Source organism: Citrus sinensis, chromosome 1, assembly GCF_022201045.2.
Source record: "Citrus sinensis cultivar Valencia sweet orange chromosome 1, DVS_A1.0, whole genome shotgun sequence".
Taxonomy (NCBI): Eukaryota; Viridiplantae; Streptophyta; class Magnoliopsida; order Sapindales; family Rutaceae; genus Citrus; species Citrus sinensis.
In genome coordinates, this window is record NC_068556.1 from 22,449,894 (window position 1) to 22,502,753 (window position 52,860).

A 52,860-nucleotide genomic window follows, 5' to 3' on the forward strand; every position below is an offset into this window, starting at 1 on the left:
TGTAGAGAGATTAGAGAGCATCATTTCCTTGTTTTGACATACAAGCTTTATCATGTACTTTTACTTTTTGTAGGCTGCTTTTGCAAGAAGAATACCAGCCATAGTAAAACAAAAGGACTTTTGTTGGGGGTGGGGGAGATCATGACGACACGGACTGCACCATCACAAATCACAAACCAAACCAAACCAAAACCAACTTTGGAATTAATTGAATCAAGGTTTAGTTGAAAAAAGAAAAACCGAAGTTTTGGTGGAGCATCCGCATCCGCATCCACGTCCGAATAAAATCAGACAAATTTTCACAGCCTGTCATGATACCAAATTGCGCATGTATCACACTACAAACTGAATAGATATCTTCAAGGAAAACGAAGGCATCCTTCTTACCACACAAAATCATCCAACAGATAATCCCCCAATAAAAAATAATAATAATCAAATGGTCCAGAATTTTTTCGAAAGTTAATATTACAACCGGAAATCTAGACTCGTGTAATTATCCAGAAATCTGCTCAATTTATTTACTTTTCTGCCAGCTAACAACAATTGTTAGAGAGAGAGAGAGTGAAAAGGACATTAAACGAGAAAAAAAAAATCATGAAAGAAAAGGGAAAGCCGAATAAATTTAGAAATCTGCTTAATTTTCCCTAATTTTTTATCTGGACTTTACATTACCAAGGAGATTTTGGGAAATCTCTCTTACAAATTCACGACAGAGCAGAAAAACATTCAGACCGCACATACAGTACATACAAAACCAACCCATCACATTATCTTCACACCGACCTTTTTTTAAACCCATATTATAAAATATAAATCCAACCCCCTCATTTTTAACTCTTCTTCCATTTTACCCCATTCCCATAAATACAACAACCGCCGCCCCCTAATTTACCCTTACGACCCGTAGATAATACGTCATCTCTAACACACCACCACCAACACCAACAAACGACAAGCACGATATAATTCCTAATTCGCCCCGCATTTCTCCCTTATTTTCAAATCTACCCTTCCCCGTTTAAAAAAAATCGCGAGGAATATCGGACCTTGAAAATCGATAGGAACACGTTATACAGACACGAATTTAAGTTAAAAGGTTCAAGACGGCCCCGGTTCTTGAACCAGATCTCATAGCTCGAGCCGGAGCAAACGCTTGATGTCTCGAGTTGCTGAGTCGTCAACCGCGATCTGTTTTTTCGTCGAAAACGACGGCAAAGGCAACGAACTCGGTGCCGGAGAAACCGCGAACGCCGATCCGGCGTACACATCGGTCTTTCCAGCCATCGGAGTCTTAAAATCGACGATCCGGATCTTAGGCATCACTTCCGGGGACCGACCTGTCCGCACGCTACCGTTAACCACCAAACTATTACCTTCCTTCTTCGACGACGTCGCCCCGGCACCGTTGCCGGTCTTTATCTTCGAATCGAGCGACTCTCCTCTTCTCAAAATGGTCACCTTCTCCATTAAAAAATCATCAGAACTCGATCTCCTCACCGACTTCGAATCATCAGAAGCCGACGCCCTCCTCGGCATAGACGGCTCCGATTGAGCCCGCTGCTGCCTCCTCTGATCCGGCTTCTCATGACGGACCGCCGGTCTCCGGTTGTTCGGTCTATTGCTATGGTAATTACCGCTGTAATTGGAGTTGTTAGAGTATCCATAATTTCTCCGGCGAGAACACATCGCCGGATTAAACCTGATCCGATCGCCCAGACAATCTTGTGGCCGTAAAATTTCAGTTCCCATGGTTGAAGAAGAAAAGAAACGAAACAGAAACTAAATTAAAATTATAAAAATGATATATCCAAAATATATTAAAAATCTCAAGAACAACTGAATCGAGTCTCTTTTGTTTCTTTCTTCGCTAATCGCTACTATAAATCGCTACTACAACCTCTTCATTATGGGAAGGAAAAAGATGAGGAGGTTTTTTTTTTCTTTTTTTCTTTTTCTTTTTACAAATCTGCTCTGTGCGTGTTAAGGCATGAAAGAACGTACTTGGGAGCTGAATTTATATAGAGGAAATGAAGGAGGAGAGAGAAGGTGGGGTAGGAGGGAAGGGTAGCACCGACTTTTGGTGCAATGACGCGTGAGAGAGAGAAGCGATAGGGACGTGGCCGGTCCTGGTTTGATTATTTAAGTGACATGTGGGCTGCAGCTGACCTGACTGACTGGGTCGTTGGTGGGACCCGATTTTGAAAAGTCTTTACACGGAAACTGTTAGTTTTCCTCCGCGTTTAGGGTTTGGTTTCGCTGTCTTCTGCTTGCGTCTCTCTCTGCTTTCTTTAACGGCGTTAGTGGAGAGGAGGTTAGTTGTATTTTTCGATATTTTAATGAAATTATTTAGGTGGTGTGTGGGGACCACTAGTGTGGGGATAGTTGTGTCTTTTTATATAATTACATTTCCTGGCTTTGCCACGTAGTACGGCTAGTGTGGTGTTGGCAAGTCTTATCAAGTTGCGGGGGCAGCGGGGCAGCTGGTGCTTCTCTGGTGATTAATTGTAATTTCCGTAGGTGAAAAAAAAAAAACAAATTAAAATAAATAAAATAATACGTTAAAAATCTTAGGAAAAATAATTAGTGATAAGAATAATTAATGATCGTTCATTTGTGGCTTTAATTGATATGCTCCTTAGCTGTTTAGTATATTATTATTCATTGAGTGGTGACTTTGTTGTTAAGCAAAGGTGTTTTTATTAACATTAATGGTGTTTGATTGACGATGGAATTTGTGACCATCAATTATAACATTGATTTTATTATTTCAATGGCTATGGCATATTTTTAACTTTTAACACAATTAAGAAGTTAATTTACTCCCACTGAATATTATTAATAAACTAGTAGATCAGAAATTCAATTCCATTCATTGAAATTTTTTTTTCAATTATTAAGATCTTATTACCACAGTTGGGTGAAAAGATTATCGTCATGATGCTTTATCCAAAAATAATTATGATAAAAATTAGATTAGACAAAACATCAATTAAGATATTTGGATTACATTGGTTTGAAGAAAAATAAGAAGAGGAGAAAAAAATAAAGAGAAAAGATGAATTTCATATCCAACCAAACAATAAAAATGCAATTGACTATTTTTTTCATTTATTTTTTCTCTCCCTCTTTATTTTCGATTCCTCTCTTCTCCTACTATTTCTTCCAAACAAATATATACTAAATTCTTAATAATTAATTTCATTTACCCATAAAAAATCAATTTGACCAAGAAAGAATTCTATCGAGGCTTTGGTCTGATACATCTTCATACTTCTCAAGTCAAAGAAAGAATGCTGTCAATGCCAAATCTATGCACTAGCCAAAAATGACACAAATTTTTTTTTTTTTTTTGGGACTTCTAATTAGGCTTCCATTTTTTTTATCGAAAAATTGGATAATGCTAGTTTTGGCCACATTATTTCACGAAGGTTTCAAATTATCTAATCTGTTTGAAACAAGTATTCACTAATTAAATTAATTGAGCAACACTGTTTCCTTATTAAAGAGAATTGCATTATGGCCACTCATCTATCTAAGTACATTTGTATATATTATATTAGCTAGTTTTAATTGTTTATTGATAATAATAATAATTATTATTATTATTTTAAAAAAAGGAAGCTGTCTCAGGAGTGTATTATAGTAAAATAATGAACCAAGAAAAGACCTTCCTGTGTCTATCTTTCATACACGAGTAGTGTTACTCTATTTTTATTTTTGGTTAAATTATTCTGTTGATCTAGTCAATGATTGTAACTTATGAGTTTTGCTACTAAAAGATAATGGATTTATAATAACGCAAATCTTTTAGGCTAGATTTGCTTTCCTCTCATGTCTTAGTGCTTTGCCAACAAAGTTTAGAGGAGTGGACCAACTACTAATTTGTGATATAATAATTCCCACTTAGAAGGAGGCAAACTAAGAGATTAAAGGAAAAAAAAAGAAGAAATTTTCCTTTTTGATGTGATTCAACATCTTCAATTTCATTTGATTATGCAATATTTCTTAATCAAGTAACGGATGTAAGAGTATATAAAGGGTGTTTAAATATTTTTTTTTTTTAAAAAGAAAAAGGTAATAATAATTGAGAACAACTAATTAATTCATGTGAAAAGGAAAAGTAAAAGAAGCCTGGCTTTTATTGACTGTAATTGTGTTGATCAAATCACACTTTAAATCCTGATAAGTTCCAACTCATCAGTAATTATAGATTTCAATGACAAAGAATGAGTGGAACTTGATAATTATAGGTACCCACTTTTTTCTCCAATAATTTTCCGGAACAAAATAAAGAAAAGAGAAAAAAAAAAATCTTGAAAACTTTTGAGGATTACGGGTACCATAATCTTGTATTTAAAATGGAAAATGAGAATAGTTTGGAAGGAGGCAACGATGCTCTCTTGTCTCCAATCTAACTCTCTTTAACTTTAAAAAAACAGGACTTTGGAAAGTACAGTGGAAACATCCCCATAGAGTCATGGAAAACAAGAAATTCAAAATACAAAAATATTAAATTGAATAGATTAAAAGTTAAAGTTGTTGCGAATCATGGTACTTTATAAAGTATATGCTTTTTTTTTTTTTTCTTTTTCAAAGAATGAAAATGATTTGGTCACCCGTGAAGAATTGGGCAGCTGGCTTGCTTTTGCCAGATGCCGTGTAAATTACTTGATAGGTGTGCTGAAAAAGAAGGCCTTCACTTGACATAAGTTGAATTGACATGTTTTTTTGTTTGTGTTGAATTGGCATTTTTTAATAGTTCCCCTTGTGAGTGAAGGTGTTTCTTTGTTCTTTCTCGAAGACTTTGGGTCCAAGTTGGGTTATTCTATTAAATCTATTTTTATTTGTGTGCATGATTGCTTTTGTGGATTCCATGTGATTGCCATGAAGGTTGAAGGAAGGAACAGGATTATTGTTTAAAAGCCAAAGAGAATGGAAAGCAATGGGAACTCGCCTCTTTAATTCTTCAATATAAAGTTTTCTTGAATAAACACACGGTAATAGTGACCGGTAGTTAGTTCGATAAAATATAATAAGGCTTCATTTGGTACAAAATAGAATTTATTTAAGTAGAGTTTTTACTAAAAAAAATTAGTTATTTAGTCGTTAATAAAAATTTTTATTAAAAATTTTAAAATTACTTAAATAAACAAGTTTTTTAAAGTTATGTTATGAAAAAAGTAAAATAAGATCATCAAATAAGTAGAGAATATTCTAGATTTTCTAATATTTAAAAAAAAAATTCAACATTTACACCTAAAAACCCAAAATTTAAGTTTTTATTATTAGGAGTCAAAGTAGCCTATTAAGCTTCAAAAGCTCAACTAAAAAAACAACTAAATAAGAACAATATTTTTGATAAGAACTTATAAAATTAAATAAACACTTATGACCATTAGATACGGCATATCAAACAGATTTAATTCATAATTCCTAGAGGCGTTATTATGATGCATCAACTACACCTTATACCTACTCCATCTCTCGTTATTTATAACAATTGTTTTGTTGTTAGTAACAACTATTTCATTATACGTATGATTTATGTCTTTTTTTTTTTTTTAGTTATGCCATTCATGTTATGACGACTTATTACATGTATGTAACAAAAATATAGTAAATTATAAACGAATAATTTGTTATGGACAACATAACAAGACCCATTTCCAAGAGATTAATTTATTTTCTTTATTTGTTTGTAACCTTTAATTTTTTTATTTTTTATTTTTATGGGTAAGACGTAGACATATCATATATCTTTAAAAGATAAGAAGCAAGATTTGGGCTACAGCCGACAAGCAGACTCACGAATTCTGCTTTTAATTTTATAGCCAATAATGCAATTTCACAATATTTGCTTGTGCAATTGTTTATATTATTATCCAAATACTTACACAAATAATTTCCTTTGCACATGACATGAGCTAAGAATAAAGAAACGAGAATTCTTGTTTAATGTTGTGGAGAAGGTTCGTTGTATAGCCTGTGTACCAACTCCCCTCAGAAAATCGCCATGACTTCACGTTGGCCCCTTTCAACTGGAAATGGTATCCAATGTCCCCTTCTTAAGCGTATATGGGCAAATACTGATGCAGCTAAGACCCCATTCAGCAAAATCTCTTTTTCCTTTGGGGCCGTTCAAAAGAGCGTTTTATTTTTTTGAACTTTTTTCAAAGGCGATGATATTTGGGAGAAATCTGTGGTGTAACTGCGGTATCGTACTATAGTTACATACAATAATTGGATGTCAGGTACCACAGTTACACCGTAGCCTGATCCTGATATTTGACGTACTGATTTTTTTTTTCAACAGCTCTTATTATTTGATTATCAAATAAAAAAAACAATTAAAATAAAAATATAATGCTAGAAATTCTAATTACTTCCCACCACCACCGTTACCGCCTCAAACCATCGTACCACTAACTCCTAGTCACTAATTGACCTACTAGTAATAGAAATAGGACTCATAAATTAATTAAATGAAGGATAAATAATGAAAATGGGCTGCCAATAAAGCAGTTGAGATTGGTATGAACGATCGAGAATGGTGGCTTGAGATGGTGACAATGGTGGAGGAGAGTGACTAGGGCTTTCGGGAATTATTTTTTTAAAAAAAAATTTATATTTTCATCTTTTAACGATGATAATTATAAAAATAGTGAGGTTAATTGAATAAGGAGAGAGCTAGTGAAAGAAATAGAAGGGTTTTCAAATATTGAAACTCTTCTTTAAAACTTTTTATTTGTTTAAATTAGTTGAACTTGTCATATAGACTAGCTCCGGATAATCTAATAAAATTATATAGGCTTAGAGTGGTCCAACCTTTTATATATATATATATAGAAATTCCTATGAAAGGTTAGAATGGTTCAATTTATTTTAAATAATTTTTATAAATAAATAAATAAATCAATCAATCCACTAATATACATGAAGACTCAAATCACACCCATACAAAAAAGCAAAATAATTAATCACCTGGAGATAAGTAATGTTAGCTCCCCATTCTTTTCCCCCAAATGTTATCTACTCTTACAGCCTTACTCGACAGTAATTATATTTCTAACTTGATAATAATTACCTCTAAATCATAGTACAAAGACAAAAACACCTCAACTTGAAATTTGAAAACTCATTCCAAGCCGTTAATTATCATCATCAATTCATGCCCTTTTTCCTTTATTAACAAAACCTATACATAAAATTTAAAAAAAAAAAAAAAACACGTAGAAACAAAACTAGAGGATGTGTGCTTGAGAAAATGACACATTGACACAAAATCCCGAAACACAACACCAGTGTAGTTTTGTCTTCTTTTATGTCCTATCCATTCACAAACCACATGTTTCAAGCCGAAATCGCAAAATTGAAACAATTACCCCAAAAAAAAATTAAAAAAAGGATCCATTCATCCAATCCCAGACTCCCACGAGGTTCTTAAATCTTACTTACATCATAAAACGATATGAACTGATATACTATATATATATTTTTTTATATAGAGTTATACTGACTTAACTCTCCACTAAATTAAAATTAATTAAAAAAAGAAGAAGAAGAAGAAGTGTGAGAAATGTTAGCCAAAGAACCAGGAGCAGGTAGTACCTTCGATCTACCCGAGGAGGTGTTGCAAGTACTACCGTCTGATCCATTCGAGCAACTCGATGTGGCCCGCAAAATCACTTCCATTGCCATCTCGACACGTGTCTCCGACCTCGAATCCGAACACTCCGCTTTACGCTCGCAGCTCGCCGAGAAAGATTCCCGCATAGCCGAACTCCAATCCCAAATCGAGTCAATCTACTCTTCCCTCTCCGACAAACTCGGTCAAGCACAAGCCGACAAGGTCCGACCCGGCCCGCTTCCTTGCAAAATTTCACACCTCTACAATTTGTCTTTTTTTAAAAAATGAAATTAAAAAAACAAAAAAGCTTTAACTTTGACTTTTCTGCGACAGGAGAGGTTGAGTAAAGAAAACGAAGCGTTGACCAACACTGTTAGAAAGCTTCAAAGAGATGTCTCAAAGGTTTGAGCATTTTTGTTTTTATTTTGATTTTATTAATTTTCGCATGCATATGAATTTCAAACTGGTGAAATGATTTTTATTTTATTATATTTTATGTACTGCGTAGTTGGAGGTTTTTAGGAAAACACTCGTGCAATCACTTAAAGACGATGAAGATGCCTCGGTATGTTACTCATTTAACTATTATTTTCCAGTTTATTAATGAATTAATTAATGAACAATCAATTGATTTTTTTTTTCTAATATATATATATAATTTGCCGCAGACAGGGGCTACTCGAATTGCCAAGCCAACCCCAAATGGTATACGTTTTATTATTGCTTGTATTTACATTGTATTGAGAATGGCTTTTGATGATATGCGAAAACGTAAAACGATTAGTTTTTGTGTCTTTGAGATTGTGTACCTGCTAAGTAAAATGGATGAAGCTTGCAAACCAGTAATGGATTTCAGTGTCCAGTGCTGGTTAGTTAAAATAGGCTGTAGTTGAACATTGGGTGGATGTTTTAAGAACATGTGACACTTTGCAGCAAATTGGTTGGTTAGGTGATGTGGTACTATTTGACATGAAAAATAGTAATTATTTGGTAAAAATTTATGTAAATCCTCATTCTTTTCCCTTCTTTTTTAGAAGACGATGCTGCCGTCGCACCAACCGGAACTTCTTCCGTGCATAGTCAGATATCAGAAGGTGGAAATTCTTCATTTGCAGAGGAACGAGAGCCAGAATGTAGGTCAAAATCTTCTTCTTTTTTTTTTTTTAAATTCTAATATAAAATTATTACTATGCTTGTCGACGACATTTTGCTAATTCCCTTTCTTTCCTTTTGTTAATGGATCGACATGGATAAATGTGGTGTTGTAATGAAAAATATAAAGCCTAGCAAATAAGCTTGCTACAATTCATCCGTTGCTTTCTTTCTTATTTGATTCTGTTAATTGTGACGTAGCCTCCAGACCTGGGATTTCACGTGGCTTCGTGTTAGCATCCCAAACAAGCACTCCTCGGTTGACTCCCCCTGGGTCACCACCTAGTTTATCAGCTTCAGTATCTCCCACGAAAACGCCTAAACCGGTGTCTCCAAGACGACATTCAATTTCATTTTCAACCTCAAGAGGGATGTTTGATGATAGGTCATCTATACTTTCTTCTGTGCACTCATCGCACAGTTCAATATCAAGCTCTGAGTCAGGATCACAAACTGGTAAGCTTGAGAACTTTCTCCTAGAATAAGGCCTGATGTGGTATCATATTGCTTTGTCCCCTTGGGGCTTCGATCATTGGTTCGATTCCTCTGTGAAGATACACCTAAAATGTTAGTTTTTGAAGCCCTATTCCTTGGCATAAACAGTTGATTTGCACCTCTTAGTTCTACATTTGTTGTCGTTCTTCTTCTTTCCCCATAATCTTCTCTTTGGACAGATGAAAATGTAATTAGCATTTTAGCTCTTTAGACTTCCAAGGATGTTTATTTGCTACCACTCAACAAAATCAATGTCTGCTTTATTCTCGCTGTAGAAGCACCTTTACTAGTAATGCTTTAAAAGCAGCCTAACTAAACAGTGATCTTGTTATTTAACAAGCACATATCATGTCTTTCTTTCCTTTCCATCTTTCAGGGAAAACACGAGTTGATGGGAAGGAATTCTTCCGTCAAGTCAGGTAAAAACTTTCTAAAGTCAAGGCTTTCTTGTTGAGGAACCATTAATTTGTTAAAAACTAACACTGAATCAGGCTAAATCCATGGATATCCAACTCTGGCACAGTCGTTCTTAAGGCTTGTGCTGCTTATTTGGTGTAGACATTTGCACTACATTCATTAAAGAATAATTGGTTACCATTTCTAGTAACTTCATGTGTTATATACTTACGGTGTGTCTACTTCTTGGATTAGGGAATGAGAATGTTTACTTACTAAAAATATAAAGGAATGGAAATGGATTTTGGGTGGGGCCCACAAATTTGGGAATGAGGAATGAGAATCCCATTCTAGTAATAATAAAAGTGGTAATGATACTCTTTATTTTGTTAGTGAATAAAAACATAATTGTAACTATGGGCATTTTAGTTTCTTGCAACATTCCATCTGGATTATAAGACAAAGTAAACACATTAATTAGAATACGGTTCATTCTGAATTAGATTCATGTAGCTCAAGTAAACAACTGACTCTAAGTCCCATTTCTCTTTTCCGATTCTAGTCCATTTTGATCCCAATTCATTCTGATTCCGAAGAAGTAAACGCACCATTACTGCCGACTTGACAATAATGCTGAATTGGTCCTACTTTTCTGGAAACCAGAGTAACAGGCAATATTTTGTTTGCTCTGAGTTGTTTCACCTAATTTTTCAAGTCCCATAGCTAGTATTAGTTTTTCATGCACACATTTGCCCTTAAAGTTGCTTGCCGTGCTTGTCATTTTTTGCTTCTTTTTCATTTTTGGATATTGAGACTCACTAGATCATTTTATACATGCTCTTGTTTGAATTACATTTTGTACTGAAAGCAAGTTCAAGATTTTGCCTCTGCTTGAATTACAACTTGTGACCCATTAAGACTCAGGAGTTATACCCTTTCTTTTGTTTTTATCAGGAATCGATTGTCCTATGAGCAGTTTGCTATATTTCTGGCAAATGTCAAGGAATTGAATGCCCATAAGCAGACAAAAGAAGTAAACTACTCTCGCTTTCTGTCTCACATATTTCTTTCTGTTGTGAATTGCTTTCTTAACCCATTTGTATCTGCTGTTTTTCTGGAAAATCAGGAGACTCTAAGGAAGACCGACGAGGTTTTCGGTCCTGAAAACAAGGACCTTTACACGATATTTGAGGGATTAATCACTCGTAATGTTCACTGAAACTGTACCCTGAATTTGTAAGCTTTAGTTTTGATCCATTGTAACCTTTGTCACATTTTTTCTGTAAAGCAACAAATAATTCAAGTGTCATGAACACTTTCGAATGACTAGTCTTGTACTGCACATTTTGTTAAAATGCAATTTCTGTCTCAGTTTGATCTTTGATGAATAGAATAATAATACACATTAGAATGTTATACAACTTTGGGTGAAGTCCAGAGAAATTCTACTCGTGTTGGCCACCTCCCAAAAGCTTCTCCAAGATCGTATTTTAAATTTGCAATTATAAGCAACTTGAACATTTATATCATTATATGAAAAAGCTTTATTTCAATTCCTTGGTACTCAAAGCTGAATCATGAACTTGTGTGACATTTTGTGGATTGCTGCAAGGTTGTACTTCTATTATTTTTAGCTAGGTCTCGGAGACTGGGAAACCAAGTAATCGTATACTTTGGAAAAACCGTTACTTGATTCTCTTTCAGTGTTTTTCCCGCGGATTGAAAAGGACAGGTGTCAAATACCCAATAGAGTGGAACCCCCATTTCCGGAACTATGCTTTCTGTAGCTGCGTACCACGAGAGAAAATTTGCATACGTGCTTGCCTACAAGCCCCCATTATTCCATCAACTTTTAACTAATTTTTTTAATCAATAGCTCATGTAGTTGTCTATCCACATAACAAATCACATTAACATCCGATTTTTGAGCATGAAAATAGGCTGAATTGTCAAAAATAAACTTGCATAATAAAAACAAGCTTAGGCAAAAACATGACAACCGCTATTTCATTTCCCTCTCTTCTGAGCCCAGAAGAGACGCGAGCATATTCATTCTCAATATTCCCTTCTTCTTCTCTTTTGGTTTCTCAATCTTCTTTCTCTCTGGTTTTGTCAGCTTTTGAGAATTTTTATGGGAGTTGTCTGAGAACCTTCGGCTTGTCCAAGGTCCTTAGCTTCTGAATCATAATAGCTATTGAGCTTGATCTTTGCTATAAATATAATTTGAAATGCATATACGTTACAGCTCCGGTTTTAAACTCGTTTCCTCTTGGATGAATAAATATGATTTGATCAGGTTCGTACATATATGTATAAATATATATCTTTCACATAATCGGGATGTTGGGTTGATATACTGCTTGTTTGAATCTGCATTTATGCATCTCTTAAGGAATTTTTTTTTTCCTTTTTTAATCATATATTCTGTTTTCTTGTGATGGCAGCAACGGCGAAATTAGAAAAAAGGCTAACACTAAGAATAAGAATAAAGAAACGATTACTAGAGAAAATCAAGATAAGTCTAAAAGTGAGAATCAAGAAATGATTACCGGTGAAAATCAAGAGGTGGCTAACACTGAGAATCACGAAATGACTACCAGTGAAAATCAAGAACACGAGGCTGCTACTTCTGTTGTCGGCAGTAGTTCGCGATCGGGGTTGTCTAACTCTTCTTTATCTCAAGGTACAATTAATATTCATTAATTTTTTTGCTTTTTGACATGGTGTTATGATATTCTTTATAGTAATGTTAGAAGTATGTCACATTAGATTCGGTATCTTTAGCAATGGAAGAGGATGAGGAGGGCATAGACGACGACTCTTCAGAAGAAGTTCTTGTGGATTACACAAGAAGCATAGAGGCTGAAACTGCTACTTCCAAGGCTAGTACTTCTTCAGAATCAGTTTATCACGGTATGTTTACTGCTATTCATTTGCCGGGCCTCTTTAATATGTGGAAAAAACCTCAGACGAAGCTTCAAGCTTTATCTTCTGTAAAAGGTGCCCCAAAAAGTGCCCCAAAAAATATCCCAAAAAGTGTCACAAAAAATGCCCCTAAGCTCACAAGAAGGAAAACAAAACGAATTAGAGGGTCCAGAGGCCTGTCATTTAATGCTACTTTGGTTGATGCCGAACTTTGTTATTTGAAACCTGGCTGGAAGAACTTTGCACTCTCAGAGCTCCAAGCTGCTACTGACAACTTCAGCCATGGTTTGTCCTTCTTGCCACAACTAAATTACACAGTTTGAATTAGTACTTTTTGAAAGGTTTATCATTCCCTTTTGGTTAATATTCACTAGGCTGACAAAGTATTATCTTTCTTTTGAAAAGAAAATTTGATTGGGCAAGGAGGCTATGCTGAAGTTTACAAGGGACAATTGGAAGATGGGCAATTTGTTGCAATTAAACGACTAACAAGAGGTTCCCCAGAAGAGATGACCACTGACTACTTATCCGAGCTTGGGATCATAGTTCATGTTGATCATCCTAATATTGCTAAAATGATCGGTTATGGGGTTGAAGGAGGGATGCACCTTATTCTGGAACTATCTCCCCATGGGAGCTTAGCATCCTTACTTTATGGTTTGTCATCTGTTTAAGCCTTTCATAATTAAAAAATTTCTCGAGTTTCTATCCAATAAATTTATCAATCTCTTCTATTACGACAATAATTTTAGGGTCAAAGGAGAAGCTAAATTGGGACATACGGTATAAGATTGCATTTGGGACTGCTGAGGGCATTTGCTATCTTCACGAGGGCTGCCAAAGGAGAATCATCCATAAAGATATCAAGGCTGCAAATATTTTGCTTACAGAGGATTTTCAGCCTCAGGTACCATTTTTAAGATCAAATGGTTAACTTTCTTTAAAACTTTGACCTCTTAGCTTAATTTGGGAACTTTCCAAATTTGATACAGATATCTGATTTTGGGCTAGCTAAGTGGCTACCAGATAAATGGACTCATCATATTGTATCAAAAATTGAAGGCACATTCGGGTTTGTAATTCAGATCTTTATATAGATTTCATATGTTTTAAACATTTTTATTTAAGCCAAATAATCTCATATGAAATACTTTGGTTATGACAGATATCTTCCACCTGAGTTTTTCATGCACGGTATAGCGGATGAGAAGACTGATGTCTATGCTTATGGAGTGCTATTATTAGAGATCATCACAGGGCGGCAAGCTTTAGATAGTTCGCAGAAAAGCCTTGTGATGTGGGTATGTCGGCTTGCTTCTCTTTGCCAAGATCTCATCATATCATAACAAATTTTAGCGTTGTAGAATTGTGATGGCAAAAACAAGTTTAATAAAAGATTCTGTGCAGGCCAAACCTTTGCTCAAAAAGAGTAGCATGAAGGAGCTCGTTGATCCAACACTTGGTGATGCCTATAATACAGAGCAATTGACCCGGTTGCTATTGATAGCTTCTGCTTGTATCAATCAGACTTCAGCCTGTCGACCACAAATGAGCAAGGCATGTTCTTTTATGCGACAGAAAGCTCTGTAACTTGATTTTGAATTAAAGACAATCATGCCAATCCCTATTAATAGTAATATGATTGAATCTAGCTAGTTTCTTGCAACACAAGAATGGTTGGTCAAACAACAAAAGAGATAATTTTGATGACTTGATGCAGGTTGTGCAAGCCCTAAAAGGTGATGAAGAAGCTTTGGCACAATTTATTGAAGAAAACCAGTCGTTAAGACGCCTTCAAAGGACATTCTCCGAAGAGTTTTTCGACGCCGAAGAATTCAACTCAGCCAGCTTAAATGAACTAGATGTGAACGATATAAACCGACACATGGAGATTGTTTTAGGCGAGGACACCGATAGTTTAAACGAAAATTAGTCGTCGAGAAATTTTCAGAACTGGGATATTGCAAAATTCTGGGGAGCTTCACCTGGAAACCAAGTCAGGTTGGAAGAGGGAGGGAGAATGAACAATGCAGAGCCTCATTAATTGTTTCTGTAACTTGGAATTGTGTTTAATGGTCACAAGAAGCATATGATTTTTTGTTAACCATCTCTATACGGGACCTTGTGTTAATAGGACTGATCAGACACAAACAGAGTTTTTTTTTTTTTTTTTTCCCTCTTTTGACATAGTTGGGCTAGCTAACCCTGAACTCCTTCCTGATCGTTTAGATTAAATTTGAAATTTACATTATGGCACCATGCATGCAAGAAGATTTGAGTTTCATTTTTCTTTTTACACTGTTACTTGCTGAGGAAACATTTACCAGGTCAACTGAACCCAGTAGAATATTTTGCTTGATTTCTACCCAATGCAATTGATTGCTTTCAATAATTCTGCCAAAAGCTTTAGTTTTAGCATCAATAAGATTGTTTCAAGCACGGACAAAATTAAGTGTGTCTCCTGTTTTAAAGGGGGAGGATATGTTGATTCAAATTTGGCTTGATGTTAAAGAGTAGGTATGAGAGTAGGTTACCAATAATATGAAGACGCGTCATCAACATTTTAGAGGTCAACTTAGTTGAGTGTGAATTTGATTCATTGTAACAATCGATTGAACATTTGAACTACTCCTGGAAAAATGGTAACCCCGTTTTTAATGATTCTTTTTCTTACTGGTAATGTTTTTAATAATGTTTTAAATTTATTCAAAGAAAAAATGCTTTTCAGAACGGCGTCGTAGCAACTGGGTGTTCGTTGTGGTCAACTGTCAGATTGAAATTACGTCATCACCATCGTATTCGTGTTTGAGTCTCGTAGTGACAGTTAAAACGAATCAGAATCCGTAGCATTTAATTGAGTTTAACATTTTGTCGGAAAATCTCAAATCCCTCGTCTCTCATAATCGATCCAATCCACGCTCATGTCTCCCACAAGGCTCTCTCTAAATTTCTTCTTCCTGCTCTCCTTCTCGTTGTTAATTCGCAAATCTTTCAGCTCTACCGCCATTATCAACCCATCTAAAGTCAAACAAATTTCTTGGAAACCCAGGTGATCACCATTTATTTTCTGCAATTGTTTTCTGTTTGCTTGCCTGGAAACTTATGCAAAAACAATCAAAAGTTTCATCCCCCCCCCCCCAACCCCCCACAACATCAGTTTAGTTTCAAATGTTCTTCTTTTCGTTTTTTTTTATATATTTTAAAGTATATATACATATAATCAATCTGATGATTTGCAGGGCCTTTGTGTACGAGGGTTTTCTCACAGACTTAGAATGCGATCACTTGATTAATCTTGTGGGTACTTTGACTTTTAGCTTAATGTTATCAAAATGAAGGAGAATTTTCATTTTTGCATAGTTATTGTATTTTGATTTATTGAGTTGGTTAATTTTGTGATTAGGCAAAATCTCAGCTGAAGAGATCAGCAGTTGCTGATAATTTGAGTGGAGAGAGCAAGCTGAGCGATGTTCGAACAAGTTCTGGGACCTTTATACCTAAAGGAAAGGTTGTTTAATTTTTTTTCATTGATTGATGTTGTTTATGCTTTGATTATATGTACGCATGATTTTTCTTGCTTGTTATTGTTGTTTATTATAATCATAATTGTTTGCATGGTAAACTGTGGCTGGTTTTAATACTGTTACTTAAATGTTTAAGCATAATGCACACGAGAAACACGGGAATATGAGCAACTGTAGAATATTTGTCATGGCAGAGAGATCTTCTGCATACCAAGATATTTTCCTTCTTTGACATTTGTTGCACTCAATGAACTTGCCTTGTTAGTTGGAGGCCTATCATGTCTACTAACATTCCTTCTTAATACATTGCAACTGAGGAGATTGGTGATACATATGGGGTTAGTTTCATGAGTTAAACCTAGTGACATACTTGTTTTCCATTAATACAGTGCATGAATGACTGAATCTTCATTGATGTTATTATAGAGCAACAGAACTTGATTAGTCGAATCACATTTTCAGGTGCATAAGGGGTATCTTGATGTTTTGTAAGATGACATGGGCAGCTTAGAAAATTTATGATACAACTGCTTTCCTTTCATATGATTGTCAATTGTTTCTCGATATGCATTAGTATAAGCATTTTCTTCCCCTTTTTAGGATGCTATTATTGCTGGTATAGAGGACAAGATTGCAACATGGACGTTTCTTCCAAAAGGTGTGTAATATGCATTTTTTTTTTTTTTGGTGTTCTGTTCTAGTTGTGCTTCTGCATTTTCTATAAGAATCACATTAAGACTAATAACTATTAATGCTGTAGCTTCATTACATATCTTTATTCATCTGATTATTTATGGTTCAAAATTATAGAATTTAAACAATTAAAACTCTGTTCTCTGTATTCTTTAATCAAATTGTTAGATATCTTCATGCTGTTCCATCAGACGACAGTTTGAGAAAAAAAAATTTAATATAAATTTTAATTCTAAATTAGTCATTTTAATTATGTACACCACTTGCGTTGTCTAATTAACTTTTAGGATTTTTAATATATCCCAATGTCCTTATGTTTGACTAGGCAGGTTGAAATCTTGGAGAAAGTATTTCCATGTTCATTGTTTCGAGTTACAATTGCAAGCATTGGGGTAGTTAGACTGCCAGCCATCTAGGAATCAAACTACTTGATTGATGTGGAAAGTGAGGGATTTGGGTAAAGTCTAGTTTCTATGTTATATCCTCCTTTGTTAATTTTTTATAGAAAGGAGGAAAGTAGTCCTTACATTGGACTCATGAATCTGGTTGAGGGATGGCTATCGATAATGCACCTAGATAGGCTCATTTAGGAATTTTCTGTTTGCAGATACTTCAAAGGAGAAATGAAGTTGCTTCCGCATGATAAACATTGAACAGTGTTGTTTGTCAGGTTGTGGTATCATGAAAATACTTTTAAATAATCTTTCTTTTTATCATATTCTTACAAAAATTACATATTCTAACTCCATAATTATTCAAATGAATCAAATTATTTCTTGATGTAGTCAGGGGAGCATCTTGCTAAAGAATAAATCGCTGTTGTTGTGTAATTATGTGAAATGATAAGCTCCCTATTTTGGTTGTTTATTTCCTTAGGGATGGGCATAACAAGTTTTTCTTTTTCTTGATTTACAGAAAATGGGGAAGACATACAAGTACTAAGGTATGAGCACGGACAGAAATATGAACCACATTATGATTACTTCTCTGACAAGGTTAATATTGTTCGGGGCGGACACCGCCTAGCAACTGTGCTAATGTATCTTTCCGATGTTGCTAAAGGTGGTGAGACAGTATTTCCCAATGCTGAGGTTAGTTCAAGTGCCCTACTCACTTTAATGGGAACAAGTTTAATGCATAGTTTCAGTCAATTTTTTTGAGATACTTCCTTACTCCTGGCAATAATTTTTCACTTTCCTGATTTGCCATTCTCTCGTAAGTCTTTGATTGGTTCTCTCGAACCCGCAACATAAACAAGATGGGTTGTTAATGGTATCAATTTTACACTAGAGCATAGCACTGAAGATATTTATTATACATTTTGTTACCTGTTGTAAAAACTGACATTTCTCTGTTCATACAACAATTTGCAAGCAGGAACCTCCACGTCGCAGAACTCCTGCTACCAATGACGATCTTTCTGAATGTGCTAAGAAAGGAATTGCAGGTGTGCCATTTGACATATTTATATGCTTTTGCGAATTTGACATCTACTTTTGCATTTACAGTGGTTTGAAATGTTTTGATGGTCTTTTTGTTTTCATCTTGGAAATATACAGTGAAGCCACGAAGAGGGGATGCTCTTCTTTTCTTCAGTCTCCACACGAACGCTATTCCAGACCCAGTAAGTCTCCATAGTGGTTGTCCGGTCATCGAAGGAGAGAAATGGTCAGCAACAAAGTGGATTCATGTCGACTCATTCGACAAGATCGTGGAAGAAGGTGGGGACTGCACAGATAATAATGCAAGTTGTGAGAGATGGGCTGCACTAGGTGAATGCACCAAGAATCCAGAGTATATGGTTGGATCTGCACAACTTCCCGGGTTCTGCAGGAGGAGTTGTAAAGTATGCTAGTCTCGCATTGTGTGCTTTTCGTAGAGGAGCATCCATTATGCTTTCTGGGGCGTTATTTATTAATATCTGTTGTGTTGTTAACAGTTGTGTGTTTCCCTTGTATCTTCCAATTTTTGGCAGCTTGTAATACTAGATAACCTTAAACGATGGTTAGACGAACAGTGTTAAATTGATGTCATTTCCAATAGAAAGTTTGTTTCCCCTTGCCACTTCCTGGTTTCTGTACTCTATTTTCCCATTTTTCTGATGAAACAGCCAGTTATGAGTGACATGATTTTTTTGTGTGATATTGCATACAATAGCAATAGTTACAGATGGGCCCTTATGACAACCATAATCAGAGAAAACTTAAGATTTGTCATATTGATATCAAGCATTGGTATTAACACTTGTTAGTGTGTTTATTAAGGGTCAAACCCGAGCGGATTCTGCCATTTTTCAAAGTGAAAATGCCCTTCTCCCTAGCTTTAAAGCAAAGCTATTAAAAATAAAAGGAAATAAAATAAGAACTTCAACCGCATGATAAACATTTCTATCTTCAGGGTTTTGCTTTCTTTTTATAACTGAAACGAATCTCAATCATATCTTTTACACTATTTTTAAAGCATTCTGAGTGAAAGAAACTTCAATCCCAAAGCGGCGCTTGCACAAGACCAATTCATGAATGGCTGTTGTGCTGATCTGATTGACCGATTCTGATAGGGTCAGCGCTTTCATATCAGGGTTGGTCGATATACTCATTCATCGAAATCTTGCAATAAAATTCTTTATAATCACAAATGGGCTGTCATGTTCATAATAATATTAGCCCCCGTACAGGCATGTAACTATATCTCAGTTGCAGGACTCTTCCAGATGAATCGGTTTTCCAGGCAATGTCCACAGCAAAAGCCTTAAGCCCTTGCTTATTGTCTAAATTTAGGCTTAATTTGGTATTCCGTTATAATTCTTAAAGCAACCACTGCTATTTCAACTATATTGTTAAAGTTGAGTTGTAAGTGCTTGCGAAATACTTGGGAAACACAACTTAACTTTCACAGCGTCAATGCTAAAAAGTGAAAACAATAATAGCCTTGAAATGATCATAGCAACATTTTCACATCACAAATCTTCAAATTCTCTAATCAAATAACACAGTTTTTTTATTTGAAATGATAATGTAGTATCCATCTAATCACTAATGGGAAAATGCATGCACTTTAGACGATGAAAGAAATCTTGCATGATGTATACGAATAATAAAGGAGGAGAATCATAGCCACACAAATCATTTCACCCAAAAATAATACTAATAATAATAACAAATAAATAAATAGAAAATACAGATAATCCATAATATAATGGAGGACATAGGAAATGATAAGGATTCTCCCTCCATAAACATGGTGTCCAAATAAAAGAAACAAAGCCAAACCAGCCAAGTCCACGAGTCATTTTGCATTAAAATTCAAAAGGGTTTTGATTATGAAGGGCATATCTTCAAATCCAGCTGTCCCCCCTTCTTATTTTGTAGTAAGCCAACTAATTAAAATCAAAATTAGCTGTCTCTAGGATTGGCTGTGCCATTTCAAGATTCTTTCAACTTCAAGACCGAATAATGAAATAGACTTCGTTGTTTTAGAAATGGATTTTCAGACTCCTTTTAACCAGAAAATTACATCTATTTAAATGGAGATAAGAGCATTTATAACATATACTGTAACGCAAAAATTAAAATTAATTTGATGGACTATGATATATTTATCTTGTTCAAATGGGCAAAGTTCACCTACGAAATAGTATTTGAATGTTTATTTCTGAAAGGGTAAGATTCTAATGGCTAATTTTTGAAATTACAAAAGTCTAATTGTCCATTGGGATAAACTTCAGGGATCTTAAACAAAGAAATGGCCGCGGGGGATCATTCAACACTGGCAACCACTTGATATTTTTCTCCTTAGTTTGGCAATTTCAACAAAATTTCCTAGCACGTAAAACAAGGCAAAAATAGAAAAGAAAGAAACAAGATAAGAAAATGACTGCTTAATATTCCATTTCCATATGATGTGATAACCAATAAACCACAAAGTGTTAAGAGCAAAATTCCAGCTTGTCGCGACAGGAACTGTGTCATGAATTTGATAGCTGCACAATTGGGAGGGACAAGTTATTCTATTTATATCCCTGGTTTAATTCTTTGCATGGACCATTTTTTTCATTTTGTTCTTTTCGGTGACATAAGGCAGGACCATGGAATGATTTTGTAATTAATAATAACATCCCTACAAGTGTGATGAACTCAGATCCAGTAACCATTGATAGATCTATCTGCTATTATGAACGTGGAGAAATTGACCCATGTCACTTTTCTTGTTTCATTTTCAGTTCAACATCCAAAATATTAATTACATGAAAGTAGGTGAAATATATCAAAAACATGTGCATCACCTTGAAAAAACTTTCCCATTTCAAATCTTATTCCTCATCTTCAGCAGGAAGTATCTAGAAGAGGTTGAAAACCAATAAAAAAAAAAAAAGAAGATATTCTATACTTATTAGAGTCATTTGCTAGTGCGATCGTTTACACATGCGATCCACCCATTAGCTCTAGTTATACAACAATGTATAGTCTCAAATTCACATCTTAGAGATGCTTCAAATATTTTGAAACTTTAAAGAGAATAACTCAACACAATATTGTCTGATAGAGCACTCAAACTTTCAAACTTTTCAATTACTAATTCCCAAATATTCGTTATTATCTCCTAAGTTTTGATTTATTTTATACACTACTGTTTACCTTAAAGTACTAACAGTGAAATATTTGAAATTTTCAACTGAGAGTGAAGGGCTTTGTATCAAACAGCGTATTGTTGTTAATATACTATTTTAAAGTCATTTATGCGTTATAAACTCACGTGTGAGGTTCAATGAAGACCAATAGTTTCAATGAAACAATGGAAGAGAGAAACAAGGTTACAAATAAAATAATATTTCCGGCACAAGAGGTGGCGAAATGAAGGAGAGAGAATGAAAAGATGGTGGGGTTCCTTGTTTGTTTAAATGCTAATAAATGGCGTAAGTGTAAAGAGCAAGTAAATGGTGGTGGGGCTGTGATTCTTCTTCTGTAGTTCTATGAGAAGAAAAAGAGAGCAATCCAAATAGAGAGCACAAATCCAGATAAACATAAGCAGGTGCTGTAATTAATAGACCATTCTTTAGTTCCTAGTACTGCTACAAGACAGTTTGGTTTTTAACTCTGGTATGTGCATTAAATTCGTCAAATCATTTCCAAGGAACATACTTTCTATCTATCTATCTATATCTATGTATATATACACCTTCTTTGGGTTGTGCAATAATAACACAGGATCTGCTTTTCAAGCCCCAAGCTATTATTGATTGTTTGTATTTTGTGTAGGGAAGAATAGGAACAAGAGAGATATGGAGGTGGGTCAGATGCAAAGAAGGCTTCTGGAGTACACAAAATCCTTGTTCATGGAGGTATAGCAACATGGGTTTTTTTTGTTCTTTTTGGTTCTTTTTGTATTCCTTGTTTTTGCCTTTGTTGATGGTTTTGATGAGTTGTATTTTGTTGTTTTTGCTCTTGGCGAGAGAAGGGAGTTTTGGATAATCAGTTCTTACAGCTTCAGCAACTTCAAGACGAAAGCAACCCAGACTTTGTTGCTGAAGTTGTCTCACTTTTCTTTGCTGATTCTGAAAGACTTGTCAATGATCTCACCAGGGCTCTGTAAGCTCCCTCTTTCAAACTGCTTCTCTGCTTTTGTTGTTGCTTAAAAGTTCTACCTTTTCTGGTTTTTTTTTTTTTTTTAATTTTATCTGTCCCTCTTCTATTTACTATCTGCTTTGGTTTTTTCTTGTGTATTTGCTGTTGTTTTATAGTGATCAGCCAACTATAGACTTCAAAATGGTTGATTCCCATGTTCATCAATTGAAGGGTAGCAGCTCAAGGTACTATTCAGAAAGCAAAAACACTTGCACAATGATGCCCTTGACATCTGGAGCCTAGAATTGAAATTGGCTCAAGTCTCTCAAAGAAAGAAAAATAAGCAATAATGATGATTGACTTAGATCAGAACTGAGGCATCAGTACGAAAAATAAAATTGTAATGGCAAAATTGTTTCTTTTCTTTGATGGGATCATTTTTTCAAATTTGTTGACAAGAAAAGGGTGCTTTCTTTTTTCTAACAGCATAGGTGCAGAGAGAATTAAAAATGCCTGCGTTGCTTTCAGAAATTTCTGTGAGGAACAGAACATTGAAGGGTGAGTTTTCTTTTTGGTCAGAAATTAAAGGATATTACCATGAATTAATATTTTTCTACATTTCTTTTTAATTTTAAAGATTGTTGAATTTTACAGGTGCATGAGTTGTTTGCAGCAAGTGAAGCAAGAGTACTGCCTTGTCAAGAACAAGCTTGAAACTTTATTCAGGGTGAGTGCAATGGACTTTTACTTGAAAGCTGAAAGCCCGAAAGCCTAATTATGATTACTAATTTTTATTTTTTATTTTTAATGATGAATTGATTGATGGTTGCAGATGGAGCAACAAATTGTGGCAGCTGGTGGGTCAATTCCGATGATGGAATTAAGTTTCTAAGGCCTATCAAATTGCATGAGGAAAGCAATTAAATGGAGGACACTAATAGAGTAGCTGATTTAGTACCTTTGTGCTTCACTGCTTCTGTTATGTTCTACTATTTGAGCTTGTACTTGTATGGATCCTATGAAAAGAGGGAATGGTTTCCAACTATTGCCACATTTTATTATGATTAAGGCTCAAACATATCTTTTTTTCCCCCTTTTTAATCTTGTTTTGTATTTTTGATCATTTTCCTTTTAATTTCCGCACATCAAGTTGGTGAATCCATGCATTATGAGAACTACAATGGTCTCAAAATGGTATAAGAACATAGCAGTTCAGAAAATAAGCACATTTCACAATTATTTGAGAGGATAAATTTATAATGAAGCATTGTATCTTACACATTGCAAAATAAAAAATAATAATAATTTGTATGATGCAGAAAATTATCATCTCTTCCAATGGTTCAGATCAAGTAAATTTTATCGTAGACATGAACTGTTGATAGTTATTGTGTTATTGTACTTTAACTTATCTTTGGACGCAAAATAATTAAAGCATTTGATAAATACATTTACATGCTCCTAAAACTTTTCCTAAAACTTGATGAATGTTTTTCTATTTTTAACTGCTAGTGAATCTATTTCCCAATAGTTCGTGAACTTTATGATCATAATAGCGATACTTCCATGATTACAAAGACTTATTGATATTTGATGCTATGTTAAACATCATGACAAGTGGTCTTCATTTCCCTAAAATTTCCACACAGAAGTTTCCAATCTTGGACTTGGAAATTGGAAACATAGCACTAAAGAAACTGTCACTTAACAGCAGCTTCTAGTTGGCATCAGTGCTGGCAAAGATTAAAAAAAATGAAGATACTATCTTAGTGTTTACACTTTAGTTTAATGAATAAATTCGATTTGGAGAGAAAATGTAGGGACTTTGGAATATGAATCCAATTGCAAAAGATATGATTCTTATAATACAAGGTCAATCTTAATCTATTGGTGTCTTTTTGTCTTTTCCCTCTGTTTGCTGCCATTAAAAAATTGACCAAAGGATGTGAAAAGTAATTAGTGGCAGCAGCATCTTATACCCAATTTGTTATTAAAGAAATATTTTACAGGACAGCCAATCGTCATCAACCGAATGCCACTGGGCTTGTACCCAATGGTGTGCCGGTGCCCTCAACATTGCTGAGGGCAATGTTCGAGCCTCTATGGGATTAATCATCCCATTTTCATAAAAATATAAAATAAGGGCATATATCTCTTCAAATATTCTTAGAAGCATTTTTATGAGCTACATGCGCACGTGCTCACACACACATATATATATATATATAAATATGAAAAAAGTTATAAATTATGCGGTTTAAACGTTTTAAGTTTTAAACTTTTTAAAACCTATAGTTTTAAAGTTTTTCCAATCTTTTAAAGTTTCGGATAAAAAAATTACTATATATATATATTTTGTCTACCTTTATGCTATACTATACAAATGTATATCTCTAAATTAAGAATGATTGCTGTCACAAAACAGGAAAAAGAAAATTATCTTGACAGCCCAACCAACAATAATGTTAAAGCAAAGTGAAAGGATAAGTCACAATGCTTAATTAAGCAAAAGCACAATCAAGATTATTAAATAAACCATAAAATAGACAGTATGTGAAAGCTTAATTCTGCCTTTTCATTTTGCTTTTCATAGTGGAGCTTTAGACGATATAATGACGATCCCAAGTTCTGCATTTGAAAATTCTTCATTAAAATTAATCAAGTAATTAATGATTATATAAATTTTGTTGATAATTCGTGTGACGTCATGATCTTTTTTACATAATAAAATGGGTTGGAAAAAGAGAGAAAAAAGGAAGTGTACAGAGAATTTTGCATGCTGTATATGTTTCTTAATTACTGCTGCTACATCTATCATTGTTTTCTTTTTACTATGAACAAAGCATAATGAATTGTCCCTTTTCTGGAGCATGTTTGTGAAGCTTCTATTTTTACAACATTAGCAATTACAAATGAAACTCCTCTATAGAAGAAGAAAAGTGTAAAAAAAAAAAATTAAATTCCTGTGTCAGAAAATAAATTAATCCAACACCTTAAATTGGACTCTGTGTTTGATTCACAGGTGGTTTACTCCACATTCTTTTTTGTTCATCAAAGCTTCCTATTACAGCAGACTGATTCTTGCTATTGAGTTCATTTGCAAATAGATCATAGTAAGCCTCAGGATCCAAGTTTTCTATTACTCTGACAAAAATCCCTTGATTCTTGTCAATCACAGTTTGTCCATCTTTGTATTCATTGCCTTCAGCAATGACCTTGATTGACTTGACTTGCACGGTAGGTTTCAGCAATGAATTATCACCAGCCAATGCTACTGCACCAAGGATTTCTCCCAAGAATATCTCCTGCAAAAGAGTGGCATTAAGTAAAACTTTAATTTCAATGTGGCAGTAAAATTGATCCATACATTTAAGCACTTTGCTGGAGAGACTTACCATGTGATGGTACCGATAATGCGTTTGCTGTAGATGATACAGCCTTGACAGCAAACGCTGAGTGAACTGAGCTTCCGGGGTCTTGTTTTTTAGGCACAGCCTTCTTAGGATCTTAGGAAATGAACTGACTTTACGCTGAACGCCTAGTGGAATGAGAGTGATGTTCAGTGGTGATTCAAAGACTGTCTTTGCAGCCAAAGGATCAAGAAACATATTGAATTCTGCATACTTATTCAAAGGAACTGTAAAGACATTTCCTGTGTCTCTGTCACCGTGGCTTAAGTGTCCTCCAACAATATACACCTCCTGCAAAGAGACTTGGCTTCACCAGTTAAAGCTATCCATCCCATCTAGTATTCATCTTATTTTCTCAAGAGATGGCTTGTTACCTGAATTAGAGAAGTGGCATTTTTCTTTGATGATAAAATTTTAGCTAGATTAGTCAAGGGTCCATTTGTCAATAAGGTAATCTTAGATCCTGGCTCAAGAGTGCTTGTTGTGGAGTCCCAAATTTCCAATGCTAGAGGCTGTCTTAGTTCTGGGTGATCGGTATCCCTTGGAGCTCCATATTTTACAGAGTTCTCTGCTGTGTACCTTGAACATAACCCAAAATTCAGTCCCCAAACTGTCAACATACATAGAATTTACATGAAAAGTCTACCTCCTAGGACTTCTTGGCATATCACGAGCAAGCCCGTAAAGAGTGTCTGAGTCTAGAAATCCACCGCATCCGTGTGGGATGGATTTAACATACTTGCAGTCTCCCACAGAAGGGTCAATTGGATCGGACTGATTCGTTGCAAACAAATCTCCCAGACCAACTTGAACGTCATCCCGACCCATCATATGCAGTAAATCATAAATGACATCTATTGTTGCGGCATTTGCCCAGCCGGTTGGGCTCACTAGTATTGCCTGGACGAAAGGAGAAAGACCAGGCACATCGAATCTTCTACTTTCTTGAAATTTACAGGCAAGCAAAGTAGTTTCCATTTTCTTTCAGGTGAAACCTATTTTATGCAATATGCAAGTTACCTATTAACTGTAATGTTTAACTAAAAACCAGCAAGCAACAAACCCACGTTGCCCAGATAGAAATGTTTAGAGAATAAATATCTGAGAAACTGAGTGACACAGATCCTAAAAAGGATCTAACTATGAAACTCTAGTATATTGACAGAATATCTTATCATTTAGCATCTTAAATGTAACCGATCAAATTTACTCTGAACATTGAGTCTGATAGATTTCTATTTGGATTGCTTGCATTAAAAGAAAACAAAATAAACTAACTATTAATGTACTAGTGGTTTGCTGAAGCACTCAGTTTCTTTCTTAATCATGAACGGAACGCCTAGCCAGTGAAGCTAGAAAAGTGGAAAAGCACTTACCTTCAGATTAATCACTTCCACGGGTGCTTTGAGGAGATAGAATAGAGCTAGGAAATCTCCCACACTCATGTCCATGTCAAAGACAACCGGCTTCCCTAGCTTCCTAGTTCCAAAATTTGGCTTGTAAAAAAATTCTTTGAAATAAGGAAATTCAGTTGTGAAATTGAACCTTCCGGTCTGTTGAGGACGATTCAGAACCTTCATCCAACAAAAAGAAAATTAATATCAGTTTAGCATTTGATCCTTGAAGTAATTTGAGCTTGCAGTGGTTAATAAATGAGAGTGAAATAATAATTAGTCAAAATTTTCTCAAAACAAAGTTGACTGAATAAACTTACTTCCAAGAAGTTTAAGTAAAATTCTCTGTCAAGTTTACTGCTAACATCCTTACTTGTTTTTGCCTTTTTAGCAACAAGAACATGCACCGCCTCTGAATCAGTTACCTCTTCTGTATATCCGTCCTATTTGAATATGTTTTTCAAATCAGATCGCGGAATTTGCAACAAGAAAATGATGTACTAATGAATGAAGTTAATTGCCAAAACAGCAGCAAGAGTTAATGCTTAGCCTGAATTTACAGTAAGTAAGCAGATTGAAACTATTTGTTGCAGCTACTTAAAATGTACAGGCTATGCTACAACATTGAGAAAGCACAAGCAGTCACCTTGCATTTCCCTTTCCCATTCTTCACTATGCAAAATGGATCTCGAATGCCTGTCTGAACATGTCCACTATGCACTCCCCCTTTCTTTAAATTGAACTTTGGAGTTTCACGTCCATCAAAGAATGGATTTGAGCCATCTGATATTCCGTAAGGTTTGTTCGAAGTAACTACAGTTATATTCATGTATTCCATTTCAGCAAACTCATTTTCTCCATTATGATTGTGCGAATGTTGCATAATTGACATTGCTACACCAGATGTGAAGGAATCCCACATGAAATAGCTCTGCCAAAGTATATCCCAACTTGTTCATACATTGTAAAATTACAAGGAAGATTTCTAACAAAACGATGAATGCAATTTGATAGCAAGCACATTAAAGTAAATACCGCATAGAATTGGTCATTTAACCAAGTGTCGCGAGCCATTTTCAAGGACTTGAAGCAATATTGTGCCTCGTACGTATTCTGACTTTCCTCAAACATTTTATAGAAATTCTTAGTTACGAGGATGGTATTTGTTGCATCCAGAGGAATAAGAGTAATGGGAATCCCAGAATGAAAAACCTGAAAAAAAAAAAAAGGAATGTGCCACCATCAAACTAATGATTATCATTAATTGAAAATAATATTATCACGTACCTGGTATGCGGCAAAAGGATCTCCAAACATATTGAACTCAGCGTAAGGATTGGTTGTGTAGTCGGTAAACAAATTACCAGGGTCACCACACTGCTGAGGCCGGCAAGAACTGCTAGAGTTTTTTGGGCAACAGCCAGTAGGGTTCTTTGACCTCACACCACCGCCCATTGCATATATGTGCTCAATATTTTTCTTTAAATGCGGGTTTTTCATAAGGAAAATTCCCATGTTCGTATGAGCCCCTATTAAAATAACAGTAATAGGACCTTCAGAAATTTTATCAGTCAACACTTGCTGAGCAGTAAGTTGCTCAAGTGGAGAATACCTCCTGCTGCCCTAATTTCATGAACAAGACAATTACTTAAATGGACACACCAATGTCATCACAAGAAGCATGAATTGTTCTATTATTGATTAGTCTTATACCTGTGGAAGAAATTCTTTTCGTATGCCTAAGTTAGTATCTTTTTCTAACCTTCCTGCATGACCTACTGGTATAGCCTGCCTGTATCTGCAATATCCGGTTGTCGTAGTGCCCTGGTATTAAAACTTTTGTATGTTACAAAGAATTTGAGTGCCGGAAACACCTTGAATATGAGATAATAGAAAGCCCTTTTGTGCATAGACAGTACAAATTCAATTGAGAGAGTGAGAGTAATTTTATGCACCTGTTCAATTATAGGGAGATACCCACCAACATCTGCAAGGATGGTTCCATCTTCTAAGATTCCACCTTCACCGCCAACTCCAACAGAGATGTCATCGCGGTCCATCATGTAAAGAATGTCATAAATATGATTCACTGCATGACCGGCATCAATCCATGCATTTTCGTTGATGGTGATTGCCTGCAGCATAAGTAATATGTCAGTTTCTAGCCTGTCCACAAAAATAACTTACTGCATATACAGAAAAAGGCTTAGCAGAGAATTGCTTTAATGTTAAGCACTTCATCTGTAGCCCAACCAAAATCATGACCGAGTCCTTATAAAAACAGGGTTCTTAACTTCTTATAGAGTACATTCTGCCAATATATCATAGTCTAAATACTTACGATATAAGCTAAGTTGAAAACATCATTAGAACACAAAAAAAAAAAGAAGCATTAACAGAGAGGATTTTGTTCACCTCCAAATGAAATTCTGATCTGTTAAGCTTCAAAAGGAATGAGAGAGCGAAGAAATCATCAGTATCCATATCTGTATCCAAAAGAATCCGATACGGCCTGCTACCCTCCACAGTGTACAAATCAACTTTAGGTACAGCAACTCCGATAATCAATAATAAAACCACCCAAAAATTACTTCCCGGCAGCATTTTCTCCCTTACAATCACAACCCAGAATTTCTTTCCCTCCAAGCCACAGCTACTTGTATGATCAGCTCATCCCTGATACAAGAATCATAACACAAAAATATGTAAAACATGTCAAGTTAAAGAGTTGGGGGGAAAAAAAAGAGAAAAAAGTAATAACTTCTTAGATAGAACAGAATTAGTTAAGTACTTTAGAATAAAGCATGTGAGGAAGCCGTAAAAAAGCAGGCTATAGGGCCACTGTAACAAGAGAACACGACACAATCTAGAATTGAAGGAACATTAACTCTCGATCATTATTAATTACATAACTGAACCTGTACTTATTTACAAAAGAATTTGAGAGTGTGAGCTTAAAGTGTGTGTATGTGCGGGTGTGTGTGTGTATAAAATAACAATTGATATTGAAGAATCATCGAGTCTGTTATCGGAGTCGTGGGCACGAGTCAAACTGATTATGTCATCCTACGGTCACATTATGAACTTTGATCACTATATATTATATGGCAAATGTGCTTATTAATTTATTGGCTCGGACACAAATAGTTTGCACTGAAAAACAAATCAAAAAGAAAAAAAAAAGAAAAGAAAGAAAGAAAGAAAATAACATAAATAGGTTAATTTGTGGAAATCTGAATTTCCCAATAGATATCGTTAGTACTTCTAAAGTACCAACACCTCCAAATGCAACTAACCAATTGCCAAATAATAATAATAATCCGGTCTCTTTATTATTGGTGGTAATGCTAGTTTAAATACTATCTTACAGAACTTAAACCCAAAAGTTAGGAATATAATTAAACCCCATGCTCCTGGAATTATGTGAACACAAATGATATACTATGATAATAACGCCAAAGAAATAAAGATAATTTAAGAATAAATGACCAAGAAATTATATTTTGGAAGAAGTATCATTCCCTTCCCCTTAGAAAATAACCTGGCCCTCAATGGTCAAATTTTTGAAGCACAAGTCTTCTCATCATGTGCCTCTTCATCATTGTATTTTCCTATCACCAATTTTAGTTCTCTCCAGCTTGGCATGCATCCAGTGGAGTTAATCCAACCATTTGTCCAGTTGATTCCCCATCGTGATGCCATTACTTTTCTTCGCCCTTTGCCAATTACCAACAATACTGTCCGTTTCCAGTGACTTTAAAATATAACATAAATAAGTAGTTAATTCGAAGAAACCTAACCTTTCAAAAGATATTGCTGGTATTGTAAGAGACCAACACCTTTAAATACAACTAACCAAATGCCAAATAATGATATTCCAGCCTTTTTATTACTGATAGTAATATTAATTTAAATACAGAACTTGGACGTAAAGATTAGGAGTACAATTAGACTCGTATTTCTTAAAATTATGTAAACATAAAAACAAGTTGGTCAAAATATACTATGATAACAATCCAAAGAGATAAGAATATATAAAATTATCTCAAAATTATATTTTGGAGGATCTACCACTTTCCCACTACAAGCACTGGCCGCGAGTACAAAAAATGAAGTTATATATAAAATACTCTCATTCTCCTTGGCATGCTTTGACTCTAGATTATTTCTTTCTTTTATTATTTCTTGGTTCTTTCTTTGTTCTGATTAATTATCATTATTTTAATTTCTCGACCATTTCTGGCTAATTCTGCTGCTGTTTATTGTGAATGAATAAAGAACAAAAAAGATCTAACTATTAACACTTTAAGAGAACATATATGCTTGGTGTGCATGGTTTCCCAAATCTTATATTACTGGGAAAAAAAATCATATATCAAGATAATATATATGTCACAAATATTAAAAAGAATCAGAATAGTTGGTCGCCAAAATTGTGGGATCCATACGCAGATATCCGCAGACCAAAATAGCAGAAACCAGGATATTAAACTAACTTTGTCTGTGTGTTTGGATTAATTCAATAACAAAAATTATCTTGAGATCTAATGATGGCACATCAAGCAGATTATGTTTTGTGAATTGTTCATGTGATTCCCATTCCATGGAATCATTTTCGACATCTGGATAGTCATTGAATCAATCTTACAAAAGTTACAAAAGTAGTTCCAAGTCATAATCCATTAACTTGAGGTTTCAACTGAAATTTTGAGAACACTACTAACTTACTGGACAAAACACCTAATACTGTATAATGCCCAACAATAATATAAAAGAATGTAAGTGGATCGAGAGATGAAAGAGTTCGAAAATAAGCCAAAAGAGTATCAAGTTTAGAGAATCAAATACAAATTCTTGTCTATGATAATATATTATAATAATAACCGTTTGACTCAAAAATTTAAATTGGTATATAAAACTTAATAATATGAAAGATAAGTCTTATCCCTTATAAAATGTTAGTGGAGTAGACAATCTTCCAATATTAGAGAGATTTAAAAATTTGGATAGTACTTTAAAATAATAAAGTACACGATATAAGGGGTCCTAATTGTATAATCTGATTATAAGTACCAATTATAATTTTTGATGTAATATCAGTGATATATATAGAGAAATGTTCCAATATGAAATTTTAAAATGCGGAAACGTTCGAGAAAACGCATAAACCGTGCGGTTTAAGCACTTTAAGTTTTAAGCCTTTAAAATCCCGCAGTTTTAAAGTTTTTCTGAATGTTTTCTGTACTTTATGATCCCGAACCAGGAAACTAATATATATATATATATATATATATGTCACCACACCAACGTTACAATGTTAATTAAGCAAAGGTAATATGAACTAATATGGCTAGAGGGCCAAAGAATATGAATTAACTTTTAACCTTATTGAACTAGGGAACAAGTTAATTACGTTTGGCATAGTCTTACAAGTGTCCTAACGTGACATGTGAAGAATGAAGACAATAGACCGACAAAAAGAGGAAAGAAGACAAAAAGGGGTTGTGTTTTTGTTAGAGAATCAAATCCAAGGAAAGTGATCGATGAACAGTTGCTTAACTTTGAGAGTAATGACAATTCGTTGAATGGTCTAAACTTCTAAAAGCCTCGAAGTATTGGATGTCATGCTGTCCACGTATGAATACGTGGTTGAATTTGACTAACCATGCTTTGGTGGGATGGGACCCTACGGTGATAGTAATTGCCTGCAAAATTTTCGAAGCTTTGTGCATTTCCTACGCAAATAGAGTCGTTTTTGTCATGGGTGGATTCTCCCCCTTTTTGTGGTTCTCAAGAAAGATCCAAATCCAGCCAAAAAAAACTTTAAACTTATCTTTTCGTGGACAATTTCATGCATCACAAAGATGGAAATGCAAATTAGTTGAATAAACAAATATACCGTCCTGAAGTGGCGGTGATTTACTAAAGGTCAATTTTAGTTCTTAGAATTCCCAAAACCGATGTAGTTTTCCCGAAGGGTAGCCCATAGAGGCGAGACCTTGTTTCCCAACCATTGAATATGCATTTGGCTTTTGGGGCTTGAGTCTTCAGATGGAGCCCCACTTTCCTTTTCTCAGTGGTGGAGAATGAAAAGTGCAATTTACACTAATCAATTGGATAACCCAAAAATGTTTAAAAAGGGTTAAATGGCAAAAGCAAAAGGTCATTGCGAGATATTTAAGCCATGCATGGAGTGCTCACCAAAAGCTGCTTTCCTTTCTGACCACTGATATAACTTGTTTATTGTGGTCAAAACTCTTTTTTCTTTTTTTCTTTTTTTGGTTTCCTTAATAATTATGTGTTTAGACACGTTAAAGGGTATTGGGGACCAGAGAGGATGTGTTAATCTTTTGATTAGTGCTTGCTACCAAACACTGAAATCATGCTGCCTATTATTAACGAGTAATTCTCTTCAATACCGAAAAGAAAAAACAAAATTCATTTGAAAGTTCTTTTCCCTTTTCAAAGTTATAATTGGTTGATTGTCATTTTTCTTCCTAGAGAGCTTTTTCTCACTTACCTTTCATCAAGTAGTTATTTGTCTGCCAAGATCATTTTTTTTAAACCTGAAAAAGATTCTAACATGAAAATTTACATATATGGTACAGTCTATAAATTAGTAATATCAGAACTCTACAAAATCTATTAATTTAAAGAGGTATTAATAATTGATATATTAATTATTTATTAATTTATCAAGTATATATACAATTCAATGATATACATTTAATCAACTAAAGTTCATAGTATTTTACCAATCCAATCAATTAAAAATAAATTCATCCATTAAATATACATTAAATTAACAAAAAAAATTCAAAATTTGTGCAAATTTGAGAATTCAATCCCATAACTTCTGGAAGCAATAAACAAAATTAGAGATGGGATCCAACTGTATTTAAATTTCAAGAAAAAACAAGTAATAATAGACTCATATTTTATTTAACAATAAATTTCATAACAATTATATTTGTAATTTTAGCAGAGTATTAATTTATAATATGAATGAGACCATAAGTTATATAAAGGTTTTTGGAAAATATTATCTTATTAATTTATCAAAACTATTGTATTAGCCCAAGTTGGGATTGTAAAAATATTTTATATGATGGAGACTATTAATTTATCGAGTCATAATTTATAAATGATATGTTGATTTATAAAAGTTGCTAGAAGGTAACTACTTGTAAAAACAAAAAAGAAATTAAGTTGGGACTGGGGAGGTCGAGAATGACAAGCTTTGATTGTATCTAAAGAGTTAAAAAAAATATTATGTTGCAACCTTGTAATAATTGATTGAAATAAATTTAAAAAAATTAGGAAAGAAAAGGCAAGAAGAGAAAAAAAAAAAAGTACTTAACAAAACTTCTATAGAATATTGAGTGTTTTCATGAATTATTTAATAAATATTTTTATTAACATCTAAAAAAAGTATCAAAATAAATTCATATTTACATTCCAAGACTACTAAGTACTAAGAGCATGTCCAAAAGGCTCTATAAATTTTATTCTTCAAATATCTATTTACTTACCTATGTGGCAAATAGAAGAGTGAAAAAATATGTTATTCTCCAAAAGACTATTCAAATATAAATAAATTAATATTATTTTAATTTAAATAACTATTTTTTTAAAGGAAAAGTCAATAGTAATTAAAGCACTTCTCTCTCTTTCTCCAACAAAAAGTAATAAAATATAAATTGAAGAAGGAGAAAGCAACTCTCCAAATTTGAAGAGAGATGATCATTTTTTATTTGAAAAATTTTAATTGAAGTGTCTTTTGGAGCCTTAAATGCTGATATGACTATTCAAATAAATAATAAAATCTTATTTAAAGAGTTTTTTTTATGATGCTCTAACAAAATATCTTGGGTTTACCTGATTAAGGTTGTAAAACTTCTATAGAAGGTAAGTTGAATGAATAATTATTAACCAAATTATTATAAATTCTTAATTTTGCATGGTCCCCTAATCAAAATAAAAAAATATAAATGGCTGATGGCTCATTATGATTCTTGTAAACTATCTCAAATAGAAGGTGAGAATCGCTATCAATTAGGTGGTGCGTTTGAAAAAACTATTGAATTACATACTTTCATGTTACAATCAATGGAGGTGTTGTCAAAGTTTCACACAAAAATCATATGATCATATGAAATTCTATCGTTTATAGTACTCAAACTCTCGAAGTAATCAATTAGCTAGTAAATCATCAAAACTAGAAATTAATAACGAGGAATGAGGATGTCAATATTCAAACACTTTCACCATAATTTTTTATTGGGTTCCAAGATCACGTTTACTTTAATTAGATCCGGAAAAAAAGAAAAATTAGTAAAGAGATTCCGAATCCCACCACTATAATGTCATCACTCAAAATAACTTCAATCACAAATTCTTGAAATGATAGAATTATTTGAATCCATCAAATTTATCTCTACGCCCATTTTAAAAATAAGTTAATTATTAAGATTTAAAAATCTCAAAATTATCTTTCACTAATCCCTTTTTCTGTATTTATGATAGCATAATTTCTTACTCTCTTTCCCCCTCACATTATGTAGAATAAATTTTCAATTTCACCCTCTTTTGGATTTTTTTTTTGTTTTTTTAGTAAAGCGTAATATCTATTTCATGCTTTCTATATACAATTTTTTTTCTTGATATTCATTAACTTTTGTAATTAGTAAAGATTAATTTCTTGATATTCATTAACTTTCATAGCCAATAAAAATATTGTTAATGTTCATTTTTTAATGATGGGTTTTGCTTCTCTTTAGTTTATAATAGTCTACAACGAAACCAACCATTTATAGTTAAAAGATAATATATGAAGCAACTAATGAGAATTTAAGAATTGAAAATAAAAAGAGAAGAAAAGATAAATGAAGTAATTTTATTAAAAATTATTCTTGATAAAATTCTTAGTACAAAGATAATGTACAAAAGAAATTGGAGGGTTCAACAAATAGCGCAACTAATTCTAAAAACACTCGTTAACTAAGATAATCTAGACTAAATGAGAGAGAGATCTGTTTTCTAAAAGCATTTCAAAATACTTTTTGAAACAAACATATATTTTCTATTTTCACAAAAACGCATGTGACATATCTTAGCCTTTTGAAAATTGCATTTATCTATTTGAAAAAGACTCTTAACACCTCATGCCTTGCTATGATGCTATCCCCGCCATAAACATATCAAATTTTGTAAGGTAATCCACCCAAATGAAAACTAAGTCATTCACACCTCCACACTTGGCAGAATTTTGAATCAAAATTGTGGTTAACAGAGAAGCTTTGGGAGATGATATGAGCTTGAGTCATGATGGGTTAGGTTTGCACATTTTTTTTTTTTAACCCCTTTTCGTTAGCTGTTAGCAATCTTCTCACAAGCTTAGCTTAGGCAGGCAAGTCAGGATTTCAATTAAGCTCCAATGGGACCTCAATCCAAAGCACAAACATCATTTCTTTGACCAAAATTACAACCAATCAATAATAGAAGTCGGAGGATCAATTATTTATTTCATATCCATTCAATCCATCATAATTAGAATCAACGACCTATATGGTAGTAGCACAAGCCAAGGCCAATTCTTCCAACAATCAATAATAGAAGTTGGAAAATCAATTATTTATGCAAGCAGGTAATATGATATTGAAGTTGTGGATCGAATGGAAGTGAGCACAAATGTCATCTCATCTCCATGCCACAAGTGGGATCATCATCATCATCATCGAATTGTTGCTTTTAGGGAGTTTTGGTGGGTGATGAATGAAAGAGAGTGGGGCCTTTACCCTTTATATGAGGTCAATCATTTTATTGGTAACTTAATCGATAGAAAGTAAAGGAAATGATGGAAAAAGGAAATTTGGAAAGTGTTTCCATTGCTAAGCTTAGATTGGCTCTTCCTTTAAACGTCTGCAAAAGAATCTTCACCTAATACTCTCTCTATCTCTCAATCAATTGCCTATATTCACTGCATTTTAATAGTTTAGAATATTCTTTTGGGTAATCAATTACTATTAAAACATTAAAACAAACAATATATAAATAAGGAAACCACTAGCCCTAAGGGCGTAGTTGGGTTGGTTGCAATGAAGTTGTAGATTCTATCAAAACACGAATTCGATTCTTAAGGGTAGTAAGAGGGATAAAAACTGTATTTGAGTTTGTCTACCCCTTACCTTTAAAATAATAAGAAGAAGAAGAAAACCACTCTGTCAACTAGATAGTAAACCATTTTTCTTCTCCTTCATGTGAAAGGAGGTTGAAAGAAATCTTGGGCGTGTTATTGGAAAATTCATAACGGGCTAAAGGCAATTGGGCTGCGTAGGAATTGGACTGCAATACTAGAAGCCCAATACTCAAACTTTGAGTCCGGTGGGCTTAGCCCAAACTTCCAATTGTTTTCCTTGGAAGTTCGAACTTTCTCGTTATAGTTTCTTTTAACAAAAACGATCCACACAGCGCTTGATTGTTAGAAACCTAAAAGCCTTTGATTTACCAACTTCTTCGTTTGTCTTGCACTTCAGGTAAATTAGAGTTTTGACTATCCGACAGTGCTCTTTTAACATTATAAAAACTATAATGATAGGACCACGAACTATGTTGTACAAACTAATATATACAAACTGGTGTGGCAAGAAGAGATTGGATGAAAAGTGATAACGATTACTTTTTTAATTATTATAGACCCATGATGATTTTATATAATTAATCTCCTCATGCTTCGTCAGTTCATACGCACTTGTTTGTACAAGACGGTTGTGGCTCTATCAATACTGTTATAAGAAACACTTCCAACGGCGTCCTGAGTTACGTAATTAGATCCTAAATTCCTCCTGAAGCTGATGGCAACAACGAGAAGGTAAAAGAGGCTATGTTGACATACGGATCATTTGATTCTAATCCACACTTCTGACTTCAAACAATCTGCTAAACCAAACATTAACGCGGTGTAGAAGAACAAAAACTCAGTATTCAATTGATAAATTGGCTTGCTTTCATTAAGTTGTAGAAAGATCTTGATTTACGAGAAGATTACTGGAGAATAATAGAATTCAACCCAACGGATCTCTGTCTAATGGAGGAGACTCTGCATTGCATTCAAAGTTTGAAAAAAACAAAGTCAGGCAGTCGCTACATCGATACTTGTATTAAAGCCAGGAATTCAACCAAAATGAGCCCCCGAACAAAAAAGGAAAAGCCCATAAGTAACTTAATTTCTTTCAACAAGAATACGAGGAAAGCCGCTTTTGAATTAGCCGATCGTCGGTTAAACCCATAATTAAAATCCTGTCCGATTCAAAACTAAGATTATTGAAACTCAGCTGAAGAGTCAACCCCTACGACCATAACCATTTGTCGAGAGTTGAGAGGAATCATAGTTGAGGGAAAAAAAAATCTGCAACGGGGTTAACTAGTGGGGTATAAATTTACAAACTGAAAGGACTTATAGACTAAATTTGAACTCAAGTCAACATATCTAGTAAGATAGATGAATATTTCCCACTCAAATCTGTAATTTAAGGCTAGTATTTGACTGTGCACTTGCAAATTGGAACACAAAAATGAAAACTCATCCAAAAATATGGAAGCCACTTGGCTGAGGAATAAGGGAGAACATAAACAGCTCACAATAGCTAAACAGGATTAGGGCGATAAAGGATCCAGGGTTTATGAGAACCCAGCAAATGGCAGTATGGAAAAATGTATGAAAATTAAAAAAGCACCATAGAAGTGTCCTATTTTCTGCTGAACATCTGCGAGGACGCTTCTTGCGACCACAAAAACAGAGAAAAACAAGCATTATCAAAAGCCTAAACAGATGGCTAAAGGTTACCGATGGTCAAGCCATCCCACGGATTGAAAAAGAAATCTTGTAATACCCACACAGTAGCTCAAGTCTGAATAACAAATGCAGCACCGGCAGGCTAATATAACAGCAATATGCATTCTTAACCAACTTTCCATTGGCGCTAACATCTAAATGCAACTCTCTTCTGCTGACAAACTCAAAAAGCATTTAAACTGTTTCACTCACAGAATAATATCTGAAACCTAAACAATTGAATTTTCTCGAGCGGCCTTGAGCAATCTACATCAACTAAATTACTCATTGAATGCACATTTTTTTTATAGCCAAGCTGATCATGATTTAAAACAAGTAATTTTATTTTCAACAGATTATAAGTCGAATTGAAACCCAACTACAGTACAAATCCCATTAATCACTCTAATTAAAAGTTTTGATCACTAGCATAATTAGCAATCCGATTAACAAAATTACTCAAGATCTAATCATGACAATACCCTAAAAGAGAAGCCTACGAGTGTCAACGACTCTTTTCGTCCGATATTCACGCGCTCCTAAATCCGACTCATCGTGCCACCACCCCATCGTTTTCTGCGCCTCGTAAACAATCTGAGTTATACCTGCGAGGCAAGGAGGATTCAATTGAACAAGTTTAAAACGTGCTTAATTAGCAATCTGAGATTGAAACTGGAAGCAATTTAATGTAATTTAAACCTTGTTTAACAGTTTGTTTGTTTTCACGGATCTCTTGAACGGTAGCAGAGATTTTCCAGTAAAGTGGCCGGCCGACGTAGAACAGTACCAGGATCACGATCACCGCCGTTGCTATCCGAAATGCAAGTCTTGCTGTTGATGACGCTGGCATTTTTTTTTTCGCTTTCAATTTTCTGATTTTAAAATTCAGACAGCACTGCTGGATATTAAAGGCTGGAGACTTCTTAGAGAAAGCGGCTTCTACGCTGTAGATGTTGCCACGTCATCGCATGAAGGGACGTGCGATTCTTTCTGATTTGGAGATTTTAACTTAATTTTTTGGAAAATGCTACTTTTTTCGGGTCAAATCCCAAATTATTTCAAAACGACATCGTTTTGAATTTTTTTTCTTTTTGCTTTCATAAAACGTAGTTGTTTCAGCCTAGTAAAAACAAAACCAATTAAAACAGAAAAAAAACGTAGAGAAACAGCTACTCTATGTAGAGAAACAGCTACCCTTATCTCTTCCTCTTCGATTTTTCAGCGCAGCTGTTTAAGCTCTTCTTCTTCGATTTTTCAGCAGCCGTTTAAGTTCTTCCTCTTCAATTTTTCAGTAGTTGTTAAAATTTTCTGACATAAGACTAAGTTTCGGCATTTGCACAAGCTAAGGTACGAATCTTCAAATTTTCGAAGTTTCAGTTTTGATTACAAATTTCTGTGAAATTTTTGTTGTCAAGTTTGTATTAAAATTTCTTTTCGAATTTCTTTTCCCTTTGTAAGAGCACTCAAAACCAAATTCACAAACAAAGATGAAACTTTCTTGCTGTTGCTATCGATCTTCTCTGTGTTTAAGAGCTTTCTTGCTTCTAAAGATGGCACAGACGAAGTAAACACGACAAAGAAAATGATGGCAAAAGCACCAAAACGATCCATGAATATATTGTAAACAAGGAGAAACCAAGAGAGAAAATATTTTAGCTTTTGAGGTGGAAATAAGTTGTGAAGAGAGAGGTTGATGGAGTGTTTTTTGGAAGCCAGTTTGGGTTTAGTATTTATAGGCAAGTCAAACTGAGATGTGAGAAAGTCATCACCCACCACTTCATACATAATGAAGAGGGGAAGACGAAGAGGAGAGGAACATTTGCTTTTGCTAGGGTGAAACGGTAGCGTTTTATGAAAAAGAGGAAACGACGTCGTTTTGATTTAATTTTCGAGATTTGATCCAGGACAAATAGCAGAACTCTAATTTTTTTAATTATAAAAAGTAAACCTTAATTTCTTTTTACTTATTTAATTTTTTTTTAATAAATTCCGATAACCAATCAACGGTCCAGTGATAGAGGTTCGAATTATGTCTTGATGTTCGAATTATGGGCCTTTTTAAGTTTTAATGGCTGAATTATGTCAACAACTTCGAGGGGTCCATTGTGATTTTCCATTTAAGGATGGATAAATGTCTTGATGTTTCACTGAAAAAAGTTTTCATAGCAATGATTAATCAATTACAACTTAATTTGGAAATCTTAATAAAATAAAAATCTGGGTAAAGGACACAGACACCCCTAACGTTTGAATAAGGGACATAAAACCCCTTAATGTTTCAAAAAAGACACTCAAACCCCAATTGACTAACGAAAATCGTTCCGTTAAATCATTAAAAGGTTAAAATCGTAATTACAAATTAAAAACAAGTGAATTGACTAAAAACCCACACACGCATCACACACACAAACAAACCCCACACACACACACACTGATTTCAGACAAATCTTTTAACACACTCACGGTTTGCCTCGCCGAACGCTGCTGGGGCTGCCGGAAGTTGCTGCTCACGCTACCGGAAGCTGCTGGAACTGCTCGTGCGTGGATCGAGACCGAGTCTAGTTGCCGGATCTGCTGTCGATCGACGTTTGGCTGCTACTTGTGCTGTTGGAACTGCTGAAATCTCGCGTTTGGATGTTGGAACTGCTCGCGTTTGGCTGCTGGAATTGCTCGCGTTTGGCTGCTACTTGTGCTCGCGTTTGGCTGCTGGTTGTGCTCGCGTTTGGTTGCTGGTTGTGCTCGCTTTTGGCTGCTGGTTGTGCTCGCGTTTAGTTGCTGGTTGTGCTCGCTTTTGGCTGCTGGTTGTGCTCGCGTTTGGCTGCTGGTTGTGCTCGTGTTTGGCTGCTGCTTGTGCTCGGGTTTTGAAACAATGAACAATTAGTTTTTAATATGCTATAAGGGTATAATGGTAATTGCACTTTAAATTTAGAATTTCTGTTAAAACAAACGGTTTCCGTTAGTCAATTGGGGTCTGAGTGTCTTTTTTGAAACATTAAGGGGTTTTATGTCCCTTATTCAAACATTAGGGGTCTCTGTGTCATTTTCCCTAAAAATCTGACGTTCTGTCTTTCAATGCCTAAGATAAGAACTTACAAGACGAAAAAAAAAAAAAACCATATAGAGCTTCAATATCATCGAATTACTAAAATAAGCTCTCTTTTTTTAATATTGATATATTTACGATCATAAATCCACTAAGATTAAACTACCTATTAATAAGATGTATTTTCAAACTTTGAGAATATATATACTCCATCGACATTTGTGGACAAAGATTGTTTATTGAGGCCTCATTTGGTGTTGATATTGGGTAGCTATAACTTACAAGTTACAATAGTAAAGTGTTTGGTAAATACTAACTGCTGTAATTTAAATTTAAATTGATTTGATCAACCACTTTATGATGAAAAACTTTTAATATTTTTAATAATTTTTATCAAAATTATTATTTAAGGGTTACGTTGACTACATATTATTAATTTTTATTTTATAGTTATAACTTTTTTTTCACAGCAGTCGAAGGTTAAAAGTTAGAATACCTCAATAACAAAAGGGACATAAAACAAAGAACCTTAATTTACAATATACACATAATTAAAATTTGTTGGTCTTTGTGTACTAAGATTTGCGGTCAATCTTTGAAAGTCAGACAAATCAAGTGTTATTTTTTAATCTATAACAAAAAGAAAACATATATGGCGCCAAGCGGCGTTTTCCACCCTTGATGCATCTGGATATACATGTATATTATTAAATGCATAAGTTCAATACATTGATGGGAACATATACTTCACCATCAAATGGGGCTTTTTGGTCTTTTAGTATCTTAAATCACATACCCTGCAGCTTTGAGCTTTCCTCACTTACCTGATTATCAAGTGATCGCTTCACAACAATTAAGTAATAATATTCCTTTTATTATTATTATTTGATTTGATCGATCCCTATCCAAATTTCAAATGATCATCCATTGTTATTAGTTGACTTGTGGGTCATCATTAGATTCCGTCGTTAATTTAATCGCCTATTAACTTTCCATTTGAATGAACTTAGGGTGTGTTTGGGATTGAGTTTGTGTAGCTGTATCTTAAAAGTTGTAGCACTAAAGTGTTTGGTAAATACTAACTGCTATAATTTGAAAGATACATTGATATGATTTCTCATTTGTTTGATAGAAAATCTATTTTATCTTTAATAATTTTATCATAATTATTATTTAAAATTTATATTTACTACATACTATTAACTTTTGTTTCATAGTCATAATTTTTTTTCACAACAGTTGTACCTTAAAAGTTACGACACTTCAATCCCAAACATGAGCCTAATTACCTATAACAAATGCCATGCATGTATTTTTCTGAAATTCAGATATCTGACCTTATAATTATTCAATATTATAGCAATGTCAGAATTCAAAGGCGTCGAATTTGCGCTTTTTTCTCTTGATTCATTAATCCTACGGCTACGAATTGCCCATTTCATATCGAGCCACTTTATTTTTGTAATTAGTCTAATATTACAGTTATCTTCAAGAAAGAAAATCCAAGCCATTAAACAAATAAAAGATAATATCATATCGGATATGATTTTGAATTTAGAGGAATAAACATATGTGTCACGGAAGTTTGACAAAACCCACAATCACAAGCTAAGATTAAGAACCAGTTGTGGTATTTTTTTAAATTCTTCAACTTCAACAGAGATTGGTCTTCCATGCGTGTAGTTGATTTTGCTTGCTTATAAAATGGATGTGCTCTTGCTCTTTTAGCCACAGTGGCCTTATCCCTTCTTATACATTCTCATTCTACTTATTCTAGCTGCTTAATTAAGTATTTCCTTTCTCCTTTCATTTGCTGGAAGAATGAAGGCAGCTAGAAATAGCTTGTCGGTTCTCTTTGTTTCTCTACTTTTTCTTGGAGTTGCTAGGGTTTTACAATGCAAAAGCACACGGATTGAGTATAAGCTTTTACGCGAGAAGTTGCAAAGCCGCGGAGAAGCTTGTAACGGTTCTTATTGCTGGATGCAGTCAATAATACTCCAGCTGAGAAGGATGGGATTGGGATTTGCCCCGGAATCGTTTCATTTGTTGACATTCTCTCTTTGGCTGCTTGCGATGCTGTTACCTTCCTCGTAAAAGTCCGAAGTGAAACTATAAGCAAATATACACACATATACTTTTTTAGTTGTTACGTGTAACTGCCTTTTAGGGTTCACTATGCTTAACTATTATAGAGAAAAAAGTTCTTGCTTAATAATGAAGAGAACTTTTGAGGGGTTAATTAATTTAGTTAGTCTTACGTGAGGTACAGGCTCATAATTACTACACTCATCCAATAAATTCTTCCCATCTGGTACTTATTTTAAAATTGATTGATTACATGTACAATTATTTATACTATTTGATGATCCTATTGGAATGAATTAATCATTGGCAGTTATTCGCTCTGATGGGCAAATCAGGGAAGGGAATGTTTGATCCGACACACCTCGATTGGTTTGAGCGATTTGCGGTAAAAACAAAATTTATGTGATCTTTGTCATTCAAATTGTCTCCTAGTAACTGCCTTTTTAACCTACAAATATAATAATAAACTACCCCCTCTTGGAGCGAAAATTTTCATTCATCAATCGCCTTCATTATTTCAACAGTATCAATGGGCAAGAAGAAGAAACATGAGGAACTCAAAGTATGATTTTCTATTTGTTTATACGTTAAACGTGAATTAATCACTCATAAGGATGAAACAATAATAATTAACAAACTTTTTTTTATGACTCTTTACACGTACGTGCAGTTAGTTGTTGCAGAATTCAAAGTCTCAATGTATTGTAATGCATGCGAAAGAACTGTTGCTAGAGCCATTTCCAAGTTCAAAGGTACCCACACTTTTTATTCTTTATCATATATATACGTATAATATACATACATTCACATTATATCTGACGAACACCTGTGACAATTTTTCTGTTGATTAGGGGTGGAGAAATTTACAACAGATATGAACAAACATAGAGTTGTAGTAACGGGGCGGATTGATCCGCAGAAAGTGTTGAAAAAACTAAAGAAAAAGACGGGCAAGAAAGTGGAGATCGTAGATAATAATAATAATAACGAAGAATCACCAAAAGGTTGTCGCAATAATGAAGAAAATGAGGACTCTTATAGAGCATTACTTGATAAAACAAACGAAGATCTTGCAATATTGTTTGATTGTTGTAAATATAACGATGAAGTGCTAATGATGTTCAGTGATGAGAATCCGAATGCCTGTTCGATTATGTAGAGAAAGAGATTTACAAATTAATATGAAATTATATGTTTATGTAGGTATCAGTTATGCCATGTTTATATATACTTTACTTTCCTTGATGGGTATAATTTTGAACATATATATGTGTTAAATTTACTCTCATATATTCACCATGTTATTAAAGTGAAGTTAAATGATCAATGCTCTCACTGCCGCAAATTGAATTTCGGAAAAGTTAGGTTAAATTTATCTGTGCATGTACTCAAGTTTCAAATCGGTTGAGGTATGGATGGGGATTCATTTATAAGAACTTCATTCTCCGCTTTGATTAAACCAATCACAGCAAAAAATTCACCTGGTGATAACCAAGATGATGCAAACAAGAAGGGCAAGAACCAAGAAAGCCTTAGATTTGAACCTTACCTTTTTATCGAGAATGGTGAAATTCTCATGAATATTCGAAGAAAAACTTCGGTTTGGCCTGCCAAGGAGTTCCATTTATATATCCAGAGACAATAGTTTCAGTAATTTTGAAATTCAAGGCTTTGCAATTCTTCTCTGAAGTCGTAATATGTAATGATAAAAAAATATGAATGCGTCATTGTTGAACCTGTTCAACCGGGCAACTTGGATACACATAATACATTTAACTACGATGCCATTTAGGTAATGAGAACACAATGAGTTGTGAAACTAACCAAGTTATTTGGGACGGGGAAACGCCACCAGGTTAATTTACAAGAACAATCATTTTTTTTTTCTTTTCTACACGTACAACAATCAAAGAGACGATCTGAATATCACAGATAACCAAAAGTGGACATTCGGCAGCAGAAGGGTTAAAGACCTTGACAGTCCTGGTAGAGAGCACTTTGTTGAGAGTCGGTCTGTAGTCCAGACAATTGAGGGTGTTGGATCAAGATCAGCAAATAAACCAATCTCAATCCCCCAAGACCCACTCGACTTAGCTTTAATCAAAGAACAAATCAAGATCAACCAACGCTATGTAGAACAACTTAGCAAGAACTGCAGATATCAAAGAAAGTAAAAATAGAGGAACAATCAACACAAATGAGTAAAGTGGTTCAGCCACCAAGTGACCTACATCCACTGTGAAAGAGAGGAAGAAATCTTTACAGATTCAGTGTTTACAAGATACAAGATGTTTCGAAAACTATCACACTCTCTAATGAATATAATAATGAAGCAAGGACAGCTTATATACACGGCTGAATTGCCCTAAAAACAACCCCCAAAAACCAGCTCACCAGACCTGGGTTTGTTGCTAACAAAACCCAGAAATTTCCCGCTGATCTTAACAGCATTAACAGCCTTTCAAACTGGTTTCCGCACACGTGTAAAAGCCTTACTCAAAACCCAGCCTTCTTCAGTCGTTTAGAATAAGTAAAGCATGTGCAACATCACGTGCTTAACTTATTCAAATGATTGATGCTCCAGGCTTGTCATACATCTCATTTGTGACACATAATCGACACATCATCCAGTCCTGAAACCCAAAACTAACATGTCGTTTTCAACTACAAACATAGATTTGCAGTTCACTTCTCAACATTCTCCACCTTGAACCAAATCTGCAACTTCTCTTTTTCCCTCCATCACCATAATCGCTGCAGCTTAGATCCTGCAGACACCGGCTGAGTTCACACAGAACTCAAACTTGGCACCAGGTAAAGCTTTGGTTAACATGTCTACCACATTGTCATCAGTGTGTATTTTCACCAGTTTTACCACTCCTTTTGACACTTCCAGCCTGACAAAATGAAGCTTGATGTCAATGTGTTTGGTCTTCTCATGGTGTATTTGGTTTTTGTTTAAACAGATAGCACTCTGACTATCATAGTGAACTGTTATTTGCCTCTGTTCATACCCTAGGTCAGTCACTATTCCTTTAAGCCAAATAGCTTCTTTTATGGCATCTGCTGCAGCAGTGTACTCGGCTTCAGTTGTTGACAAAGCAACAACATTCTACAAAGAAGCTTTCCAACTTATAGTGCACCCACTCAGTCTGAACAGATATCCAGTCAATGACCTCCTCTTAGCAAGGTCTCCAGCATAGTCTGAATCCACAAAACCTTCTACATTGATCTCCTTCTTTTTATCAGTCCCATATATCAAACCATGGTTTATGGTGCCATTAAGGTACCTCAAAATCCACATCACAGCCCTCCAATGTTCTTTCCCTAGATTTGCCATATATCTGCTTACTGCACTCACTGCATAGGACAAATCAGGTCTAGTCAGGACCATTGCATACATCAGACACCCTACTGCACTTGAATATGGAATTGAGCTAGCTTCAGATCTTTCAGCATCAGTTTTTGGACACTGTTGTGATGACAATTTGAAATGAGCTGGCAGTGGAGTCTGAATTGGCTTGGCTTTTCCCATTTCAAACCTCTCAAGCACTTTTCTGATGTAGTTCTGCTGTGATAGAATCAGGGTGCCATTCCTTCTATCTCTAATCAACTCAACATCAAAGATCTTCTTTGTTTTACCAAGATCCTTGATATCAAATGAACCCCTCAGCTGTTGTTTTAGTTTATTTATCTGATCCATATTTTTACATGCTATCAGCATGTCATCAACATATAGCAACAAATAAATCACACTGTCATCTCCCACACCCTTATGATACACACAGCAATCAAAAGGGCACCTCTGAAAACTGTTTTCAAGCATAAACCTGTCAAACCTCAAGTACCATTGTCTTGGGGATTGCTTAAGCCCATATAAGGATTTTCTGAGATGACACACATGATCAGGTCTTCTTGGATCTACATATTCTTCTGGTTGTTTTATCACAATCATTTCATTCAACTCACCATGAAGAAAAGCAGTCTTAACATCCATCTGCTCAAGATGCATGTTTTCTACTGCTACAAGTGCTAGCAAGATCCTCAAAGAGGTATGCCTTACTACAAGAGAGAATATTTCTGTATAATCTACCCCTTCCTTTTGTGTGAAGCCTTTGGCTACAAGCCTGGCTTTGTATCTCTTTGGCTACAAGCCTGGCTTTGTATCTCTTTGGCTACAAGCCTGGCTTTGTATCTCTTTGGCTCAACTTCTGGTATACCATCTTTAACCTTGTAAACCCACTTACAACCAACTACCTTCTTGTTTGGTGGTTTTTCAATTAAGGTCCAAGTGTGATTCTTGAACAGTGACTGCATCTCCTCATTCATAGCAGCCTTCCATTTTTCTGATTCATTTCTTTTTACAGCTTCTGAGTATGTTTTTGGTTCATCTGTGTCAAGTTCATGTGTTGCTGTTAATGCAAATGCAATCAGGTCTGCATGTGCATATCTCTTAGGTAGTCTTATAATCCTTCTTTCCCTGTCTCTTACAAGTTGATAACTCCTGTCACCTTGATCATCTTCAGATTCAACTTCTGATTCAGACATATTCTTCTCAGCCTCAGATTCTGATTCAACAATGGTCCTTCTTTTTGCAGCTGTAGTTGATGACTCCACCTCAAACTAAGACTTGTGGTTCTCACTCATGTGGTGGTTGGATTTAGTCTTTGAAGCTTCTAAGTGTTTGCATACTTCAGCTTCATTAAAGACCACATCTCTGCTGATTATGGCTTTTGGTGGCTTGAAATCAGTGCACCAGAGTTTATATCCCTTTACCCCTTCTGGATAGCCAATAAACACACCCTTAAGAGCTCTAGGCTCTAGCTTCCCTTGCTTTGTGTGAGCATATGCAGGGCATCCAAATACCCTTAAGTTTGAATAGTCAGTTGGTTTACCTGTCCAAAGCTCAATTGGAGTTCTAAAGTTGATTCTAGAAGATGGACTCCTGTTAACAATGTAACAGGCAGTGGATAGGGTCTCTACCCATAATGACATAGGTAATTTTGATTGAATAAGCATGCACCTTTCCTTATCCATCAAGGTTCTATTCTTCCTCTCAGCTAATCCATTTTGCTGAGGTGTATGTCTCACTGTTTTGTGCCTCACAACCCCATTTTCAGCACACAAATCATCAAACATCTTATTGCAAAACTCTAATCCATTGTCAGTTCTCAACTTTCTAACTTTTCTGTTGGTTTGTGTTTCAACCAAGGTTTTCCATATTTTGAATTTCTCAAAAGAATCATCTTTGTTTTTTAACACATAAACCCATACCATCCTTGAAAAGTCATCTATTAGAGACATGAAGTATCTAGCTCCACCTAAGGATGCTATCTGTGCAGGTCCCCACAGATCAGCATGGATATAGTCTAGGGTTCCCTTTGAGTTATGGACTCCAGTACTGAATTTTACTCTTGAAGACTTGCCTAATACACATTCTTCACAAAACCTTAAAGTCTCTATTTTGTCCTTCCCTAAGACTCCTTGCTTTGACAGTTCCCTCAGCCCTCTTTCACTCATATGACCTAACCTTAAGTGCCACATCATTGTTTTATCTAGACTCTGGTTTGAGACCCCAACAGCCCATGTAATTGTTATACCTTGAAGCACATACATGCCATTGCTTAGGCTTCCTTTCATTAATACCATTGACCCTCTCATCACCTTTAAGGTATCTGATTCCAGCTTAACAAGACAACCCATTTTATCTAGCATGCCTAAGGAGATTAGATTCCTCTTCAGGTCAGGTACATGTCTAACATTAGCTAACTCCCTGGTCATACCATCTAACATTTTTAGTTTTATTATGCCTTTACCAACTACCTTACATATTGCATCATTTCCCATTACTACTACTCCTCCATCATAGGCTTCATAGTTAAGGAACAAGTTTTTATTGGGGCACATGTGAAAGGATCAACCAGAATCTAGAACCCAATTACCTCTGGTTTGGTCATCAGTCACAAGTAGAACACTAGCTGAGTCATATCCATCATATTCTTGACTTTCTGAAGCAACAGCAGCAACTCCAGTTTTCTCCCTTGTATCTTTTGGCTTATTTTTCTTTTCTGGGCAATCCTTCTTGAAATGGCCTTCCTTGTGGCAGTGGAAGCATTTCATGTTCTTGGGCCTGGATTTAGATCATTTCTTCTTACCCTTGTTGCTCTCTTTCTTTTCAGATCTCCCTCTTGCCATTAAACCTTCAGCCTCTCTTGAATCCCTTTTTGTGGCAGCCTTAGAGCTTAAAGTTTCCTTCACATCTACCATTGTAAGGGTCTGCCTCCCATACATTAGTGTGTCAACCAGATGTTCAAAGGAGCTTGGTAATGAGCACAACAAGATCATTGCTTTATCTTCATCATCAATCTTTACATTTATGTCCTCAAGATCAAGAATGATCTTATTGAAGGCATCAATGTGATCTGTTATTGATGACCCCTCTTCCATCTGTAACGTGTACAATTTTTTCTTGGTGGCTAATCTTTTAGCCATTGATTTCTTGGTATATAAATCTTCAAGCTTCTTCCATAACCCTGTAGTTGTCTTCTCACCACCAACTTCTCTAAGTACTCCATCACCCAGGCTCAAGATTATAGCACTATGAGCTCTGTCCAGCACATCAGGTAGATCTTCAATAGAGACCTTTCTTGGCTTCTTTGAAGATGATTCCTCAACAAGAGCTTCATCCAAACCTTGATGCACTAGTAGAGCTCTCATCTTAAGCTTCCACATGTGAAAGTCATTTTCACCTGTGAATTTTTCCACCTCAAGCCTAGCTGATCCCATTTCCAAGATTAAAGAAAGCAGTGACTGCTCTGATACCAATTTGTTGGATCAAGACCAGCAAATAAACCAATCTCAATCCCCCAAGACCCACTCGACTTAGCTTTATTCAAAGAACAAATCAAGATCAACCAACGCTACGTAGAACAACTTAGCAAGAACTGCAGATATCAAAGAAAGTAAAAACAGAGGAACAATCAACACAAATGAGTAAAGTGGTTCAGCCACCAAGTGACCTACATCCACTGTGAAAGAGAGGAAGAAATCTTTACTGATTCAGTGTTTACAAGATACAAGATGTTTCGAAAACTATCACACTCTCTAATGAATATAATAATGAAGCAAGGACAACTTATATACACGGCTGAATTGCCCTAGAAACAACCCCCAGAAACCAGCTCACCAGACCTGGGTTTGTTGCTAACAAAACCCAAAAATTTCCCGTTGATCTTAACAGCATTAACAGCCTTTCAAACTGGTTTCAGCACACGTGTAAAAGCCTTACTCAAAACGCAGCCTTCTTCAGTCGTTTAGAATAAGTAAAGTATGTGCAACATCACGTGCTTAACTTATTCAAATGACTGATGCTCCAGGCTTGTCATACATCTCATTTGTGACACATAACCGACACATCATCCAGTCCTGAAACCCAAGACTAACATGTCGTTTTCAACTACAAACATAGATTTGCAGTTCACTTCTCAACAGAGGGGTTTATAGCATTTCAGTGGAGATCAACGGATCATCAAAGGCCGGTTCAGTGAATGGGGTCGGGTCGCATGAGCCATCCCAAAAAGTTTGGTGGGCTTGGTTTCTGGGATTTGGTGTGTTTTAACCAAGTCATTTTGGCTAAACAGGGGTGGCGTTTTGTTGATGTATGACGATTCCTTGGTTGCGCGAATGATAAAAGCAAGGTACTTTCGAAGGTATACTTTTCATGAGGCTGGTTTGTGTTCTAACCCATCATACATGTATTTGGAAGAGTATTTTTGTGGGGTAGAGAACTGTTACAAAAAAGAAACCGATGGCTTGTGCGTAGTGGTCTTGATATTGAGATTTATACTAATAACTGGATACATCGGGCTTCTACTTTATGTGCTGTATCACCTCGATGGCTGTCTGTTGATTCGAGTGTGGAGAGGCTGATTTCTTCTGGAAACTACTAAAATGTTGCTGTTTTAACATAATATTTTATTGATGTGGATATTCAGTAAATTCTAAAGCTTAAATTACCTTCGTGGCGGGCTGAGGATAAGGTTTTATGGCATTATGATAATCATGGTGAGTATTCGTCTTGGTCTGGCTATCGTTTGGCGCTTCAGCTGCGAGATTCTATGTGCATCTACAGGGGGATTGGTATATAATTGGAAGGCTGTGTGGGGTATGGAAGTTCTTGCTCAAGTTTGGATTTTTCTTTGAAGGGCTCTCTTAAACCTTTTGCCTGTCATGAAAAATTTACATTTAAAGAGAGTGCTTGATGACCCTTCGTGTAGACTTTACGGTGCTTTAAGAGATGATGTGACGCATTCTTTGGTTTATCGACATGCTCAGGAGTACGAGAGCCGACTAAATTTGAAGGTATTATGCCCCCCTGATATTGACCGCCATCTATAATTTTAAAGATACCGTATTAGCTATTGTAGCTTGAAATTATTTTGATTTAATCAATCACTTTTACGGTAAAAAAAATTTTATAATATATTTATTTTTTTTAATATTATTATTAAAAAATCATATTTACCATACATTATTAAATTTTATTTCATGATTATAACTTCTTTTCCACACCAGCTGCAATTTTAAAGCACTTTTTATTTCTCTGAAATATAATTTTAGCATGTTTATTAAAATTGTGGAATAATAAGAAATTATGTAATACACCAAAAATATTCATGTTTGAGACCACCCATTGAGCAACTTTTGGCCACCGGCATGG

At 34.9% G+C, this 52,860-nt stretch overlaps 7 protein-coding genes across 11 annotated transcripts; 4 read left to right on the forward strand and 3 right to left on the reverse strand.

The window, feature by feature from the left end:
* Window positions 1–595: 595 nt before the first annotated feature.
* LOC102626438 (hypothetical protein) lies at window positions 596–1,997 on the reverse strand. The gene has a single exon (XM_006489145.4). The coding sequence runs from the start codon at window positions 1,750–1,752 to the stop codon at window positions 1,132–1,134; it is 621 nt and encodes a 206-aa protein (XP_006489208.1). The 5' UTR covers window positions 1,753–1,997; the 3' UTR covers window positions 596–1,131.
* Window positions 1,998–7,516: 5,519 nt separating this feature from the next.
* LOC102625962 (hypothetical protein) lies at window positions 7,517–11,044 on the forward strand. 2 transcript variants are annotated; one of them, XM_006489144.4, is made up of 9 exons: window positions 7,517–7,852; window positions 7,964–8,032; window positions 8,139–8,195; window positions 8,299–8,335; window positions 8,668–8,763; window positions 8,984–9,238; window positions 9,654–9,696; window positions 10,628–10,706; window positions 10,800–11,044. In XM_006489144.4, exons 1-9 carry the CDS (start codon window positions 7,580–7,582, stop codon window positions 10,890–10,892), a joined length of 1,002 nt encoding a protein of 333 aa, XP_006489207.1. In that variant the 5' UTR covers window positions 7,517–7,579; the 3' UTR covers window positions 10,893–11,044. The 2 variants fall into 2 exon arrangements, with proteins under 2 accessions (XP_006489207.1, XP_006489206.1); XM_006489143.4 differs by having other exon boundaries at window positions 7,518–7,852; window positions 8,665–8,763.
* Window positions 11,045–11,599: 555 nt separating this feature from the next.
* LOC102625675 (receptor-like cytosolic serine/threonine-protein kinase RBK2) lies at window positions 11,600–15,099 on the forward strand. The gene is made up of 9 exons (XM_015533574.3): window positions 11,600–11,969; window positions 12,118–12,356; window positions 12,443–12,883; window positions 13,004–13,255; window positions 13,351–13,505; window positions 13,591–13,670; window positions 13,764–13,899; window positions 14,006–14,155; window positions 14,319–15,099. Exons 1-9 carry the CDS (start codon window positions 11,902–11,904, stop codon window positions 14,529–14,531), a joined length of 1,734 nt encoding a protein of 577 aa, XP_015389060.2. The 5' UTR covers window positions 11,600–11,901; the 3' UTR covers window positions 14,532–15,099.
* Window positions 15,100–15,346: 247 nt separating this feature from the next.
* LOC102620398 (probable prolyl 4-hydroxylase 4) lies at window positions 15,347–18,879 on the forward strand. The gene is made up of 7 exons (XM_052437504.1): window positions 15,347–15,647; window positions 15,838–15,895; window positions 16,002–16,106; window positions 16,723–16,780; window positions 17,731–17,906; window positions 18,193–18,262; window positions 18,375–18,879. Exons 1-7 carry the CDS (start codon window positions 15,520–15,522, stop codon window positions 18,668–18,670), a joined length of 891 nt encoding a protein of 296 aa, XP_052293464.1. The 5' UTR covers window positions 15,347–15,519; the 3' UTR covers window positions 18,671–18,879.
* A 2,687-nt stretch (window positions 18,880–21,566) lies between these two features.
* On the forward strand, window positions 21,567–23,477 carry LOC102625019 (histidine-containing phosphotransfer protein 1). Of its 2 annotated transcripts, none has more exons than XM_006489140.4 (7): window positions 21,567–21,843; window positions 22,071–22,153; window positions 22,270–22,400; window positions 22,553–22,621; window positions 22,863–22,934; window positions 23,031–23,103; window positions 23,209–23,477. In XM_006489140.4, exons 2-7 carry the CDS (start codon window positions 22,094–22,096, stop codon window positions 23,266–23,268), a joined length of 465 nt encoding a protein of 154 aa, XP_006489203.1. In that variant the 5' UTR covers window positions 21,567–21,843; window positions 22,071–22,093; the 3' UTR covers window positions 23,269–23,477. The 2 variants fall into 2 exon arrangements, with proteins under 2 accessions (XP_006489203.1, XP_006489202.1); XM_006489139.4 differs by having other exon boundaries at window positions 21,572–21,911.
* A 1,681-nt stretch (window positions 23,478–25,158) lies between these two features.
* LOC102620115 (nucleoside hydrolase 3-like) lies at window positions 25,159–30,511 on the reverse strand. Of its 3 annotated transcripts, none has more exons than XM_006489206.4 (13): window positions 29,972–30,508; window positions 29,596–29,856; window positions 29,136–29,315; window positions 28,894–29,004; window positions 28,468–28,803; window positions 28,216–28,392; window positions 27,827–28,111; window positions 27,501–27,623; window positions 27,163–27,360; window positions 26,433–26,686; window positions 26,161–26,365; window positions 25,772–26,077; window positions 25,159–25,681 (listed from the first exon to the last, which is right to left on the reverse strand). In XM_006489206.4, exons 2-13 carry the CDS (start codon window positions 29,782–29,784, stop codon window positions 25,370–25,372), a joined length of 2,676 nt encoding a protein of 891 aa, XP_006489269.1. In that variant the 5' UTR covers window positions 29,785–29,856; window positions 29,972–30,508; the 3' UTR covers window positions 25,159–25,369. The 3 variants fall into 3 exon arrangements, with proteins under 3 accessions (XP_006489269.1, XP_052299751.1, XP_024958341.1); XM_025102573.2 differs by lacking the exon at window positions 25,159–25,681 and having other exon boundaries at window positions 25,777–25,914; window positions 26,001–26,077; window positions 29,972–30,511; XM_052443791.1 differs by lacking the exons at window positions 29,596–29,856; window positions 29,972–30,508 and having other exon boundaries at window positions 28,468–28,709; window positions 29,136–29,152.
* Window positions 30,512–39,336: 8,825 nt separating this feature from the next.
* LOC102624728 (uncharacterized) lies at window positions 39,337–39,900 on the reverse strand. Its single transcript, XM_006489138.4, has 2 exons — window positions 39,713–39,900; window positions 39,337–39,618 (listed from the first exon to the last, which is right to left on the reverse strand). Exons 1-2 carry the CDS (start codon window positions 39,861–39,863, stop codon window positions 39,497–39,499), a joined length of 273 nt encoding a protein of 90 aa, XP_006489201.1. The 5' UTR covers window positions 39,864–39,900; the 3' UTR covers window positions 39,337–39,496.
* Window positions 39,901–52,860: the final 12,960 nt, after the last annotated feature.

Coding starts and splice junctions, on each gene's coding strand:
- LOC102626438 (XM_006489145.4), bottom strand. CDS start 1,752: ATGGGAACTGAAATTTTACGGCCACAAGATTGTCTGGGCGATCGGATC.
- LOC102625962 (XM_006489143.4), top strand. CDS start 7,580: ATGTTAGCCAAAGAACCAGGAGCAGGTAGTACCTTCGATCTACCCGAG. Junction 7,853..7,963: donor GTCAAGCACAAGCCGACAAG/GTCCGACCCGGC, acceptor TTTCTGCGACAG/GAGAGGTTGAGTAAAGAAAA. Junction 8,764..8,983: donor AGAGGAACGAGAGCCAGAAT/GTAGGTCAAAAT, acceptor ATTGTGACGTAG/CCTCCAGACCTGGGATTTCA.
- LOC102625675 (XM_015533574.3), top strand. CDS start 11,902: ATGCATATACGTTACAGCTCCGGTTTTAAACTCGTTTCCTCTTGGATG. Junction 12,357..12,442: donor TAACTCTTCTTTATCTCAAG/GTACAATTAATA, acceptor ATGTCACATTAG/ATTCGGTATCTTTAGCAATG. Junction 13,506..13,590: donor CAGAGGATTTTCAGCCTCAG/GTACCATTTTTA, acceptor AATTTGATACAG/ATATCTGATTTTGGGCTAGC.
- LOC102620398 (XM_052437504.1), top strand. CDS start 15,520: ATGTCTCCCACAAGGCTCTCTCTAAATTTCTTCTTCCTGCTCTCCTTC. Junction 15,896..16,001: donor GCGATCACTTGATTAATCTT/GTGGGTACTTTG, acceptor TTTTGTGATTAG/GCAAAATCTCAGCTGAAGAG. Junction 16,107..16,722: donor CCTTTATACCTAAAGGAAAG/GTTGTTTAATTT, acceptor TCCCCTTTTTAG/GATGCTATTATTGCTGGTAT.
- LOC102625019 (XM_006489140.4), top strand. CDS start 22,094: ATGGAGGTGGGTCAGATGCAAAGAAGGCTTCTGGAGTACACAAAATCC. Junction 22,401..22,552: donor AATGATCTCACCAGGGCTCT/GTAAGCTCCCTC, acceptor GTTGTTTTATAG/TGATCAGCCAACTATAGACT. Junction 23,104..23,208: donor AGCTTGAAACTTTATTCAGG/GTGAGTGCAATG, acceptor TGATGGTTGCAG/ATGGAGCAACAAATTGTGGC.
- LOC102620115 (XM_006489206.4), bottom strand. CDS start 29,784: ATGCTGCCGGGAAGTAATTTTTGGGTGGTTTTATTATTGATTATCGGA. Junction 29,005..29,135: donor ATCTCCCTATAATTGAACAG/GTGCATAAAATT, acceptor TTTTAATACCAG/GGCACTACGACAACCGGATA. Junction 26,687..27,162: donor TGGAAGTGATTAATCTGAAG/GTAAGTGCTTTT, acceptor CCTTTCGTCCAG/GCAATACTAGTGAGCCCAAC.
- LOC102624728 (XM_006489138.4), bottom strand. CDS start 39,863: ATGCCAGCGTCATCAACAGCAAGACTTGCATTTCGGATAGCAACGGCG. Junction 39,619..39,712: donor CAAACAAACTGTTAAACAAG/GTTTAAATTACA, acceptor CTTGCCTCGCAG/GTATAACTCAGATTGTTTAC.